We start from the raw sequence: 72,089 nt of genomic DNA, 5'->3' as shown, positions 1-72,089 counted from the left end.
CATGGTGAAGACTTGATGACGACTCAGGCTCATGATGAAGACATGATGAAGACTCAGGCTCATGGTGAAGACTCAGGCTCACGATGAAGACTCATGGTAGAGACGTGATGAAGACTCAGGCTCATGGTGAAGACTCAGGCTCATGTTGAAGACGTGATGAAGACTCAGGCTCATGGTGAAGACTCAGGCTCATGATGAAGACTCATGGTGAAGACTTGATGAAGACTAAGGCTCATGATGAAGACATGATGGAGACTCAGGCTCATGATGATGACTCAGGCTCATGATGAAGACATGATGAATACTCAGGCTGATGGTGAAGACTTGATGAAGACTCAAGCTCATGATGAAGACATGATGAAGACTCAGGCTCATGGTGAAGACATGATGAAGACTCGGGCTCATGGTGAAGACTTGATGAAGACCCAGGCTCATGGTGAAGACATGATGAAGACTCAAGCTCATGGTGAAGACATGATGAAGACTCAGGCTCATGGTGAAGACATGATGAAGACTCAGGCTCATGGTGAAGACATGATGAAGACTCGGGCTCATGGTGAAGACGTGATGAAGACTCAGGCTCATGGTGAAGACTGAGGCTCATGGTGAAGACATGATGAAGACTCAGGCTCATGGTGAAGACGTGATCAAGACTCAGGCTCATGATGAAGATTCAGGCTCATGGTGAAGACATGATGAAGACTCAGGCTCATGATGAAGACATGATGAAGACTCAGGCTCATGATGAAGACTCAGGCTCATGGTGAAGAATCAGGCTCATGGTGAAGACTTGATGAAGACTCAGGCTCATGATGAAGACATGATGAAGACTCAGGCTCATGGTGAAGACTCAGGCTCATGATGAAGACTCATGGTGAAGACATGATGAAGACTCTGGCTCATGATGAAGACGTGATGGAGACTCAGGCTCATGATGAAGACTCAGGCTCATCTTGAAGACATGATGAAGACTCAGGCTCATGGTGAAGACATGATGAACACTCAGGCTCATGGTGAAGACTCAGGCTCATGATGAAGACTCATGGTGAAGACTTGATGAAGACTCAGGCTCATGATGAAGACTCATGGTGAAGACTTGATGAAGACTCAGGCTCATGATGATGACATGATGGAGACTCAGGCTCATGATTATGACTCAGGCTCATGATGAAGACATTATGAAGACTCAGGCTCATGGTGAAGACTTGATGAAGACTCAGGCTCATGATGAAGACATGATGAAGACTCAGGCTCATGGTGAAGACATGATGAAGACTCGGGCTCATGGTGAAGACTTGATGAAGACCCAGGCTCATGGTGAAGACTTGATGAAGACCCAGGCTCATGGTGAAGATGTGATGAAGACTCGGGCTCATGGTGAAGAAATGATGAAGACTCGGGCTCATGGTGAAGACTTGATGAAGACTCAGGCTCATGATGAAGACATGATGAAGACTCAGGCTCATGGTGAAGACATGATGAAGACTCTGGCTCATTGTGAAGACTTGATGAAGACCCAGGCTCATGGTGAAGACTTGATGAAGACCCAGACTCATGGTGAAGACGTGATGAAGACTCGGGCTCATGGTGAAGAAATGATGAAGACTCGGGCTCATGGTGAAGACGTGATGAAGACTCAGGCTCAGGATGAAGACTCAGGCTCATGATGAAGACGTGATGAAGACTCAGGCTCATGATGAAGACATGATGAAGACTCAGGCTCATGGTGAAGATGTGATGAAGACTCGGGCTAATGGTGAAGACATGATGAAGACTCGGGCTCATGGTGAAGACGTGATGAAGATTCAGGCTCATGGTGAAGACGTGATCAAGACTCAGGCTCATGATGAAGATTCAGGCTCATGGTGAAGACATGATGAAGACTCAGGCTCATGGTGAAGACTTGATGAAGACTCAGGCTCATGATGAAGACATGATGAAGACTCAGGCTCATGGTGAAGAGTCAGGCTCATGATGAAGACTCATGGTGAAGACTTGATGAAGACTAAGGCTCATGATGAAGACATGATGGAGACTCAGGCTCATGATGATGACTCAGGCTCATGATGAAGACATGATGAAGACTCAAGCTCATGGTGAAGACATGATGAAGACCCAGGCTCATGGTGAAGACTTGATGAAGACCCAGGCTCATGGTGAAGACGTGATGAAGACTCAGGCTCATGGTGAAGACTCAGGCTCATGGTGAAGACATGATGAAGACTCAGGCTCATGTTGAAGACGTGATCAAGACTCAGGCCTCATGATGAAGATTCAGGCTCATGGTGAAGACATGATGAAGACTCAGGCTCATGGTGAAGACTTGATGACGACTCAGGCTCATGATGAAGACATGATGAAGACTCAGGCTCATGGTGAAGACTCAGGCTCACGATGAAGACTCATGGTAGAGACGTGATGAAGACTCAGGCTCATGGTGAAGACTCAGGCTCATGTTGAAGACGTGATGAAGACTCAGGCTCATGGTGAAAACTCAGGCTCATGGTGAAGACTCAGGCTCATGGTGAAGACATGATGAAGACTCAGGGTCATGGTGAAGACATGAAGAAGACTCAGGCTCATGATGAAGACGTGATGAAGACTCGGGCTCATGGTGAAGACATGATGAAGACTCAGGCTCATGGTGAAGACATGATGAAGACTCAGGCTCATGATGAAGACTCAGGCTCATGGTGAAGACATGATGAAGACTCAGGGTCATGGTGAAGACATGAATAAGACTCAGGCTCATGATGAAGACATGATGAAGACTCAGACTCATGGTGAAGACGTGATGAAGACTCGGGCTCATGGTGAAGACATGATGAAGACTCAGGCTCATGGTGAAGACATGATGAAGACTCAGGGTCATGGTGAAGACATGAAGAAGACTCAGGCTCATGATGAAGACATGATGAAGACTCAGGCTCATGATGAAGACATGATGAAGACTCAGGCTCATGGTGAAGACTCAGGCTCATGATGAAGACTCATGGTGAAGACTTGATGAAGACTCAGGCTCATGATGAAGACATGATGGAGACTCAGGCTCATGATGAAGACTCAGGCTCATGGTGAAGACATAATGAAGACTCAGGCTCATGGTGAAGAAATGATGAAGACTCGGGCTCATGGTGAAGACATGATGAAGACTCAGGCTCATGGTGAAGACATGATGAAGACTCGGGCTCATGGTGAAGAAATGATGAAGACTCAGGCTCATGGTGAAGACTCAGGCTCTTGATGAAGACTCATGGTGAAGACTTGATGAAGACTCAGGCTCATGATGAAGACATGATGGAGACTCAGGCTCATGATGAAGACTCAGGCTCATGGTGAAGACATAATGAAGACTCAGGCTCATGGTGAAGAAATGATGAAGACTCGGGCTCATGGTGAAGACATGATGAAGACTCAGGCTCATGGTGAAGACATGATGAAGACTCGGGCTCATGGTGAAGAAATGATGAAGACTCGGGCTCATGGTGAAGACATGATGAAGACTCAGGCTCATGGTGAAGAAATGATGAAGACTCGGGCTCATGGTGAAGACATGATGAAGATTCAGGCTCATGGTGAAGACATGATGAAGACTCAGGCTCATGGTGAAGACTCAGGCTCATGATGAAGACTCATGGTGAAGACTTGATGAAGACTCAGGCTCAAAATGAAGACATGATGGAGACTCAGGCTCATGATGATGACTCAGGCTCATTATGAAGACATGATGAAGACTCAGGCTCATGGTGAAGACTTGATGAAGACTCAGGCTCATGATGAAGACTTGATGAAGACCCAGGCTCATGGTGAAGATGTGATGAAGACTCGGGCTCATGGTGAAGAAATGATGAAGACTCGGGCTAATGGTGAAGACTTGATGAAGACTCAGGCTCATGATGAAGACATGATGAAGACTCAGGCTCATGGTGAAGACATGATGAAGACTCGGGCTCATTGTGAAGACTTGATGAAGACCCAGGCTCATGGTGAAGACTTGATGAAGACCCAGACTCATGGTGAAGACGTGATGAAGACTCGGGCTCATGGTGAAGAAATGATGAAGACTCGGGCTCATGGTGAAGACGTGATGAAGACTCAGGCTCAGGATGAAGACTCAGGCTCATGATGAAGACGTGATGAAGACTCAGGCTCATGATGAAGACATGATGAAGACTCAGGCTCATGGTGAAGATGTGATGAAGACTCGGGCTAATGGCGAAGACATGATGAAGACTCGGGCTCATGGTGAAGACGTGATGAAGACTCAGGCTCATGGTGAAGACTCAGGCTCATGGTGAAGACATGATGACGACTCAGGCTCATGGTGAAGACGTGATCAAGACTCAGGCTCATTAGGAAGATTCAGGCTCATGGTGAAGATATGATGAAGACTCAGGCTCAATGTGAAGACTTGATGAAGACTCAGGCTCATGATGAAGACATGATGGAGACTCAGGCTCATGATGAAGACTCAGGCTCATGGTGAAGACATGATGAAGACTCGGGCTCATGGTGAAGACATGATGAAGACTCGGGCTCATGGTGAAGACGTGATGAAGACTCAGGCTCATGGTGAAGACATGATGAAGACTCGGGCTCATGGTGAAGACTTGATAAAGACCCAGGCTCATTGTGAAGACATGATGAAGACACAAGCTCATGGTGAAGACATGATGAAGACTCGGGCTAATGGTGAAGACGTGATGAAGACTCAGGCTCATGGTGAAGACTAAGGCTCATGGTGAAGACATGATGAAGACTCAGGCTCATGGTGAAGACATGATGAAGACTCGGGCTCATGGTGAAGACTTGATAAAGACCCAGGCTCATTGTGAAGACATGATGAAGACTCAAGCTCATGGTGAAGACATGATGAAGACCCAGGCTCATGGTGAAGACATGATGAAGAATCAGGCTCATGGTGAAGACTCAGGCTCATGATGAAGACTCATGGTGAAGACTTGATGAAGACTAAGGCTCATGATGAAGACATGATGGAGACTCAGGCTCATGATGATGACTCAGGCTCATGATGAAGACATGATGAATACTCAGGCTGATGGTGAAGACTTGATGAAGACTCAAGCTCATGATGAAGACATGATGAAGACTCAGGCTCATGGTGAAGACATGATGAAGACTCGGGCTCATGGTGAAGACTTGATGAAGACCCAGGCTCATGGTGAAGACATGATGAAGACTCAAGCTCATGGTGAAGACATGATGAAGACTCAGGCTCATGGTGAAGACATGATGAAGACTCAGGCTCATGGTGAAGACATGATGAAGACTCGGGCTCATGGTGAAGACGTGATGAAGACTCAGGCTCATGGTGAAGATTAAGGCTCATGGTGAAGACATGATGAAGACTCAGGCTCATGGTGAAGACGTGATCAAGACTCAGGCTCATGATGAAGATTCAGGCTCATGGTGAAGACATGATGAAGACTCAGGCTCATGATGAAGACATGATGAAGACTCAGGCTCATGATGAAGACTCAGGCTCATGGTGAAGAATCAGGCTCATGGTGAAGACTTGATGAAGACTCAGGCTCATGATGAAGACATGATGAAGACTCAGGCTCATGGTGAAGACTCAGGCTCATGATGAAGACTCATGGTGAAGACATGATGAAGACTCTGGCTCATGATGAAGACGTGATGGAGACTCAGGCTCATGATGAAGACTCAGGCTCATCTTGAAGACATGATGAAGACTCAGGCTCATGGTGAAGACATGATGAACACTCAGGCTCATGGTGAAGACTCAGGCTCATGATGAAGACTCATGGTGAAGACTTGATGAAGACTCAGGCTCATGATGAAGACTCATGGTGAAGACTTGATGAAGACTCAGGCTCATGATGATGACTCAGGCTCATGATGAAGACATGATGAAGACTCAGGCTGATGGTGAAGACTTGATGAAGACTCAGGCTCATGATGAATACATGATGAAGACTCAGGCTCATGGTAAAGACGTGATCAAGACTCAGGCTCATTATGAAGATTCAGGCTCATAGTGAAGACATGATGAAGACTCAGGCTCAATGTGAAGACTTGATGAAGACTCAGGCTCATGATGAAGACATGATGGAGACTCAGGCTCATGATGAAGACTCAGGCTCATGGTGAAGACATGATGAAGACTCGGGCTCATGGTGAAGACATGATGAAGACTCGGGCTCATGGTGAAGACGTGATGAAGACTCAGGCTCATGGTGAAGACATGATGAAGACTCGGGCTCATTGTGAAGACTTGATGAAGACCCAGGCTCATGGTGAAGACTTGATGAAGACCCAGACTCATGGTGAAGACGTGATGAAGACTCGGGCTCATGGTGAAGAAATGAAGAAGACTCGGGCTCATGGTGAAGATGTGATGAAGACTCAGGCTCAGGATGAAGACTCAGGCTCATGATGAAGACGTGATGAAGACCCAGGCTCATGATGAAGACATGATGAAGACTCAGGCTCATGGTGAAGATGTGATGAAGACTCGGGCTAATGGTGAAGACGTGATGAAGACTCAGGCTCATGGTGAAGACTCAGGCTCATGGTGAAGACATGATGACGACTCAGGCTCATGGTGAAGACGTGATCAAGACTCAGGCTCATGGTGAAAACTCAGGCTCATGATGAAGACTCATGGTGAAGACTTGATGAAGACTCAGGCTCATGATGAAAACATGATGGAGACTCAGGCTCATGATGATGACTCAGGCTCATGATGAAGACTCATGGTAGAGACGTGATGAAGACCCAGGCTCATGATGAAGACTCATGGTAGAGACGTGATGAAGACTCAGGCTCATGGTGAAGACATGATGACGACTCAGGCTCATGGTGAAGACGTGATCAAGACTCAGGCTCATGGTGAAAACTCAGGCTCATGATGAAGACTCATGGTGAAGACTTGATGAAGACCCAGGCTCATGATGAAGACTCATGGTAGAGACGTGATGAAGACTCAGGCTCATGGTGAAGACTCAGGCTCATGTTGAAGACGTGATGAAGACTCAGGCTCATGGTGAAGACTCAGGCTCATGATGAAGACATGATGAAGACTCAGGCTCATGGTGAAGACATGATGAAGACTCGGGCTCATGGTGAAGACGTGATGAAGACTTAGGCTCATGGCGAAGACTCAGGCTCATGATCAAGACATGATGAAGACTCAGACTGATGGTGAAGACTTGATGAAGACTAAGGCTCATGATGAAGACATGATGGAGACTCAGGCTCATGATGATGACTCAGGCTCATGATCAAGACATGATGAAGACTCAGACTGATGGTGAAGACTTGATGAAGACTCAGGCTCATGATGAATACATGATGAAGACTCAGGCTCATGGTGAAGACATGATGAAGACTCGGGCTCATGGTGAAGACTTGATGAAGACCCAGTCTCTTGGTGAAGACATGATGAAGACTCAAGCTCATGGTGAAGACATGATGAAGACTCAGGCTCATGGTGAAGACATGATGAAGACTCAGGCTCATGGTGAAGACATGATGAAGACTCGGGCTCATGGTGAAGACATGATGAAGACTCAGGCTCATGGTGAAGACTAAGGCTCATGGTGAAGACATGATGAAGACTCAGGCTCATGGTGAAGACGTGATCAAGACTCAGGCTCATGATGAAGACATGATGAAGACTCAGGCTCATGGTGAAGACTCAGGCTCATGATGAAGACTCATTGTGAAGACTTGATGAAGACTCAGGCTCATGATGAAGACATGATGGAGACTCAGGCTCATGATGACGACTCAGGCTCATGGTGAAGACATGATGAAGACTCGGGCTCATGGTGAAGACATGATGAAGACTCGGGCTCATGGTGAAGACGTGATGAAGACTCAGGCTCATGGTGAAGACATGATGAAGACTTGGGCTCATGGTGAAGACTTGATAAAGACCCAGGCTCATTGTGAAGACATGATGAAGACTCGGGCTCATGGTGAAGACTCAGGCTCATGATGAAGACTCATGGTGAAGACTTGATGAAGACTAAGGCTCATGATGAGGACATGATGGAGACTCAGGCTCATGATGATGACTCAGGCTCATGATGAAGACATGATGAAGACTCAGGCTCATGGTGAAGACTTGATGAAGACTCAGACTCATGATGAAGACATGATGAAGACTTAGGCTCATGGTGAAGACATGATGAAGACTCGGGCTCATGGTGAAGACTTGATGAAGACCCAGGCTCATGGTGAAGACATGATGAAGACTCAAGCTCATGGTGAAGACATGATGAAGACTCAGGCTCATGGTGAAGACATGATGAAGACTCGGGCTCATGGTGAAGACGTGATGAAGACTCAGGCTCATGGTGAAGACTAAGGCTCATGGTGAAGACATGATGAAGACTCAGGCTCATGGTGAAGACGTGATCAAGACTCAGGCTCATTATGAGGATTCAGGCTCATGGTGAAGACATGATGAAGACTCAGGCTCAATGTGAAGACGTGATGAAGACTCAGGCTCATGGTGAAGACTCAGACTCATGGTGAAGACTCAGGCTCATGATGAAGACATGATGAAGACTCAGGCTCATGCTGAAGACATGATGAAGACTCGGGTTCATGGTGAAGACCCAGGCTCATGATGAAGACTCATGGTAGAGACGTGATGAAGACTCAGGCTCATGGTGAAGACTCAGGCTCATGTTGAAGACGTGATGAAGAATCAGGCTCATGGTGAAGACTCAGGCTCATGGTGAAGACTCAGGCTCATGATGAAGACATGATGAAGACTCAGGCTCATGGTGAAGACATGATGAAGACTCGGGCTCATGGTGAAGACGTGATGAAGACTTAGGCTCATGGCGATGACTCAGGCTCATGGTGAAGACATGATGAAGACTCAGGCTCATGGTGAAGACGTGATCAAGACTCAGGCTCATGATGAAGATTCAGGCTCATGGTGAAGACATGATGAAGACTCAGGCTCATGGTGAAGACTTGATGAAGACTCAGGCTCATGATGAAGACATGATGAAGACTCAGGCTCATGGTGAAGAGTCAGGCTCGTGATGAAAACTCATGGTGAAGACTTGATGAAAACTAAGGCTCATGATGAAGACATGATGGAGACTCAGGCTCATGATGATGACTCAGGCTCATGATGAAGACATGATGAAGACTCAGGCTGATGGTGAAGACTTGATGAAGACTCAGGCTCATGATGAAGACATGATGAAGACTCAGGCTCATGGTGAAGACATGATGAAGACTCGGGCTCATGGTGAAGACTTGATGAAGACCCAGGCTCATGGTGAAGACATGATGAAGACTCAAGCTCATGGTGAAGACATGATGAAGACTCAGGCTCATGGTGAAGACATGATGAAGACTCAGGCTCATGGTGAAGACATGATGAAGACTCGGGCTCATGGTGAAGACGTGATGAAGACTCAGGCTCATGGTGAAGACTAAGGCTCATGGTGAAGACATGATGAAGACTCAGGCTCATGGTGAAGACATGATGAAGACTAAGGCTCATGGTGAAGACTCAGGCTCATGATGAAGACTCATGGTGAAGACTTGATGAAGACTAAGGCTCATGATGAGGACATGATGGAGACTCAGGCTCATGATGATGACTCAGGCTCATGATGAAGACATGATGAAGACTCAGGCTCATGGTGAAGACTTGATGAAGACTCAGACTCATGATGAAGACATGATGAAGACTCAGGCTCATGGTGAAGACATGATGAAGACTCGGGCTCATGGTGAAGACTTGATGAAGACCCAGGCTCATGGTGAAGACATGATGAAGACTCAAGCTCATGGTGAAGACATGATGAAGACTCAGGCTCATGGTGAAGACATGATGAAGACTCAGGCTCATGGTGAAGACATGATGAAGACTAAGGCTCATGGTGAAGACATGATGAAGACTCAGGCTCATGGTGAAGACGTGATCAAGACTCAGGCTCATTATGAGGATTCAGGCTCATGGTGAAGACATGATGAAGACTCAGGCTCATGGTGAAGACATGATGAAGACTCGGGCTCATGGTGAAGACTTGATGAAGACCCAGGCTCATGGTGAAGACATGATGAAGACTCAAGCTCATGGTGAAGACATGATGAAGACTCAGGCTCATGGTGAAGACATGATGAAGACTCGGGCTCATGGTGAAGACGTGATGAAGACTCAGGCTCATGGTGAAGACTAAGGCTCATGGTGAAGACATGATGAAGACTCAGGCTCATGGTGAAGACATGATGAAGACTAAGGCTCATGGTGAAGACTCAGGCTCATGATGAAGACTCATGGTGAAGACTTGATGAAGACTTAGGCTCATGATGAAGACATGATGGAGACTCAGGCTCATGATGATGACTCAGGCTCATGATGAAGACATGATGAAGACTCGGGCTCATGGTGAAGACTTGATGAAGACCCAGGCTCATGGTGAAGACATGATGAAGACTCAAGCTCATGGTGAAGACATGATGAAGACTCAGGCTCATGGTGAAGACATGATGAAGACTCAGGCTCATGGTGAAGACATGATGAAGATTCGGGCTCATGGTGAAGACGTGATGAAGACTCAGGCTCATGGTGAAGACTAAGGCTCATGGTGAAGACATGATGAAGACTCAGGCTCATGGTGAAGACGTGATCAAGACTCAGGCTCATTATGAAGATTCAGGCTCATGGTGAAGACATGATGAAGACTCAGGCTCAATGTGAAGACTTGATGAAGACTCAGGCTCATGATGAATACATGATGAAGACTCAGGCTCATGGTGAAGACTCAGGCTCATGATGAAGACTCATTGTGAAGACTTGATGAAGACTCAGGCTCATGATGAAGACATGATGGAGACTCAGGCTCATGATGAAGACTCAGGCTCATGGTGAAGACATGATGAAGACTCGGGCTCATGGTGAAGACATGATGAAGACTCGGGCTCATGGTGAAGACGTGATGAAGACTCAGGCTCATGGTGAAGACATGATGAAGACTCGGGCTCATGGTGAAGACTTGATAAAGACCCAGGCTCATTGTGAAGACATGATGAAGACTCAAGCTCATGGTGAAGACATGATGAAGACTCAGGCTCATGGTGAAGACATGATGAAGAATCAGGCTCATGGTGAAGACATGATGAAGACTCGGGCTCATGGTGAAGACGTGATGAAGACTCAGGCTCATGTTGAAGAATAAGGCTCATGGTGAAGACATGATGAAGACTCAGGCTCATGGTGAAGACATGATGAAGACTCAGGCTCATGGTGAAGACTCAGGCTCATGATGAAGACTCATGGTGAAGACTTGATGAAGACTAAGGCTCATGATGAAGACATGATGGAGACTCAGGCTCATGATGATGACTCAGAGTCATGATGAAGAGATGATGAAGACTCAGGCTGATGGTGAAGACTTGATGAAGACTCAGGCTCATGGTGAAGACATGATGAAGACTCGGGCTCACGATGAAGACTTGATGAAGACCCAGGCTCATGGTGAAGACATGATGAAGACTCAGGCTCATGGTGAAGACATGATGAAGACTCGGGCTCATGGTGAAGACGTGATGAAGACTCAGGCTCATGGTGAAGACTAAGGCTCATGGTGAAGACATGATGAAGACTCAGGCTCATGGTGAAGACTTGATCAAGACTCAGGCTCATGATGAATATTCAGGCTCATGGTGAAGACTTGATGAAGACTCAGGCTCATGATGAAGACATGATGAAGACTCAGGCTCATGATGAAGACGTGATGAAGACTCGGGCTCATGGTGAAGACATGATGAAGACTCAGGCTCATGGTGAAGACATGATGAAGACTCAGGCTCATGATGAAGATTCAGGCTCATGGTGAAGACATGATGAAGACTCAGGGTCATGGTGAAGACATGAATAAGACTCAGACTCATGGTGAAGACGTGATGAAGACTCGGGCTCATGGTGAAGACATGCTGAAGACTCAGGCTCATGGTGAAGACATGATGAAGACTCAGGGTCATGGTGAAGACATGAAGAAGACTCAGGCTCACGATGAAGACATGATGAAGACTCAGGCTCATGATGAAGACATGATGAAGACTCAGGCTCATGGTGAAGACTCAGGCTCATGATGAAGACTCATGGTGAAGACTTGATGAAGACTCAGGCTCATGATGAAGACATGATGGAGACTCAGGCTCATGATGAAGACTCAGGCTCATGGTGAAGACTCAGACTCATGGTGAAGACTTGATGAAGGCTCAGGCTCATGATGAAGAAATGATGAAGACTCGGGCTCATGGTGAAGACGTAATGAAGACTCAGGCTCAGGATGAAGGCTCAGGCTCATGATTAAGACGTGATGAAGACTCAGGCTCATGATGAAGACATGATGAAGACTCAGGCTCATGGTGAAGACGTGATGAAGACTCGGGCTCATGGTAAAGACATGATGAAGACTCAGGCTCATGGTGAAGACTTGATGTAGACTCAGGCTCATGATGAAGACATGATGAAGACTCAGGCTCATGGTGAAGACATGATGAAGACTCGGGCTCATGGTGAAGACTTGATGAAGACCCAGTCTCTTGATGAAGACATGATGAAGACTCAAGCTCATGGTGAAGACATGATGAAGACTCGGGCTCATGGTGAAGACGTAATGAAGACTCAGGCTCAGGATGAAGGCTCAGGCTCATGATTAAGACGTGATGAAGACTCAGGCTCATGATGAAGACATGATGAAGACTCAGGCTCATGGTGAAGACGTGATGAAGACTCGGGCTCATGGTGAAGACGTGATGAAGACTCAGGCTCATGGTGAAGACTCAGGCTCATGATGAAGACTCAGACTCATGATGAAGACTAAGGCTCATGGTAGAGACGTGATGAAGACTCAGGCTCATGGTGGAGACATGGTGAAGACTCGGGCTCATGGTGAAGACTCAGGCTCATGATGAAGACGTGATGAAAGCTCAGGCTCATGGTGAAGACTCAGGCTCATGGTGAAGACTCAGGCTCATGATGAAGACTCAGGCTCATGTTGAAGACATGATGAAGACTCAGGCTCATGGTGAAGACTTGATGAAGACTCAGGCTCATGATGAAGACATGATGAAGACTCAGGCTCATGGTGAAGACATGATGAAGACTCAGGCTCATGGTGAAGACTTGATGAAGACTTAGGCTCATGGTGAAGACTCAGGCTCATGATGAAGACATGATGAAGACTCAGGCTCATGGTGAAGACTTGATGAAGACTCAGGCTCATGATGAAGATTCAGGCTCATGGTGAAGACATGATGAAGACTCAGGGTCATGGTGAAGACATGAAGAAGACTCAGGCTCATGATGAAGACGTGATGAAGACTCGGGCTCATGGTGAAGACATGATGAAGACTCAGGCTCATGGTGAAGACATGATGAAGACTCAGGCTCATGATGAAGATTCAGGCTCATGGTGAAGACATGATGAAGACTCAGGGTCATGGTGAAGACATGAATAAGACTCAGGCTCATGATGAAGACATGATGAAGACTCAGACTCATGGTGAAGACGTGATGAAGACTCGGGCTCATGGTGAAGACATGATGAAGACTCAGGCTCATGGTGAAGACATGATGAAGACTCAGGGTCATGGTGAAGACATGAAGAAGACTCAGGCTCATGATGAAGACATGATGAAGACTCAGGCTCATGATGAAGACATGATGAAGACTCAGGCTCATGGTGAAGACTCAGGCTCATGATGAAGACTCATGGTGAAGACTTGATGAAGACTCAGGCTCATGATGAAGACATGATGGAGACTCAGGCTCATGATGAAGACTCAGGCTCATGGTGAAGACATGATGAAGACTCAGGCTCATGGTGAAGAAATGATGAAGACTCGGGCTCATGGTGAAGACATGATGAAGACTCAGGCTCATGGTGAAGACATGATGAAGACTCGGGCTCATGGTGAAGAAATGATGAAGACTCAGGCTCATGGTGAAGACTCAGGCTCTTGATGAAGACTCATGGTGAAGACTTGATGAAGACTCAGGCTCATGATGAAGACATGATGGAGACTCAGGCTCATGATGAAGACTCAGGCTCATGGTGAAGACATGATGAAGACTCAGGCTCATGGTGAAGAAATGATGAAGACTCGGGCTCATGTTGAAGACATGATGAAGACTCAGGCTCATGGTGAAGACATGATGAAGACTCGGGCTCATGGTGAAGAAATGATGAAGACTCGGGCTCATGGTGAAGACATGATGAAGACTCAGGCTCATGGTGAAGAAATGATGAAGACTCGGGCTCATGGTGAAGACATGATGAAGATTCAGGCTCATGGTGAAGACATGATGAAGACCCAGGCTCATGGTGAAGACATGATGAAGACTCAGGCTCATGGTGAAGACATGATGAAGACTCGGGCTCATGGTGAAGACTTGATGAAGACCCAGTCTCTTGATGAAGACATGATGAAGACTCAAGCTCATGGTGAAGACATGATGAAGACTCGGGCTCATGGTGAAGACGTAATGAAGACTCAGGCTCAGGATGAAGGCTCAGGCTCATGATTAAGACGTGATGAAGACTCAGGCTCATGATGAAGACATGATGAAGACTCAGGCTCATGGTGAAGACGTGATGAAGACTCGGGCTCATGGTGAAGACGTGATGAAGACTCAGGCTCATGGTGAAGACTCAGGCTCATGATGAAGACTCAGACTCATGATGAAGACTAAGGCTCATGGTAGAGACGTGATGAAGACTCAGGCTCATGGTGGAGACATGGTGAAGACTCGGGCTCATGGTGAAGACTCAGGCTCATGATGAAGACGTGATGAAAGCTCAGGCTCATGGTGAAGACTCAGGCTCATGGTGAAGACTCAGGCTCATGATGAAGACTCAGGCTCATGTTGAAGACATGATGAAGACTCAGGCTCATGGTGAAGACTTGATGAAGACTCAGGCTCATGATGAAGACATGATGAAGACTCAGGCTCATGGTGAAGACATGATGAAGACTCAGGCTCATGGTGAAGACTTGATGAAGACTTAGGCTCATGGTGAAGACTCAGGCTCATGATGAAGACATGATGAAGACTCAGGCTCATGGTGAAGACTTGATGAAGACTCAGGCTCATGATGAAGATTCAGGCTCATGGTGAAGACATGATGAAGACTCAGGGTCATGGTGAAGACATGAAGAAGACTCAGGCTCATGATGAAGACGTGATGAAGACTCGGGCTCATGGTGAAGACATGATGAAGACTCAGGCTCATGGTGAAGACATGATGAAGACTCAGGCTCATGATGAAGATTCAGGCTCATGGTGAAGACATGATGAAGACTCAGGGTCATGGTGAAGACATGAATAAGACTCAGGCTCATGATGAAGACATGATGAAGACTCAGACTCATGGTGAAGACGTGATGAAGACTCGGGCTCATGGTGAAGACATGATGAAGACTCAGGCTCATGGTGAAGACATGATGAAGACTCAGGGTCATGGTGAAGACATGAAGAAGACTCAGGCTCATGATGAAGACATGATGAAGACTCAGGATCATGATGAAGACATGATGAAGACTCAGGCTCATGGTGAAGACTCAGGCTCATGATGAAGACTCATGGTGAAGACTTGATGAAGACTCAGGCTCATGATGAAGACATGATGGAGACTCAGGCTCATGATGAAGACTCAGGCTCATGGTGAAGACATGATGAAGACTCGGGCTCATGGTGAAGACATGATGAAGACTCAGGCTCATGGTGAAGACATGATGAAGACTCGGGCTCATGGTGAAGAAATGATGAAGACTCAGGCTCATGGTGAAGACTCAGGCTCTTGATGAAGACTCACGGTGAAGACTTGATGAAGACTCAGGCTCATGATGAAGACATGATGGAGACTCAGGCTCATGATGAAGACTCAGGCTCATGGTGAAGACATGATGAAGACTCAGGCTCATGGTGAAGAAATGATGAAGACTCGGGCTCATGGTGAAGACATGATGAAGACTCAGGCTCATGGTGAAGACATGATGAAGACTCGGGCTCATGGTGAAGAAATGATGAAGACTCGGGCTCATGGTGAAGACATGATGAAGACTCAGGCTCATGGTGAAGAAATGATGAAGACTCGGGCTCATGGTGAAGACATGATGAAGATTCAGGCTCATGGTGAAGACATGATGAAGACCCAGGCTCATGGTGAAGACATGATGAAGACTCAGGCTCATGGTGAAGACATGATGAAGACTCGGGCTCATGGTGAAGACGTGATGAAGACTCAGGCTCATGGTGAAGACTAAGGCTCATGGTGAAGACATGATGAAGACTCAGGCTCATGTTGAAGACTTGATCAAGACTCGGGCTCATGATGAAGATTCAGGCTCATGGTGAAGACATGATGAAGACTCAGGCTCATGATGAAGACATGATGAAGACTCAGGCTCATGATGAAGACTCAGGCTCATGGTGAAGACTCAGGCTCATGGTGAAGACTTGATGAAGACTCAGGCTCATGATGAAGACATGATGAAGACTCAGGCTCATGGTGAAGACTCAGGCTCATGATGAAGACTCATGGTGAAGACATTATGAAGACTCGGGCTCATGATGAAGACGTGATGGAGACTCAGGCTCATGATGAAGACTCAGGCTCACGATGAAGACATGATGAAGACTCAGGCTCATGGTGAAGACATGATGAACACTCAGGCTCATGTTGAAGACTCAGGCTCACGGTGAAGACATTATGAAGACTCGGGCTCATGATGAAGACATGATGGAGACTCAGGCTCATGATGAAGACTCAGGCTCATTGTGAAGACATGATGAAGACTCGGGCTCATGGTGAAGACATGATGAAGACTCGGGCTCTTGGTGAAGACGTGATGAAGACTCAGGCTCATGGTGAAGACATGATGAACACTAAGGCTCATGTTGAAGACTCAGGCTCATGATGAAGACTCATGGTGAAGACTTGATGAAGACTAAGGCTCATGATGAAGACATGATGGAGACTCAGGATCATGATGATGACTCAGGCTCATGATGAAGACATGATGAAGACTCAGGCTGATGGTGAAGACTTGATGAAGACTCAGGCTCATGATGAAGACATGATGAAGACTCAGGCTCATGGTGAAGACATGATGAAGACCCAGGCTCATGGTGAAGACGTGATGAAGACTCAGGCTCATGGTGAAGACTAAGGCTCATGGTGAAGACATGATGAAGACTCAGGCTCATGCTGAAGACGTGATCAAGACTCAGGCTCATGATAAAGATTCGGGCTCATGGTGAAGACATGATGAAGACTCAGGCTCATGGTGAAGACTTGATGAAGACTCAGGCTCATGATTAAGACATGATGAAGACTCAGGCTCATGGTGAAGACTCAGGCTCATGATGAAGACTCATGTTGAAGACTTGATGAAGACTCAGGCTCATGATGAAGACATGATGGAGACTCAGGCTCATGATGAAGACTCAGGCTCATGGTGAAGACATGATGAAGACTCGGGCTCATGGTGAAGACATGATGAAGACTCGGGCTCTTGGTGAAGACGTGATGAAGACTCAGGCTCATGGTGAAGACTCAGGCTCATGGTGAAGACATGATGAAGACTCAGGCTCATGGTGAAGACGTGATCAAGACTCAGCCTCATGATGAAGATTCAGGCTCATGGTGAAGACATGATGAAGGCTCAGGCTCATGGTGAAGACTTGATGAAGACTCAGGCTCATGATGAAGACATGATGAAGACTCAGGCTCATGGTGAAGACTCAGGCTCATGATGAAGACTCATGGTGAAGACTTGATGAAGGCTCAGGCTCATGATGAAGAAATGATGAAGACTCGGGCTCATGGTGAAGACGTAATGAAGACTCAGGCTCAGGATGAAGGCTCAGGCTCATGATTAAGACATGATGAAGACTCAGGCTCATGATGAAGACATGATGAAGACTCAGGCTCATGGTGAAGACGTGATGAAGACTCGGGCTCATGGTAAAGACATGATGAAGAATCAGGCTCATGGTGAAGACTTGATGAAGACTCAGGCTCATGATGAAGACTTGATGAAGACTCAGGCTCATGGTGAAGACATGATGAAGACTCGGGCTCATGGTGAAGACTTGATGAAGACCCAGTCTCTTGGTGAAGACATGATGAAGACTCAAGCTCATGGTGAAGACATGATGAAGACTCGGGCTCATGGTGAAGACGTAATGAAGACTCAGGCTCAGGATGAAGGCTCAGGCTCATGATTAAGACGTGATGAAGACTCAGGCTCATGATGAAGACATGATGAAGACTCAGGCTCATGGTGAAGACGTGATGAAGACTCGGGCTCATGGTGAAGACGTGATGAAGACTCAGGCACATGGTGAAGACTCAGGCTCATGATGAAGACTCAGACTCATGATGAAGACTAAGGCTCATGGTAGAGACGTGATGAAGACTCAGGCTCATGGTGGAGACATGGTGAAGACTCGGGCTCATGGTGAAGACTCAGGCTCATGATGAAGACGTGATGAAAGCTCAGGCTCATGGTGAAGACTCAGGCTCATGGTGAAGACTCAGGCTCATGATGAAGACTCAGGCTCATGTTGAAGACATGATGAAGACTCAGGCTCATGGTGAAGACTTGATGAAGACTCAGGCTCATGATGAAGACATGATGAAGACTCAGGCTCATGGTGAAGACATGATGAAGACTCAGGCTCATGGTGAAGACTTGATGAAGACTTAGGCTCATGGTGAAGACTCAGGGTGAAGACTTGATGAAGACTAAGGCTCATGATGAAGACATGATGGAGACTCAGGATCATGATGATGACTCAGGCTCATGATGAAGACATGATGAAGACTCAGGCTGATGGTGAAGACTTGATGAAGACTCAGGCTCATGGTGAAGACATGATGAAGACTCAGGCTCATGGTGAAGACATGATGAAGACTCGGGCTCATGTTGAAGACTTGATGAAGACCCAGGCTCATGGTGAAGACGTGATGAAGACTCAGGCTCATGGTGAAGACTAAGGCTCATGGTGAAGACATGATGAAGACTCAGGCTCATGGTGAAGACGTGATCAAGACTCAGGCTCATGATGAAGATTCAGGCTCATGGTGAAGACATGATGAAGACTCAGGCTCATGGTGAAGACTTGATGAAGACTCAAGCTCATGATGAAGACATGATGAAGACTCAGGCTCATGGTGAAGACTCAGGCTCATGATGAAGACTCATGGTGAAGACTTGATGAAGACTCAGGCTCATGATGAAGACATGATGGAGACTCAGGCTCATGATGAAGACTCAGGCTCATGGTGAAGACATGATGAAGACTCGGGCTCATGGTGAAGACATGATGAAGACTCGGGCTCTTGGTGAAGACGTGATGAAGACTCAGGCTCATGGTGAAGACTCAGGCTCATGGTGAAGACATGATGAAGACTCAGGCTCATGGTGAAGACGTGATCAAGACTCAGCCTCATGATGAAGATTCAGGCTCATGGTGAAGACATGATGAAGACTCAGGCTCATGGTGAAGACTTGATGAAGACTCAGGCTCATGATGAAGACATGATGAAGACTCAGGCTCATGGTGAAGACTCAGGCTCATGATGAAGACTCATGGTGAAGACTTGATGAAGGCTCAGGCTCATGATGAAGAAATGATGAAGACTCGGGCTCATGGTGAAGACGTAATGAAGACTCAGGCTCAGGATGAAGGCTCAGGCTCATGATTAAGACGTGATGAAGACTCAGGCTCATGATGAAGACATGATGAAGACTCAGGCTCATGGTGAAGACGTGATGAAGACTCGGGCTGATGGTAAATGCATGATGAAGACTCAGGCTCATGGTGAAGACTTGATGAAGACTCAGGCTCATGATGAAGACATGTTGAAGACTCAGGCTCATGGTGAAGACATGATGAAGACTCGGGCTCATGGTGAAGACTTGATGAAGACCCAGTCTCTTGGTGAAGACATGATGAAGACTCAAGCTCATGGTGAAGACATGATGAAGACTCAGGCTCATGGTGAAGACGTAATGAAGAATCAGGCTCAGGATGAAGGCTCAGGCTCATGATTAAGACCTGATGAAGACTCAGGCTCATGATGAAGACATGATGAAGACTCAGGCTCATGGTGAAGACGTGATGAAGACTCGGGCTCATGGTGAAGACGTGATGAAGACTCAGGCTCATGGTGAAGACTCAGGCTCATGATGAAGACTCAGACTCATGATGAAGACTAAGGCTCATGGTAGAGACGTGATGAAGACTCAGGCTCATGGTGGAGACATGGTGAAGACTCGGGCTCATGGTGAAGACTCAGGCTCATGATGAAGACGTGATGAAAGCTCAGGCTCATGGTGAAGACTCAGGCTCATGGTGAAGACTCAGGCTCATGATGAAGACTCAGGCTCATGTTGAAGACATGATGAAGACTCAGGCTCATGGTGAAGACATGATGAAGACTCGGGCTCATGGTGAAGACTTGATGAAGACCCAGTCTCTTGGTGAAGACATGATGAAGACTCAAGCTCATGGTGAAGACATGATGAAGACTCAGGCTCATGGTGAAGACATGATGAAGACTCAGGCTCATGGTGAAGACATGATGAAGACTCGGGCTCATGGTGAAGACATGATGAAGACTCAGGCTCATGGTGAAGACTAAGGCTCATGGTGAAGACATGATGAAGACTCAGGCTCATGGTGAAGACGTGATCAAGACTCAGGCTCATGATGAAGACATGATGAAGACTCAGGCTCATGGTGAAGACTCAGGCTCATGATGAAGACTCATTGTGAAGACTTGATGAAGACTCAGGCTCATGATGAAGACATGATGGAGACTCAGGCTCATGATGAAGACTCAGGCTCATGGTGAAGACATGATGAAGACTCGGGCTCATGGTGAAGACATGATGAAGACTCGGGCTCATGGTGAAGACGTGATGAAGACTCAGGCTCATGGTGAAGACATGATGAAGACTCGGGCTCATGGTGAAGACTTGATAAAGACCCAGGCTCATTGTGAAGACATGATGAAGACTCGGGCTCATGGTGAAGACTCAGGCTCATGATGAAGACTCATGGTGAAGACTTGATGAAGACTAAGGCTCATGATGAGGACATGATGGAGACTCAGGCTCATGATGATGACTCAGGCTCATGATGAAGACATGATGAAGACTCAGGCTCATGGTGAAGACTTGATGAAGACTCAGACTCATGATGAAGACATGATGAAGACTCAGGCTCATGGTGAAGACATGATGAAGACTCGGGCTCATGGTGAAGACTTGATGAAGACCCAGGCTCATGGTGAAGACATGATGAAGACTCAAGCTCATGGTGAAGACATGATGAAGACTCAGGCTCATGGTGAAGACATGATGAAGACTCGGGCTCATGGTGAAGACGTGATGAAGACTCAGGCTCATGGTGAAGACTAAGGCTCATGGTGAAGACATGATGAAGACTCAGGCTCATGGTGAAGACGTGATCAAGACTCAGGCTCATTATGAGGATTCAGGCTCATGGTGAAGACATGATGAAGACTCAGGCTCAATGTGAAGACGTGATGAAGACTCAGGCTCATGGTGAAGACTCAGGCTCATGGTGAAGACTCAGGCTCATGATGAAGACATGATGAAGACTCAGGCTCATGGTGAAGACATGATGAAGACTCGGGTTCATGGTGAAGACCCAGGCTCATGATGAAGACTCATGGTAGAGACGTGATGAAGACTCAGGCTCATGGTGAAGACTCAGGCTCATGTTGAAGACGTGATGAAGAATCAGGCTCATGGTGAAGACTCAGGCTCATGGTGAAGACTCAGGCTCATGATGAAGACATGATGAAGACTCAGGCTCATGGTGAAGACATGATGAAGACTCTGGCTCATGGTGAAGACGTGATGAAGACTTAGGCTCATGGCGAAGACTCAGGCTCATGGTGAAGACATGATGAAGACTCAGGCTCATGGTGAAGACGTGATCAAGACTCAGGCTCATGATGAAGATTCAGGCTCATGGTGAAGACATGATGAAGACTCAGGCTCATGGTGAAGACTTGATGAAGACTCAGGCTCATGATGAAGACATGATGAAGACTCAGGCTCATGGTGAAGAGTCAGGCTCGTGATGAAAACTCATGGTGAAGACTTGATGAAGACTAAGGCTCATGATGAAGACATGATGGAGACTCAGGCTCATGATGATGACTCAGGCTCATGATGAAGACATGATGAAGACTCAGGCTGATGGTGAAGACTTGATGAAGACTCAGGCTCATGATGAAGATATGATGAAGACTCAGGCTCATGGTGAAGACATGATGAAGACTCGGGCTCATGGTGAAGACTTGATGAAGACCCAGGCTCATGGTGAAGACATGATGAAGACTCAAGCTCATGGTGAAGACATGATGAAGACTCAGGCTCATGGTGAAGACATGATGAAGACTCAGGCTCATGGTGAAGACATGATGAAGACTCGGGCTCATGGTGAAGACGTGATGAAGACTCAGGCTCATGGTGAAGACTAAGGCTCATGGTGAAGACATGATGAAGACTCAGGCTCATGGTGAAGACATGATGAAGACTAAGGCTCATGGTGAAGATTCAGGCTCATGATGAAGACTCATGGTGAAGACTTGATGAAGACTAAGGCTCATGATGAGGACATGATGGAGACTCAGGCTCATGGTGAAGACGTGATCAAGACTCAGGCTCATTATGAGGATTCAGGCTCATGGTGAAGACATGATGAAGACTCAGGCTCAATGTGAAGACTTGATGAAGACTCAGGCTCATGATGAAGACATGATGAAGACTCAGGCTCATGGTGAAGACTCAGGCTCATGATGAAGACTCATTGTGAAGACTTGATGAAGACTCAGGCTCATGATGAAGACATGATGGAGACTAAGGCTCATGATGAAGACTCAGGCTCATGGTGAAGTCATGATGAAGACTCGGGCTCATGGTGAAGACATGATGAAGACTCGGGCTCATGGTGAAGACGTGATGAAGACTCAGGCTCATGGTGAAGACATGATGAAGACTCGGGCTCATGGTGAAGACTTGATGAAGACCCAGGCTCATGGTGAAGACATGATGAAGACTCAAGCTCATGGTGAAGACATGATGAAGACTCAGGCTCATGGTGAAGACATGATGAAGACTCAGGCTCATGGTGAAGACATGATGAAGACTCAAGCTCATGGTGAAGACATGATGAAGACTCAGGCTCATGGTGAAGACGTAATGAAGAATCAGGCTCAGGATGAAGGCTCAGGCTCATGATTAAGACCTGATGAAGACTCAGGCTCATGATGAAGACATGATGAAGACTCAGGCTCATGGTGAACACATGATGAAGACTCAGGCTCATGGTGAAGACATGATGAAGACTCAGGCTCATGGTGAAGACGTAATGAAGAATCAGGCTCAGGATGAAGGCTCAGGCTCATGATTAAGACCTGATGAAGACTCAGGCTCATGATGAAGACATGATGAAGACTCAGGCTCATGGTGAAGACATGATGAAGACTCAAGCTCATGGTGAAGACATGATGAAGACTCAGGCTCATGGTGAAGACGTAATGAAGAATCAGGCTCAGGATGAAGGCTCAGGCTCATGATTAAGACCTGATGAAGACTCAGGCTCATGATGAAGACATGATGAAGACTCAGGCTCATGGTGAAGACATGATGAAGACTCAAGCTCATGGTGAAGACATGATGAAGACTCAGGCTCATGGTGAAGACGTAATGAAGAATCAGGCTCAGGATGAAGGCTCAGGCTCATGATTAAGACCTGATGAAGACTCAGGCTCATGATGAAGACATGATGAAGACTCAGGCTCATGGTGAAGACATGATGAAGACTCAGGCTCATGGTGAAGACATGATGAAGACTCAGGCTCATGGTGAAGACATGATGAAGACTAAGGCTCATGGTGAAGACTCAGGCTCATGATGAAGACTCATGGTGAAGACTTGATGAAGACTTAGGCTCATGATGAAGACATGATGGAGACTCAGGCTCATGATGATGATTCAGGCTCATGATGAAGACATGATGAAGACTCGGGCTCATGGTGAAGACATGATGAAGACTCAGGCTCATGGTGAAGACATGATGAAGATTCGGGCTCATGGTGAAGACGTGATGAAGACTCAGGCTCATGGTGAAGACTAAGGCTCATGGTGAAGACATGATGAAGACTCAGGCTCATGGTGAAGACGTGATCAAGACTCAGGCTCATTATGAAGATTCAGGCTCATGGTGAAGACATGATGAAGACTCAGGCTCATGGTGAAGACTTGATGAAGACTCAAGCTCATGATGAAGACATGATGAAGACTCAGGCTCATGGTGAAGACTCAGGCTCATGATGAAGACTCATGGTGAAGACTTGATGAAGACTCAGGCTCATGATGAAGACATGATGGAGACTCAGGCTCATGATGAAGACTCAGGCTCATGGTGAAGACATGATGAAGACTCGGGCTCATGGTGAAGACATGATGAAGACTCGGGCTCTTGGTGAAGACGTGATGAAGACTCAGGCTCATGGTGAAGACTCAGGCTCATGGTGAAGACATGATGAAGACTCAGGCTCATGGTGAAGACGTGATCAAGACTCAGCCTCATGATGAAGATTCAGGCTCATGGTGAAGACATGATGAAGACTCAGGCTCATGGTGAAGACTCAGGCTCATGATGAAGACTCATGGTGAAGACTTGATGAAGGCTCAGGCTCATGATGAAGAAATGATGAAGACTCGGGCTCATGGTGAAGACGTAATGAAGACTCAGGCTCAGGATGAAGGCTCAGGCTCATGATTAAGACGTGATGAAGACTCAGGCTCATGATGAAGACATGATGAAGACTCAGGCTCATGATGAAGACATGATGAAGACTCAGGCTCATGGTGAAGACTCAGGCTCATGATGAAGACTCATGGTGAAGACTTGATGAAGACTCAGGCTCATGATGAAGACATGATGAAGACTCAGGCTCATGGTGAAGACTCAGGCTCATGATGAAGACTCATGTTGAAGACTTGATGAAGGCTCAGGCTCATGATGAAGAAATGATGAAGACTCGGGCTCATGGTGAAGACGTAATGAAGACTCAGGCTCAGGATGAAGGCTCAGGCTCATGATTAAGACGTGATGAAGACTCAGGCTCATGATGAAGACATGATGAAGACTCAGGCTCATGGTGAAGACATGATGAAGACTCGGGCTGATGGTAAATGCATGATGAAGACTCAGGCTCATGGTGAAGACTTGATGAAGACTCAGGCTCATGATGAAGACATGTTGAAGACTCAGGCTCATGGTGAAGACATGATGAAGACTCGGGCTCATGGTGAAGACTTGATGAAGACCCAGTCTCTTGGTGAAGACATGATGAAGACTCAAGCTCATGGTGAAGACATGATGAAGACTCAGGCTCATGGTGAAGACGTAATGAAGAATCAGGCTCAGGATGAAGGCTCAGGCTCATGATTAAGACCTGATGAAGACTCAGGCTCATGATGAAGACATGATGAAGACTCAGGCTCATGGTGAAGACGTGATGAAGACTCGGGCTCATGGTGAAGACGTGATGAAGACTCAGGCTCATGGTGAAGACTCAGGCTCATGATGAAGACTCAGACTCATGATGAAGACTAAGGCTCATGGTAGAGACGTGATGAAGACTCAGGCTCATGGTGGAGACATGGTGAAGACTCGGGCTCATGGTGAAGACTCAGGCTCATGATGAAGACGTGATGAAAGCTCAGGCTCATGGTGAAGACTCAGGCTCATGGTGAAGACTCAGGCTCATGATGAAGACTCAGGCTCATGTTGAAGACATGATGAAGACTCAGGCTCATGGTGAAGACATGATGAAGACTCGGGCTCATGGTGAAGACTTGATGAAACCCAGTCTCTTGGTGAAGACATGATGAAGACTCAAGCTCATGGTGAAGACATGATGAAGACTCAGGCTCATGGTGAAGACATGATGAAGACTCAGGCTCATGGTGAAGACATGATGAAGACTCGGGCTCATGGTGAAGACATGATGAAGACTCAGGCTCATGGTGAAGACTAAGGCTCATGGTGAAGACATGATGAAGACTCAGGCTCATGGTGAAGACGTGATCAAGACTCAGGCTCATGATGAAGACATGATGAAGACTCAGGCTCATGGTGAAGACTCAGGCTCATGATGAAGACTCATTGTGAAGACTTGATGAAGACTCAGGCTCATGATGAAGACATGATGGAGACTCAGGCTCATGATGATGACTCAGGCTCATGATGAAGACATGATGAAGACTCAGGCTCATGGTGAAGACTTGATGAAGACTCAGACTCATGATGAAGACATGATGAAGACTCAGGCTCATGGTGAAGACATGATGAAGACTCGGGCTCATGGTGAAGACTTGATGAAGACCCAGGCTCATGGTGAAGACATGATGAAGACTCAAGCTCATGGTGAAGACATGATGAAGACTCAGGCTCATGGTGAAGACATGATGAAGACTCGGGCTCATGGTGAAGACGTGATGAAGACTCAGGCTCATGGTGAAGACTAAGGCTCATGGTGAAGACATGATGAAGACTCAGGCTCATGGTGAAGACGTGATCAAGACTCAGGCTCATTATGAGGATTCAGGCTCATGGTGAAGACATGATGAAGACTCAGGCTCAATGTGAAGACGTGATGAAGACTCAGGCTCATGGTGAAGACTCAGGCTCATGGTGAAGACTCAGGCTCATGATGAAGACATGATGAAGACTCAGGCTCATGGTGAAGACATGATGAAGACTCGGGTTCATGGTGAAGACCCAGGCTCATGATGAAGACTCATGGTAGAGACGTGATGAAGACTCAGGCTCATGGTGAAGACTCAGGCTCATGTTGAAGACGTGATGAAGAATCAGGCTCATGGTGAAGACTCAGGCTCATGGTGAAGACTCAGGCTCATGATGAAGACATGATGAAGACTCAGGCTCATGGTGAAGACATGATGAAGACTCGGGCTCATGGTGAAGACGTGATGAAGACTTAGGCTCATGGCGAAGACTCAGGCTCATGGTGAAGACATGATGAAGACTCAGGCTCATGGTGAAGACGTGATCAAGACTCAGGCTCATGATGAAGATTCAGGCTCATGGTGAAGACATGATGAAGACTCAGGCTCATGGTGAAGACTTGATGAAGACTCAGGCTCATGATGAAGACATGATGAAGACTCAGGCTCATGGTGAAGAGTCAGGCTCGTGATGAAAACTCATGGTGAAGACTTGATGAAGACTAAGGCTCATGATGAAGACATGATGGAGACTCAGGCTCATGATGATGACTCAGGCTCATGATGAAGACATGATGAAGACTCAGGCTGATGGTGAAGACTTGATGAAGACTCAGGCTCATGATGAAGATATGATGAAGACTCAGGCTCATGGTGAAGACATGATGAAGACTCGGGCTCATGGTGAAGACTTGATGAAGACCCAGGCTCATGGTGAAGACATGATGAAGACTCAAGCTCATGGTGAAGACATGATGAAGACTCAGGCTCATGGTGAAGACATGATGAAGACTCAGGCTCATGGTGAAGACATGATGAAGACTCGGGCTCATGGTGAAGACGTGATGAAGACTCAGGCTCATGGTGAAGACTAAGGCTCATGGTGAAGACATGATGAAGACTCAGGCTCATGGTGAAGACATGATGAAGACTAAGGCTCATGGTGAAGACTCAGGCTCATGATGAAGACTCATGGTGAAGACTTGATGAAGACTAAGGCTCATGATGAGGACATGATGGAGACTCAGGCTCATGGTGAAGACGTGATCAAGACTCAGGCTCATTATGAGGATTCAGGCTCATGGTGAAGACATGCTGAAGACTCAGGCTCAATGTGAAGACTTGATGAAGACTCAGGCTCATGATGAAGACATGATGAAGACTCAGGCTCATGGTGAAGACTCAGGCTCATGATGAAGACTCATTGTGAAGACTTGATGAAGACTCAGGCTCATGATGAAGACATGATGGAGACTAAGGCTCATGATGAAGACTCAGGCTCATGGTGAAGTCATGATGAAGACTCGGGCTCATGGTGAAGACATGATGAAGACTCGGGCTCATGGTGAAGACGTGATGAAGACTCAGGCTCATGGTGAAGACATGATGAAGACTCGGGCTCATGGTGAAGACTTGATGAAGACCCAGGCTCATGGTGAAGACATGATGAAGACTCAAGCTCATGGTGAAGACATGATGAAGACTCAGGCTCATGGTGAAGACATGATGAAGACTCAGGCTCATGGTGAAGACATGATGAAGACTCAAGCTCATGGTGAAGACATGATGAAGACTCAGGCTCATGGTGAAGACGTAATGAAGAATCAGGCTCAGGATGAAGGCTCAGGCTCATGATTAAGACCTGATGAAGACTCAGGCTCATGATGAAGACATGATGAAGACTCAGGCTCATGGTGAAGACATGATGAAGACTCAGGCTCATGGTGAAGACATGATGAAGACTCAGGCTCATGGTGAAGACATGATGAAGACTAAGGCTCATGGTGAAGACTCAGGCTCATGATGAAGACTCATGATGAAGACTTGATGAAGACTTAGGCTCATGATGAAGACATGATGGAGACTCAGGCTCATGATGATGACTCAGGCTCATGATGAAGACATGATGAAGACTCGGGCTCATGGTGAAGACATGATGAAGACTCAGGCTCATGGTGAAGACATGATGAAGATTCGGGCTCATGGTGAAGACGTGATGAAGACTCAGGCTCATGGTGAAGACTAAGGCTCATGGTGAAGACATGATGAAGACTCAGGCTCATGGTGAAGACGTGATCAAGACTCAGGCTCATTATGAAGATTCAGGCTCATGGTGAAGACATGATGAAGACTCAGGCTCATGGTGAAGACTTGATGAAGACTCAAGCTCATGATGAAGACATGATGAAGACTCAGGCTCATGGTGAAGACTCAGGCTCATGATGAAGACTCATGGTGAAGACTTGATGAAGACTCAGGCTCATGATGAAGACATGATGGAGACTCAGGCTCATGATGAAGACTCAGGCTCATGGTGAAGACATGATGAAGACTCGGGCTCATGGTGAAGACATGATGAAGACTCGGGCTCTTGGTGAAGACGTGATGAAGACTCAGCCTCATGATGAAGATTCAGGCTCATGGTGAAGACATGATGAAGACTCAGGCTCATGGTGAAGACTCAGGCTCATGATGAAGACTCATGGTGAAGACTTGATGAAGGCTCAGGCTCATGATGAAGAAATGATGAAGACTCGGGCTCATGGTGAAGACGTAATGAAGACTCAGGCTCAGGATGAAGGCTCAGGCTCATGATTAAGACGTGATGAAGACTCAGGCTCATGATGAAGACATGATGAAGACTCAGGCTCATGATGAAGACATGATGAAGACTCAGGCTCATGGTGAAGACTCAGGCTCATGATGAAGACTCATGGTGAAGACTTGATGAAGACTCAGGCTCATGATGAAGACATGATGAAGACTCAGGCTCATGGTGAAGACTCAGGCTCATGATGAAGACTCATGGTGAAGACTTGATGAAGGCTCAGGCTCATGATGAAGAAATGATGAAGACTCGGGCTCATGGTGAAGACGTAATGAAGACTCAGGCTCAGGATGAAGGCTCAGGCTCATGATTAAGACGTGATGAAGACTCAGGCTCATGATGAAGACATGATGAAGACTCAGGCTCATGGTGAAGACGTGATGAAGACTCGGGCTGATGGTAAATGCATGATGAAGACTCAGGCTCATGGTGAAGACTTGATGAAGACTCAGGCTCATGATGAAGACATGTTGAAGACTCAGGCTCATGGTGAAGACATGATGAAGACTCGGGCTCATGGTGAAGACTTGATGAAGACCCAGTCTCTTGGTGAAGACATGATGAAGACTCAAGCTCATGGTGAAGACATGATGAAGACTCAGGCTCATGGTGAAGACGTAATGAAGAATCAGGCTCAGGATGAAGGCTCAGGCTCATGATTAAGACCTGATGAAGACTCAGGCTCATGATGAAGACATGATGAAGACTCAGGCTCATGGTGAAGACGTGATGAAGACTCGGGCTCATGGTGAAGACGTGATGAAGACTCAGGCTCATGGTGAAGACTCAGGCTCATGATGAAGACTCAGACTCATGATGAAGACTAAGGCTCATGGTAGAGACGTGATGAAGACTCAGGCTCATGGTGGAGACATGGTGAAGACTCGGGCTCATGGTGAAGACTCAGGCTCATGATGAAGACGCGATGAAAGCTCAGGCTCATGGTGAAGACTCAGGCTCATGGTGAAGACTCAGGCTCATGATGAAGACTCAGGCTCATGTTGAAGACATGATGAAGACTCAGGCTCATGGTGAAGACATGATGAAGACTCGGGCTCATGGTGAAGACTTGATGAAGACCCAGTCTCTTGGTGAAGACATGATGAAGACTCAAGCTCATGGTGAAGACATGATGAAGACTCAGGCTCATGGTGAAGACATGATGAAGACTCAGGCTCATGGTGAAGACATGATGAAGACTCGGGCTCATGGTGAAGACATGATGAAGACTCAGGCTCATGGTGAAGACTAAGGCTCATGGTGAAGACATGATGAAGACTCAGGCTCATGGTGAAGACGTGATCAAGACTCAGGCTCATGATGAAGACATGATGAAGACTCAGGCTCATGGTGAAGACTCAGGCTCATGATGAAGACTCATTGTGAAGACTTGATGAAGACTCAGGCTCATGATGAAGACATGATGGAGACTCAGGCTCATGATGAAGACTCAGGCTCATGGTGAAGACATGATGAAGACTCGGGCTCATGGTGAAGACATGATGAAGACTCGGGCTCATGGTGAAGACGTGATTAAGACTCAGGCTCATGGTGAAGACATGATGAAGACTCGGGCTCATGGTGAAGACTTGATAAAGACCCAGGCTCATTGTGAAGACATGATGAAGACTCGGGCTCATGGTGAAGACTCAGGCTCATGATGAAGACTCATGGTGAAGACTTGATGAAGACTAAGGCTCATGATGAAGACATGATGAAGACTCAGGCTCATGGTGAAGAGTCAGGCTCGTGATGAAAACTCATGGTGAAGACTTGATGAAGACTAATGCTCATGATGAAGACATGATGGAGACTCAGGCTCATGATGATGACTCAGGCTCATGATGAAGACATGATGAAGACTCAGGCTGATGGTGAAGACTTGATGAAGACTCAGGCTCATGATGAAGACATGATGAAGACTCAGGCTCATGGTGAAGACATGATGAAGACTCGGGCTCATGGTGAAGACTTGATGAAGACCCAGGCCCATGGTGAAGACATGATGAAGACTCAAGCTCATGGTGAAGACATGATGAAGACTCAGGCTCATGGTGAAGACATGATGAAGACTCAGGCTCATGGTGAAGACATGATGAAGACTCGGGCTCATGGTGAAGACGTGATGAAGACTCAGGCTCATGGTGAAGACTAAGGCTCATGGTGAAGACATGATGAAGACTCAGGCTCATGGTGAAGACATGATGAAGACTAAGGCTCATGGTGAAGACTCAGGCTCATGATGAAGACTCATGGTGAAGACTTGATGAAGACTAAGGCTCATGATGAGGACATGATGGAGACTCAGGCTCATGGTGAAGACGTGATCCCCCCAGCACGTGCACTCCGCTCTGCATCAGCCAAACAGCTCGCTGCACCCGCACTGCGAGGGGGACCCAAGTTCCCGTCAGCAAAAACACGTGGGTTTGCTATCCTGGCTCCAAAATGGTGGAATGAGCTCCCCATTGAAATCAGGACAGCAGATAGCTTACACATCTTCCGACGCAAACTGAAAACTCATCTCTTTAGACTCCACTTCGAGCGATAGAATTACTAACAAAGCACTTATATACTAATAAAGGGCTGGCTTTCTAAATGCCAGTTGAGTAGCACTTGAAATGTTTGGCTCTATGAAACCTGATGTACTTATATGATTCTGTTTTCATAAAGGTTGTATCTTCCTGGTCGAATGCACTTATTGTAAGTCGCTTTGGATAAAAGTGTCAGCTAAATGCAATGTAATGTAATGTAATGTAATGTGATCAAGACTCAGGCTCATTATGAGGATTCAGGCTCATGGTGAAGACATGATGAAGACTCAGGCTCAATGTGAAGACTTGATGAAGACTCAGGCTCATGATGAAGACATGATGAAGACTCAGGCTCATGGTGAAGACTCAGGCTCATGATGAAGACTCATTGTGAAGACTTGATGAAGACTCAGGCTCATGATGAAGACATGATGGAGACTAAGGCTCATGATGAAGACTCAGGCTCATGGTGAAGACATGATGAAGACTCGGGCTCATGGTGAAGACATGATGAAGACTCGGGCTCATGGTGAAGACGTGATGAAGACTCAGGCTCATGGTGAAGACATGATGAAGACTCAGGCTCATGGTGAAGACGTAATGAAGAATCAGGCTCAGGATGAAGGCTCAGGCTCATGATTAAGACCTGATGAAGACTCAGGCTCATGATGAAGACATGATGAAGACTCAGGCTCATGGTGAAGACATGATGAAGACTCAAGCTCATGGTGAAGACATGATGAAGACTCAGGCTCATGGTGAAGACATGATGAAGACTCAGGCTCATGGTGAAGACATGATGAAGACTCAGGCTCATGGTGAAGACATGATGAAGACTAAGGCTCATGGTGAAGACTCAGGCTCATGATGAAGACTCATGGTGAAGACTTGATGAAGACTTAGGCTCATGATGAAGACATGATGGAGACTCAGGCTCATGATGATGACTCAGGCTCATGATGAAGACATGATGAAGACTCGGGCTCATGGTGAAGACTTGATGAAGACCCAGGCTCATGGTGAAGACTAAGGCTCATGGTGAAGACATGATGAAGACTCAGGCTCATGGTGAAGACATGATGAAGACTCAGGCTCATGGTGAAGACATGATGAAGATTCGGGCTCATGGTGAAGACGTGATGAAGACTCAGGCTCATGGTGAAGACTAAGGCTCATGGTGAAGACATGATGAAGACTCAGGCTCATGGTGAAGACGTGATCAAGACTCAGGCTCATTATGAAGATTCAGGCTCATGGTGAAGACATGATGAAGACTCAGGCTCAATGTGAAGACTTGATGAAGACTCAGGCTCATGATGAATACATGATGAAGACTCAGGCTCATGGTGAAGACTCAGGCTCATGATGAAGACTCATTGTGAAGACTTGATGAAGACTCAGGCTCATGATGAAGACATGATGGAGACTCAGGCTCATGATGAAGACTCAGGCTCATGGTGAAGACATGATGAAGACTCGGGCTCATGGTGAAGACATGATGAAGACTCGGGCTCATGGTGAAGACGTGATGAAGACTCAGGCTCATGGTGAAGACATGATGAAGACTCGGGCTCATGGTGAAGACTTGATAAAGACCCAGGCTCATTGTGAAGACATGATGAAGACTCAAGCTCATGGTGAAGACATGATGAAGACTCAGGCTCATGGTGAAGACATGATGAAGAATCAGGCTCATGGTGAAGACATGATGAAGACTCGGGCTCATGGTGAAGACGTGATGAAGACTCAGGCTCATGTTGAAGAATAAGGCTCATGGTGAAGACATGATGAAGACTCAGGCTCATGGTGAAGACATGATGAAGACTCAGGCTCATGGTGAAGACTCAGGCTCATGATGAAGACTCATGGTGAAGACTTGATGAAGACTAAGGCTCATGATGAAGACATGATGGAGACTCAGGCTCATGATGATGACTCAGAGTCATGATGAAGAGATGATGAAGACTCAGGCTGATGGTGAAGACTTGATGAAGACTCAGGCTCATGGTGAAGACATGATGAAGACTCGGGCTCACGATGAAGACTTGATGAAGACCCAGGCTCATGGTGAAGACATGATGAAGACTCAGGCTCATGGTGAAGACATGATGAAGACTCGGGCTCATGGTGAAGACGTGATGAAGACTCAGGCTCATGGTGAAGACTAAGGCTCATGGTGAAGACATGATGAAGACTCAGGCTCATGGTGAAGACTTGATCAAGACTCAGGCTCATGATGAATATTCAGGCTCATGGTGAAGACTTGATGAAGACTCAGGCTCATGATGAAGACATGATGAAGACTCAGGCTCATGATGAAGACGTGATGAAGACTCGGGCTCATGGTGAAGACATGATGAAGACTCAGGCTCATGGTGAAGACATGATGAAGACTCAGGCTCATGATGAAGATTCAGGCTCATGGTGAAGACATGATGAAGACTCAGGGTCATGGTGAAGACATGAATAAGACTCAGGCTCATGATGAAGACATGATGAAGATTCAGACTCATGGTGAAGACGTGATGAAGACTCGGGCTCATGGTGAAGACATGATGAAGACTCAGGCTCATGGTGAAGACATGATGAAGACTCAGGGTCATGGTGAAGACATGAAGAAGACTCAGGCTCATGATGAAGACATGATGAAGACTCAGGCTCATGATGAAGACATGATGAAGACTCAGGCTCATGGTGAAGACTCAGAATCATGATGAAGACTCATGGTGAAGACTTGATGAAGACTCAGGCTCATGATGAAGACATGATGGAGACTCAGGCTCATGATGAAGACTCAGGCTCATGGTGAAGACTCAGGCTCATGGTGAAGACATGATGAAGACTCAGGCTCATGGTGAAGACGTGATCAAGACTCAGCCTCATGATGAATATTCAGGCTCATGGTGAAGACATGATGAAGACTCAGGCTCATGGTGAAGACTTGATGAAGACTCAGGCTCATGATGAAGACATGATGAAGACTCAGGCTCATGGTGAAGACTCAGGCTCATGATGAAGACTCATGGTGAAGACTTGATGAAGGCTCAGGCTCATGATGAAGAAATGATGAAGACTCGGGCTCATGGTGAAGACGTAATGAAGACTCAGGCTCAGGATGAAGGCTCAGGCTCATGATTAAGACGTGATGAAGACTCAGGCTCATGATGAAGACATGATGAAGACTCAGGCTCATGGTGAAGACGTGATGAAGACTCGGGCTCATGGTAAAGACATGATGAAGACTCAGGCTCATGGTGAAGACTTGATGTAGACTCAGGCTCATGATGAAGACATGATGAAGACTCAGGCTCATGGTGAAGACATGATGAAGACTCGGGCTCATGGTGAAGACTTGATGAAGACCCAGTCTCTTGATGAAGACATGATGAAGACTCAAGCTCATGGTGAAGACATGATGAAGACTCGGGCTCATGGTGAAGACGTAATGAAGACTCAGGCTCAGGATGAAGGCTCAGGCTCATGATTAAGACGTGATGAAGTCTCAGGCTCATGATGAAGACATGATGAAGACTCAGGCTCATGGTGAAGATGTGATGAAGACTCGGGCTCATGGTGAAGACGTGATGAAGACTCAGGCTCATGGTGAAGACTCAGGCTCATGATGAAGACTCAGACTCATGATGAAGACTAAGGCTCATGGTAGAGACGTGATGAAGACTCAGGCTCATGGTGGAGACATGGTGAAGACTCGGGCTCATGGTGAAGACTCAGGCTCATGATGAAGACGTGATGAAAGCTCAGGCTCATGGTGAAGACTCAGGCTCATGGTGAAGACTCAGGCTCATGATGAAGACTCAGGCTCATGTTGAAGACATGATGAAGACTCAGGCTCATGGTGAAGACTTGATGAAGACTCAGGCTCATGATGAAGACATGATGAAGACTCAGGCTCATGGTGAAGACATGATGAAGACTCAGGCTCATGGTGAAGACTTGATGAAGACTTAGGCTCATGGTGAAGACTCAGGCTCATGATGAAGACATGATGAAGACTCAGGCTCATGGTGAAGACTTGATGAAGACTCAGGCTCATGATGAAGATTCAGGCTCATGGTGAAGACATGATGAAGACTCAGGGTCATGGTGAAGACATGAAGAAGACTCAGGCTCATGATGAAGACGTGATGAAGACTCGGGCTCATGGTGAAGACATGATGAAGACTCAGGCTCATGGTGAAGACATGATGAAGACTCAGGCTCATGATGAAGATTCAGGCTCATGGTGAAGACATGATGAAGACTCAGGGTCATGGTGAAGACATGAATAAGACTCAGGCTCATGATGAAGACATGATGAAGACTCAGACTCATGGTGAAGACGTGATGAAGACTCGGGCTCATGGTGAAGACATGATGAAGACTCAGGCTCATGGTGAAGACATGATGAAGACTCAGGGTCATGGTGAAGACATGAAGAAGACTCAGGCTCATGATGAAGACATGATGAAGACTCAGGCTCATGATGAAGACATGATGAAGACTCTGGCTCATGGTGAAGACTCAGGCTCATGATGAAGACTCATGGTGAAGACTTGATGAAGACTCAGGCTCATGATGAAGACATGATGGAGACTCAGGCTCATGATGAAGACTCAGGCTCATGGTGAAGACATGATGAAGACTCAGGCTCATGGTGAAGAAATGATGAAGACTCGGGCTCATGGTGAAGACATGATGAAGACTCAGGCTCATGGTGAAGACATGATGAAGACTCGGGCTCATGGTGAAGAAATGATGAAGACTCAGGCTCATGGTGAAGACTCAGGCTCTTGATGAAGACTCATGGTGAAGACTTGATGAAGACTCAGGCTCATGATGAAGACATGATGGAGACTCAGGCTCATGATGAAGACTCAGGCTCATGGTGAAGACATGATGAAGACTCAGGCTCATGGTGAAGAAATGATGAAGACTCGGGCTCATGGTGAAGACATGATGAAGACTCAGGCTCATGGTGAAGACATGATGAAGACTCGGGCTCATGGTGAAGAAATGATGAAGACTCGGGCTCATGGTGAAGACATGATGAAGACTCAGGCTCATGGTGAAGAAATGATGAAGACTCGGGCTCATGGTGAAGACATGATGAAGATTCAGGCTCATGGTGAAGACATGATGAAGACCCAGGCTCATGGTGAAGACATGATGAAGACTCAGGCTCATGGTGAAGACATGATGAAGACTCGGGCTCATGGTGAAGACGTGATGAAGACTCAGGCTCATGGTGAAGACTAAGGCTCATGGTGAAGACATGATGAAGACTCAGGCTCATGTTGAAGACTTGATCAAGACTCGGGCTCATGATGAAGATTCAGGCTCATGGTGAAGACATGATGAAGACTCAGGCTCATGATGAAGACATGATGAAGACTCAGGCTTATGATGAAGACTCAGGCTCATGGTGAAGACTCAGGCTCATGGTGAAGACTTGATGAAGACTCAGGCTCATGATGAAGACATGATGAAGACTCAGGCTCATGGTGAAGACTCAGGCTCATGATGAAGACTCATGGTGAAGACATTATGAAGACTCGGGCTCATGATGAAGACGTGATGGAGACTCAGGCTCATGATGAAGACTCAGGCTCACGATGAAGACATGATGAAGACTCAGGCTCATGGTAAAGACATGATGAACACTCAGGCTCATGTTGAAGACTCAGGCTCACGGTGAAGACATTATGAAGACTCGGGCTCATGATGAAGACATGATGGAGACTCAGGCTCATGATGAAGACTCAGGCTCATGGTGAAGACATGATGAAGACTCGGGCTCATGGTGAAGACATGATGAAGACTCGGGCTCTTGGTGAAGACGTGATGAAGACTCAGGCTCATGGTGAAGACATGATGAACACTCAGGCTCATGTTGAAGACTCAGGCTCCTGATGAAGACTCATGGTGAAGACTTGATGAAGACTAAGGCTCATGATGAAGACATGATGGAGACTCAGGATCATGATGATGACTCAGGCTCATGATGAAGACATGATGAAGACTCAGGCTGATGGTGAAGACTTGATGAAGACTCAGGCTCATGATGAAGACATGATGAAGACTCAGGCTCATGGTGAAGACATGATGAAGACCCAGGCTCATGGTGAAGACGTGATGAAGACTCAGGCTCATGGTGAAGACTAAGGCTCATGGTGAAGACATGATGAAGACTCAGGCTCATGCTGAAGACGTGATCAAGACTCAGGCTCATGATGAAGATTCGGGCTCATGGTGAAGACATGATGAAGACTCAGGCTCATGGTGAAGACTTGATGAAGACTCAGGCTCATGATGAAGACATGATGAAGACTCAGGCTCATGTTGAAGACTCAGGCTCATGATGAAGACTCATGGTGAAGACTTGATGAAGACTCAGGCTCATGATGAAGACATGATGGAGACTCAGGCTCATGATGAAGACTCAGGCTCATGGTGAAGACATGATGAAGACTCGGGCTCATGGTGAAGACATGATGAAGACTCGGGCTCTTGGTGAAGACGTGATGAAGACTCAGGCTCATGGTGAAGACTCAGGCTCATGGTGAAGACATGATGAAGACTCAGGCTCATGGTGAAGACGTGATCAAGACTCAGCCTCATGATGAAGATTCAGGCTCATGGTGAAGACATGATGAAGGCTCAGGCTCATGGTGAAGACTTGATGAAGACTCAGGCTCATGATGAAGACATGATGAAGACTCAGGCTCATGGTGAAGACTCAGGCTCATGATGAAGACTCATGGTGAAGACTTGATGAAGGCTCAGGCTCATGATGAAGAAATGATGAAGACTCGGGCTCATGGTGAAGACGTAATGAAGACTCAGGCTCAGGATGAAGGCTCAGGCTCATGATTAAGACGTGATGAAGACTCAGGCTCATGATGAAGACATGATGAAGACTCAGGCTCATGGTGAAGACGTGATGAAGACTCGGGCTCATGGTGAAGACGTGATGAAGACTCAGGCACATGGTGAAGACTCAGGCTCATGATGAAGACTCAGACTCATGATGAAGACTAAGGCTCATGGTAGAGACGTGATGAAGACTCAGGCTCATGGTGGAGACATGGTGAAGACTCGGGCTCATGGTGAAGACTCAGGCTCATGATGAAGACGTGATGAAAGCTCAGGCTCATGGTGAAGACTCAGGCTCATGGTGAAGACTCAGGCTCATGATGAAGACTCAGGCTCATGTTGAAGACATGATGAAGACTCAGGCTCATGGTGAAGACTTGATGAAGACTCAGGCTCATGATGAAGACATGATGAAGACTCAGGCTCATGGTGAAGACATGATGAAGACTCAGGCTCATGGTGAAGACTTGATGAAGACTCAGGCTCATGGTGAAGACTAAGGCTCATGGTGAAGACATGATGAAGACTCAGGCTCATGGTGAAGACGTGATCAAGACTCAGGCTCATGATGAAGATTCAGGCTCATGGTGAAGACATGATGAAGACTCAGGCTCATGGTGAAGACTTGATGAAGACTCAGGCTCATGATGAAGACATGATGAAGACTCAGGCTCATGGTGAAGACTCAGGCTCATGATGAAGACTCATGGTGAAGACTTGATGAAGACTCAGGCTCATGATGAAGACATGATGGAGACTCAGGCTCATGATGAAGACTCAGGCTCATGGTGAAGACATGATGAAGACTCGGGCTCATGGTGAAGACATGATGAAGACTCGGGCTCTTGGTGAAGACGTGATGAAGACTCAGGCTCATGGTGAAGACGTGATCAAGACTCAGCCTCATGATGAAGATTCAGGCTCATGGTGAAGACATGATGAAGACTCAGGCTCATGGTGAAGACTTGATGAAGACTCAGGCTCATGATGAAGACATGATGAAGACTCAGGCTCATGGTGAAGACTCAGGCTCATGATGAAGACTCATGGTGAAGACTTGATGAAGGCTCAGGCTCATGATGAAGAAATGATGAAGACTCGGGCTCATGGTGAAGACGTAATGAAGACTCAGGCTCAGGATGAAGGCTCAGGCTCATGATTAAGACGTGATGAAGACTCAGGCTCATGATGAAGACATGATGAAGACTCAGGCTCATGGTGAAGACGTGATGAAGACTCGGGCTGATGGTAAATGCATGATGAAGACTCAGGCTCATGGTGAAGACTTGATGAAGACTCAGGCTCATGATGAAGACATGTTGAAGACTCAGGCTCATGGTGAAGACATGATGAAGACTCGGGCTCATGGTGAAGACTTGATGAAGACCCAGTCTCTTGGTGAAGACATGATGAAGACTCAAGCTCATGGTGAAGACATGATGAAGACTCGGGCTCATGGTGAAGACGTAATGAAGACTCAGGCTCAGGATGAAGGCTCAGGCTCATGATTAAGACCTGATGAAGACTCAGGCTCATGATGAAGACATGATGAAGACTCAGGCTCATGGTGAAGACGTGATGAAGACTCGGGCTCATGGTGAAGACGTGATGAAGACTCAGGCTCATGGTGAAGACTCAGGCTCATGATGAAGACTCAGACTCATGATGAAGACTAAGGCTCATGGTAGAGACGTGATGAAGACTCAGGCTCATGGTGGAGACATGGTGAAGACTCGGGCTCATGGTGAAGACTCAGGCTCATGATGAAGACGTGATGAAAGCTCAGGCTCATGGTGAAGACTCAGGCTCATGGTGGAGACATGGTGAAGACTCGGGCTCATGGTGAAGACTCAGGCTCATGATGAAGACGTGATGAAAGCTCAGGCTCATGGTGAAGACTCATGCTCATGATGAATACTCAGGCTCATGGTGAAAACTCAGGCTCATGATGAAGACGTGATGAAGACTCAGGCTCATGGTGAAGACATGATGAAGACTCAGGCTCATGATGAAGACATGATGAAGACTCAGGCTCATGGTGAAGACATGATGAAGACTCAGGCTCATGGTGAAGACTTGATGAAGACTTAGGCTCATGGTGAAGACTCAGGCTCATGATGAAGACATGATGAAGACTCAGGCTCATGGTGAAGACTTGATGAAGACTCAGGCTCATGATGAAGATTCAGGCTCATGGTGAAGACATGATGAAGACTCAGGGTCATGGTGAAGACATGAAGAAGACTCAGGCTCATGATGAAGACGTGATGAAGACTCGGGTTCATGGTGAAGACATGATGAAGACTCAGGCTCATGGTGAAGACATGATGAAGACTCAGGGTCATGGTGAAGACATGAATAAGACTCAGGCTCATGATGAAGACATGATGAAGACTCAGACTCATGGTGAAGACGTGATGAAGACTCGGGCTCATGGTGAAGACATGATGAAGACTCAGGCTCATGGTGAAGACTCAGGCTCATGGTGAAGACATGATGAAGACTCAGGCTCATGGTGAAGACATGATGAAGACTCGGGCTCATGGTGAAGACATGATGAAGACTCAGGCTCATGGTGAAGACATGATGAAGACTCGGGTTCATGGTGAAGAAATGATGAAGACTCAGGCTCATGGTGAAGACTCAGGCTCTTGATGAAGACTCATGGTGAAGACTTGATGAAGACTCAGGCTCATGATGAAGACATGATGGAGACTCAGGCTCATGATGACGACTCAGGCTCATGGTGAAGACATGATGAAGACTCAGGCTCATGGTGAAGAAATGATGAAGACTCGGGCTCATGGTGAAGACATGATGAAGACTCAGGCTCATGGTGAAGACATGATGAAGACTCGGCTCATGGTGAAGAAATGATGAAGACTCGGGCTCATGGTGAAGACTTGATGAAGACCCAGTCTCTTGGTGAAGACATGATGAAGACTCAAGCTCATGGTGAAGACTTGATGAAGACCCAGTCTCATGGTGAAGACATGATGAAGACTCAGGCTCATGGTGAAGAAATGATGAAGACTCGGGCTCATGGTGAAGACATGATGAAGATTCAGGCTCATGGTGAAGACATGATGAAGACTCAGGCTCATGGTGAAGACTCAGGCTCATGATGAAGACTCATGGTGAAGACTTGATGAAGACTCAGGCTCATGATGAAGACATGATGGAGACTCAGGCTCATGATGATGACTCAGGCTCATGATGAAGACATGATGAAGACTCAGGCTCATGTTGAAGACTTGATTAAGACTCAGGCTCATGATGAAGACTTGATGAAGACCCAGGCTCATGGTGAAGATGTGATGAAGACTCAGGCTCATGGTGAAGAAATGATGAAGACTCGGGCTAATGGTGAAGACTTGATGAAGACTCAGGCTCATGATGAAGACTTGATGAAGACCCAGACTCATGGTGAAGACGTGATGAAGACTCCGGCTCATGGTGAAGAAATGATGAAGACTCGGGCTCATGGTGAAGACGTGATGAAGACTCAGGCTCAGGATGAAGACTCAGGCTCATGATGAAGACGTGATGAAGACTCAGGCTCATGATGAAGACATGATGAAGACTCAGGCTCATGGTGAAGATGTGATGAAGACTCGGGCTAATGGTGAAGACATGATGAAGACTCGGGCTCATGGTGAAGACGTGATGAAGACTCAGGCTCATGGTGAAGACTCAGGCTCATGGTGAAGACATGATGATGACTCAGGCTCATGGTGAAGACGTGATGAAGACTCAGGCTCATGGTGAAGACTAAGGCTCATGGTGAAGACATGATGAAGACTCAGGCTCATGGTGAAGACGTGATCAAGACTCAGGCTCATTATGAGGATTCAGGCTCATGGTGAAGACATGATGAAGACTCAGGCTCAATGTGAAGACGTGATGAAGACTCAGGCTCATGGTGAAGACTCAGGCTCATGGTGAAGACTCAGGCTCATGATGAAAACATGATGAAAACTCAGGCTCATGGTGAAGACATGATGAAGACTCGGGCTCATGGTGAAGACCCAGGCTCATGATGAAGACTCATGGTAGAGACTTGATGAAGACTCAGGCTCATGGTGAAGACTCAGGCTCATGTTGAAGACGTGATGAAGACTCAGGCTCATGGTGAAGACTCAGGCTCATGGTGAAGACTCAGGCTCATGATGAAGACATGATGAAGACTCAGGCTCATGGTGAAGACATGATGAAGACTCGGGCTCATGGTAAAGACGTGATGAAGACTTAGGCTCATGGCGAAGACTCAGGCTCATGGTGAAGACATGATGAAGACTCAGGCTCATGGTGAAGACGTGATCAAGACTCAGGCTCATGATGAAGACTCAGGCTCATGATGAAGACATGATGAAGACTCAGGCTCATGGTGAAGACTCAGGCTCATGGTGAAGACATGATGATGACTCAGGCTCATGGTGAAGACGTGATGAAGACTCAGGCTCATGGTGAAGACTAAGGCTCATGGTGAAGACATGATGAAGACTCAGGCTCATGGTGAAGACGTGATCAAGACTCAGGCTCATTATGAGGATTCAGGCTCATGGTGAAGACATGATGAAGACTCAGGCTCAATGTGAAGACGTGATGAAGACTCAGGCTCATGGTGAAGACTCAGGCTCATGGTGAAGACTCAGGCTCATGATGAAAACATGATGAAAACTCAGGCTCATGGTGAAGACATGATGAAGACTCGGGCTCATGGTGAAGACCCAGGCTCATGATGAAGACTCATGGTAGAGACTTGATGAAGACTCAGGCTCATGGTGAAGACTCAGGCTCATGTTGAAGACGTGATGAAGACTCAGGCTCATGGTGAAGACTCAGGCTCATGGTGAAGACTCAGGCTCATGATGAAGACATGATGAAGACTCAGGCTCATGGTGAAGACATGATGAAGACTCGGGCTCATGGTAAAGACGTGATGAAGACTTAGGCTCATGGCGAAGACTCAGGCTCATGGTGAAGACATGATGAAGACTCAGGCTCATGGTGAAGACGTGATCAAGACTCAGGCTCATGATGAAGACTCAGGCTCATGATGAAGACATGATGAAGACTCAGGCTCATGGTGAAGACTCAGGCTCGTGATGAAAACTCATGGTGAAGACTTGATGAAGACTAAGGCTCATGATGAAGACATGATGGAGACTCAGGCTCATGATGATGACTCAGGCTCATGATGAAGACATGATGAAGACTCAGGCTGATGGTGAAGACTTGATGAAGACTCAGGCTCATGATGAAGACATGATGAAGAGTCAGGCTCATGGTGAAGACATGATGAAGACTCAGGCTCATGGTGAAGACATGATGAAGACTCGGGCTCATGGTGAAGACGTGATGAAGACTCAGGCTCATGGTGAAGACTAAGGCTCATGGTGAAGACATGATGAAGACTCAGGCTCATGGTGAAGACATGATGAAGACTAAGGCTCATGGTGAAGACTCAGGCTCATGATGAAGACTCATGGTGAAGACTTGATGAAGACTAAGGCTCATGATGAGGACATGATGGAGACTCAGGCTCATGATGATGACTCAGGCTCATGGTGAAGACATGATGAAGACTAAGGCTCAATGTGAAGACTTGATGAAGACTCAGGCTCATGATGAAGACATGATGAAAACTCAGGCTCATGGTGAAGACTCAGGCTCATGATGAAGACTCATTGTGAAGACTTGATGAAGACTCAGGCTCATGATGAAGACATGATGGAGACTAAGGCTCATGATGAAGACTCAGGCTCATGGTGAAGACATGATGAAGACTCGGGCTCATGGTGAAGACATGATGAAGACTCGGGCTCATGGTGAAGACGTGATGAAGACTCAGGCTCATGGTGAAGACATGATGAAGACTCGGGCTCATGGTGAAGACTTGATGAAGACCCAGGCTCATGGTGAAGACATGATGAAGACTCAAGCTCATGGTGAAGACATGATGAAGACTCAGGCTCATGGTGAAGACATGATGAAGACTCAGGCTCATGGTGAAGACATGATGAAGACTCGGGCTCATGGTGAAGTCGTGATGAAGACTCAGGCTCATGGTGAAGACTAAGGCTCATGGTGAAGACATGATGAAGACTCAGGCTCATGGTGAAGACAGGATGAAGACTAAGGCTCATGGTGAAGACTCAGGCTCAGGATGAAGACTCATGGTGAAGACTTGATGAAGACTTAGGCTCATGATGAAGACATGATGGAGACTCAGGCTCATGATGATGAGTCAGGCTCATGATGAAGACATGATGAAGACTCAGGCTGATGGTGAAGACTTGATGAAGACTCAGTCTCATGATGAATACATGATGAAGACGCAGGCTCATGGTGAAGACATGAAGAAGACTCGGGCTGATGGTGAAGACTTGATGAAGACCCAGGCTCATGGTGAAGACATGATGAAGACTCAAGCTCATGGTGAAGACATGATGAAGACTCAGGCTCATGGTGAAGACATGATGAAGACTCAAGCTCATGGTGAAGACATGATGATGAGTCAGGCTCATGATGAAGACATGATGAAGACTCAGGCTGATGGTGAAGACTTGATGAAGACCCAGGCTCATGGTGAAGACATGATGAAGACTCAAGCTCATGGTGAAGACATGATGAAGACTCGGGCTCATGGTGAAGACGTGATGAAGACTCAGGCTCATGGTGAAGACTAAGGCTCATGGTGAAGACATGATGAAGACTCAGGCTCATGGTGAAGACGTGATCAAGACTCAGGATCATTATGAAGATTCAGGCTCATGGTGAATACATGATGAAGACTCAGGCTCAATGTGAAGACTTGATAATGACTCGGGCTCATGGTGAAGACGTGATGAAGACTCAGGCTCATGGTGAAGACATGATGAAGACTCGGGCTCATGGTGAAGACTTGATAAAGACCCAGGTTCATTGTGAAGACATGATGAAGACTCAAGCTCATGGTGAAGACATGATGAAGACTCAGGCTCATGGTGAAGACATGATGAAGAATCAGGCTCATGGTGAAGACATGATGAAGACTCGGGCTCATGGTGAAGACGTGATGAAGACTCAGGCTCATGATGATGACTCAGGCTCATGATGAAGACATGATGAAGACTCAGGCTCATGGTGAATACTTGATGAAGACTCAGGCTCATGATGAAGACATGATGAAGACTCAGGCTCATGGTGAAGACATGATGAAGACTCGGGCTCATGGTGAAGACTTGATGAAGACCCAGGCTCATGGTGAAGACTTGATGAAGACCCAGGCTCATGGTGAAGACATGATGAAGACTCGGGCTCATGGTGAAGACATGATGAAGACTCGGGCTCATGGTGAAGACGTGATGAAGACTCAGGCTCATGGTGAAGACTCAGGCTCATGGTGAAGACATGATGAAGACTCAGGCTCATGTTGAAGACGTGATCAAGACTCAGGCCTCATGATGAAGATTCAGGCTCATGGTGAAGACATGATGAAGACTCAGGCTCATGGTGAAGACTTGATGAAGACTCAGGCTCATGATGAAGACATGATGAAGACTCAGGCTCATGGTGAAGACCCAGGCTCATGATGAAGACTCATGGTAGAGACGTGATGAAGACTCAGGCTCATGGTGAAGACTCAGGCTCATGTTGAAGACGTGATGAAGACTCAGGCTCATGGTGAAGACTCAGGCTCATGATGAAGACATGATGAAGACTCAGGCTCATGGTGAAGACATGATGAAGACTCGGGCTCATGGTGAAGACATGATGAAGACTTAGGCTCATGGCGAAGACTCAGGCTCATGGTGAAGACATGATGAAGACTCAGGCTCATGGTGAAGACGTGATCAAGACTCAGGCTCATGATGAAGATTCAGGCTCATTGTGAAGACATGATGAAGACTCAGGCTCATGGTGAAGACTTGATGAAGACTCAGGCTCATGATGAAGACATGATGAAGACTCAGGCTCATGGTGAAGAGTCAGGCTCGTGATGAAGACTCATGGTGAAGACTTGATGAAGACTAAGGCTCATGATGAAGACATGATGGAGACTCAGGCTCATGATGATGACTCAGGCTCATGATGAAGACATGATGAAGACTCAGGCTGATGGTGAAGACTTGATGAAGACTCAGGCTCATGATGAAGACATGATGAAGACTCAGGCTCATGGTGAAGACATGATGAAGACTCGGGCTCATGGTGAAGACTTGATGAAGACCCAGGCTCATGGTGAAGACATGATGAAGACTCAAGCTCATGGTGAAGACATGATGAAGACTCAGGCTCATGGTGAAGACATGATGAAGACTCAGGCTCATGGTGAAGACATTATGAAGACTCGGGCTCATGGTGAAGACGTGATGAAGACTCAGGCTCATGGTGAAGACTAAGGCTCATGGTGAAGACATGATGAAGACTCAGAATCATGGTGAAGACATGATGAAGACTAAGGCTCATGGTGAAGACTCAGGCTCATGATGAAGACTCATGGTGAAGACTTGATGAAGACTAAGGCTCATGATGAGGACATGATGGAGACTCAGGCTCATGATGATGACTCAGGCTCATGATGAAGACATGATGAAGACTCAGGCTCATGGTGAAGACTTGATGAAGACTCAGACTCATGATGAAGACATGATGAAGACTCAGGCTCATGGTGAATACATGATGAAGACTCGGGCTCATGGTGAAGACTTGATGAAGACCCAGGCTCATGGTGAAGACATGATGAAGACTCAAGCTCATGGTGAAGACATGATGAAGACTCAGGCTCATGGTGAAGACATGATGAAGACTCGGGCTCATGGTGAAGACGTGATGAAGACTCAGGCTCATGGTGAAGACTAAGGCTCATGGTGAAGACATGATGAAGACTCAGGCTCATGGTGAAGACGTGATCAAGACTCAGGCTCATTATGAGGATTCAGGCTCATGGTGAAGACATGATGAAGACTCAGGCTCATGGTGAAGACCTGATGAAGACTCAGGCTCATGGTGAAGACTCAGGCTCATGGTGAAGACTCAGGCTCATGATGAAGACATGATGAAGACTCAGGCTCATGGTGAAGACATGATGAAGACTCGGGCTCATGGTGAAGACCCAGGCTCATGATGAAGACTCATGGTAGAGACGTGATGAAGACTCAGGCTCATGGTGAAGACATGATGAAGACTCAGGCTCATGTTGAAGACGTGATCAAGACTCAGGCCTCATGATGAAGATTCAGGCTCATGGTGAAGACATGATGAAGACTCAGGCTCATGGTGAAGACTTGATGAAGACTCAGGCTCATGATGAAGACATGATGAAGACTCAGGCTCATGGTGAAGACCCAGGCTCATGATGAAGACTCATGGTAGAGACGTGATGAAGACTCAGGCTCATGGTGAAGACTCAGGCTCATGATGAAGACATGATGAAGACTCAGGCTCATGGTGAAGACATGATGAAGACTCGGGCTCATGGTGAAGACGTGATGAAGACTTAGGCTCATGGCGAAGACTCAGGCTCATGGTGAAGACATGATGAAGACTCAGGCTCATGATGAAGATTCAGGCTCATTGTGAAGACATGATGAAGACTCAGGCTCATGGTGAAGACTTGATGAAGACTCAGGCTCATGATGAAGACATGATGAAGACTCAGGCTCATGGTTAAGAGTCAGGCTCGTGATGAAGACTCATGGTGAAGACTTGATGAAGACTAAGGCTCATGATGAAGACATGATGGAGACTCAGGCTCATGATGATGACTCAGGCTCATGGTGAAGACTTGATGAAGACTCAGGCTCATGATGAAGACATGATGAAGACTCAGGCTCATGGTTAAGAGTCAGGCTCGTGATGAAGACTCATGGTGAAGACTTGATGAAGACTAAGGCTCATGATGAAGACATGATGGAGACTCAGGCTCATGATGATGACTCAGGCTCATGATGAAGACATGATGAAGACTCAGGCTCATGTTGAAGACGTGATGAAGACTCAGGCTCATGGTGAAGACTCAGGCTCATGATGAAGACATGATGAAGACTCAGGCTCATGGTGAAGACATGATGAAGACTCGGGCTCATGGTGAAGACTTGATGAAGACCCAGGCTCATGGTGAAGACATGATGAAGACTCAAGCTCATGGTGAAGACATGATGAAGACTCAGGCTCATGGTGAAGACATGATGAAGACTCGGGCTCATGGTGAAGACGTGATGAAGACTCAGGCTCATGGTGAAGACTAAGGCTCATGGTGAAGACATGATGAAGACTCAGGCTCATGGTGAAGACGTGATCAAGACTCAGGCTCATTATGAGGATTCAGGCTCATGGTGAAGACATGATGAAGACTCAGGCTCAATGTGAAGACGTGATGAAGACTCAGGCTCATGGTGAAGACTCAGGCTCATGGTGAAGACTCAGGCTCATGATGAAGACATGATGAAGACTCAGGCTCATGGTGAAGACATGATGAAGACTCGGGCTCATGGTGAAGACCCAGGCTCATGATGAAGACTCATGGTAGAGACGTGATGAAGACTCGGGCTCATGGTGAAGACCCAGGCTCATGATGAAGACTCATGGTAGAGACGTGATGAAGACTCAGGCTCATGGTGAAGACATGATGAAGACTCAGGCTCATGTTGAAGACGTGATCAAGACTCAGGCCTCATGATGAAGATTCAGGCTCATGGTGAAGACATGATGAAGACTCAGGCTCATGGTGAAGACTTGATGAAGACTCAGGCTCATGATGAAGACATGATGAAGACTCAGGCTCATGGTGAAGACCCAGGCTCATGATGAAGACTCATTGTAGAGACGTGATGAAGACTCAGGCTCATGGTGAAGACTCAGGCTCATGGTGAACACATGATGAAGACTCAGGCTCATGGTGAAGACATGATGAAGACTCGGGCTCGTGATGAAGACTCATGGTGAAGACTTGTTGAAGACTAAGGCTCATGATGAAGACATGATGGAGACTCAGGCTCATGATGATGACTCAGGCTCATGATGAAGACATGATGAAGACTCAGGCTCATGTTGAAGACGTGATGAAGACTCAGGCTCATGGTGAAGACTCAGGCTCATGATGAAGACATGATGAAGACTCAGGCTCATGGTGAAGACATGGTGAAGACCCGGGCTCATGGTGAAGACGTGATGAAGACTTAGGCTCATGGCGAAGACTCAGGCTCATGGTGAAGACATGATGAAGACTCAGGCTCATGGTGATGACGTGATCAAGACTCAGGCTCATGATGAAGATTCAGGCTCATTGTGAAGACATGATGAAGACTCAGGCTCATGGTGAAGACTTGATGAAGACTCAGGCTCATGATGAAGACATGATGAAGACTCAGGCTCATGGTGAAGAGTCAGGCTCGTGATGAAGACTCATGGTGAAGACTTGATGAATACTAAGGCTCATGATGAAGACATGATGGATACTCAGGCTCATGATGATGACTCAGGCTCATGATGAAGACATGATGAAGACTCAGGCTGATGGTGAAGACTTGATGAAGACTCAGGCTCATGATGAAGACATGATGAAGACTCAGGCTCATGGTGAAGACATGATGAAGACTCGGGCTCGTGGTGAAGACTTGATGAAGACCCAGGCTCATGGTGAAGACATGATGAAGACTCAAGCTCATGGTGAAGACATGATGAAGACTCAGGCTCATGGTGAAGACATGATGAAGACTCAGGCTCATGGTGAAGACATGATGAATACTCGGGCTCATGGTGAAGACGTGATGAAGACTCAGGCTCATGGTGAAGACTCAGGCTCATGGTGAAGACATGATGAAGACTAAGGCTCATGGTGAAGACTCAGGCTCATGATGAAGAATCATGGTGAAGACTTGATGAAGACTCAGGCTCATGATGAAGACATGATGGAGACTCAGGCTCATGATGAAGACTCAGGCTCATGGTGAAGACATGATGAAGACTCAGGCTCATGGTGAAGAAATGATGAAGACTCGGGCTCATGGTGAAGACATGATGAAGACTCAGGCTCATGGTGAAGACATGATGAAGACTCGGGCTCATGGTGAAGAAATGATGAAGATTCGGGCTCATGGTGAAGACATGATGAAGACTCAGGCTCATGGTGAAGAAATGATGAAGACTCGGGCTCATGGTGAAGACATGATGAAGATTCAGGCTCATGGTGAAGACATGATGAAGACTCAGGCTCATGGTGAAGACTCAGGCTCATGATGAAGACTCATGGTGAAGACTTGATGAAGACTCAGGCTCATGATGAAGACATGATGGAGACTCAGGCTCATGATGATGACTCAGGCTCATGATGAAGACATGATGAAGACTCAGGCTCATGGTGAAGACTTGATGAAGACTCAGGCTCATGATGAAGACATGATGAAGACTCAGGCTCATGGTGAAGACATGATGAAGACTCGGGCTCATGGTGAAGAAATGATGAAGACTCGGGCTCATGGTGAAGACTTGATGAAGACTCAGGCTCATGATGAAGACATGATGAAGACTCAGGCTCATGGTGAAGACATGATGAAGACTCGGGCTCATTGTGAAGACTTGATGAAGACCCAGGCTCATGGTGAAGACTTGATGAAGACCCAGACTCATGGTGAAGACGTGATGAAGACTCGGGCTCATGGTGAAGAAATGATGAAGACTCGGGCTCATGGTGAAGACGTGTTGAAGACTCAGGCTCAGGATGAAGACTCAGGCTCATGATGAAGACGTGATGAAGACTCAGGCTCATGATGAAGACATGATGAAGACTCAGGCTCATGGTGAAGATGTGATGAAGACTCGGGCTAATGGTGAAGACATGATGAAGACTCGGACTCATGGTGAAGACGTGATGAAGACTCAGGCTCATGGTGAAGACTCAGGCTCATGGTGAAGACATGATGACGACTCAGGCTCATGGTGAAGACGTGATCAAGACTCAGGCTCATGATGAAGATTCAGGCTCATGGTGAAGACATGATGAAGACTCAGGCTCATGTTGAAGACTCAGGCTCATGATGAAGACTCATGGTGAAGACTTGATGAAGACTCAGGCTCATGATGAAGACATGATTGAGACTCAGGCTCATGATGATGACTCAGGCTCATGATGAAGACATGATGAAGACTCAGGCTCATGGTGAAGAAATGATGAAGACTCGGGCTCATGGTGAAGACATGATGAAGACTCAGGCTCATGGTGAAGAAATGATGAAGACTCGGGCTCATGGTGAAGACATGATGAAGACTCAGGCTCATGGTGAAGACATGTTGAAGACTCGGGCTCATGGTGAAGACATGATGAAGACTCAGGCTCATGGGGAAGAAATGATGAAGACTCGGGCTCATGGTGAAGACATGATGAAGATTCAGGCTCATGGTGAAGACATGATGAAGACTCAGGCTCATGGTGAAGACTCAGGCTCATGATGAAGAATCATGCTGAAGACTTGATGAAGACTCAGGCTCATGATGAAGACATGATGGAGACTCAGGCTCATGATGATGACTCAGGCTCATGATGAAGACATGATGAAGACTCAGGCTCATGGTGAAGACTTGATGAAGACTCAGGCTCATGATGAAGACATGATGAAGACTCAGGCTCATGGTGAAGACATGATGAAGACTCGGGCTCATGGTGAAGAAATGATGAAGACTCGGGCTCATGGTGAAGACTTGATGAAGACTCAGGCTCATGATGAAGACATGATGAAGACTCAGGCTCATGGTGAAGACATGATGAAGACTCGGGCTCATTGTGAAGACTTGATGAAGACCCAGGCTCATGGTGAAGACTTGATGAAGACCCAGACTCATGGTGAAGACGTGATGAAGACTCGGGCTCATGGTGAAGAAATGATGAAGACTCGGGCTCATGGTGAAGAAGTGTTAAAGACTCAGGCTCAGGATGAAGACTCAGGCTCATGATGAAGACGTGATGAAGACTCAGGCTCATGATGAAGACATGATGAAGACTCAGGCTCATGGTGAAGATGTGATGAAGACTCGGGCTAATGGTGAAGACATGATGAAGACTCGGGCTCATGGTGAAGACGTGATGAAGACTCAGGCTCATGGTGAAGACTCAGGCTCATGGTGAAGACATGATGACGACTCAGGCTCATGGTGAAGACGTGATCAAGACTCAGGCTCATGATGAAGATTCAGGCTCATGGTGAAGACATGATGAAGACTCAGGCTCATGTTGAAGACTCAGGCTCATGATGAAGACTCATGGTGAAGACTTGATGAAGACTCAGGCTCATGATGAAGACATGATGGAGACTCAGGCTCATGATGATGACTCAGGCTCATGATGAAGACATGATGAAGACTCAGGCTCATGGTGAAGACTCAGGCTCATGATGAAGACTCATGGTGAAGACTTGATGAAGGCTCAGGCTCATGATGAAGAAATGATGAAGACTCGGGCTCATGGTGAAGACGTAATGAAGACTCAGGCTCAGGATGAAGGCTCAGGCTCATGATGAAGACATGATGAAGACTCAGGCTCATGGTGAAGACGTGATGAAGACTCGGGCTCATGATGAAGACATGATGAAGACTCAGGCTCATGGTGAAGACATGATGAAGACTCGGGCTCATGGTGAAGACTTGATGAAGACCCAGTCTCTTGGTGAAGACATGATGAAGACTCAAGCTCATGGTGAAGACATGATGAAGACTCGGGCTCATGGTGAAGACGTAATGAAGACTCAGACTCAGGATGAAGGCTCAGGCTCATGATTAAGACGTGATGAAGACTCAGGCTCATGATGAAGACATGATGAAGACTCAGGCTCATGGTGAAGACGTGATGAAGACTCGGGCTCATGGTGAAGACGTGATGAAGACTCAGGCTCATGGTGAAGACTCAGGCTCATGATGAAGACTCAGACTCATGATGAAGACTAAGGCTCATGGTAGAGACGTGATGAAGACTCAGGCTCATGGTGGAGACATGGTGAAGACTCGGGCTCATGGTGAAGACTCAGGCTCATGATGAAGACGTGATGAAAGCTCAGGCTCATGGTGAAGACTCAGGCTCATGGTGAAGACTCAGGCTCATGATGAAGACTCAGGCTCATGTTGAAGACATGATGAAGACTCAGGCTCATGGTGAAGACTTGATGAAGACTCAGGCTCATGATGAAGACATGATGAAGACTCAGGCTCATGGTGAAGACATGATGAAGACTCAGGCTCATGGTGAAGACTTGATGAAGACTTAGGCTCATGGTGAAGACTCAGGCTCATGATGAAGACATGATGAAGACTCAGGCTCATGGTGAAGACTTGATGAAGACTCAGGCTCATGATGAAGATTCAGGCTCATGGTGAAGACATGATGAAGACTCAGGGTCATGGTGAAGACATGAAGAAGACTCAGGCTCATGATGAAGACGTGATGAAGACTCGGGCTCATGGTGAAGACATGATGAAGACTCAGGCTCATGGTGAAGACATGATGAAGACTCAGGCTCATGATGAAGATTCAGGCTCATGGTGAAGACATGATGAAGACTCAGGGTCATGGTGAAGACATGAATAAGACTCAGGCTCATGATGAAGACATGATGAAGACTCAGACTCATGGTGAAGACGTGATGAAGACTCGGGCTCATGGTGAAGACATGATGAAGACTCAGGCTCATGATGAAGACATGATGAAGACTCAGGCTCATGATGAAGACATGATGAAGACTCAGGCTCATGGTGAATACTCAGGCTCATGATGAAGACTCATGGTGAAGACTTGATGAAGACTCAGGCTCATGATGAAGACATGATGGAGACTCAGGCTCATGATGAAGACTCAGGCTCATGGTGAAGACATGATGAAGACTCAGGCTCATGGTGAAGAAATGATGAAGACTCGGGCTCATGGTGAAGACATGATGAAGACTCAGGCTCATGGTGAAGACATGATGAAGACTCGGGCTCATGGTGAAGAAATGATGAAGACTCGGGCTCATGGTGAAGACATGATGAAGACTCAGGCTCATTGTGAAGAAATGATGAAGACTCGGGCTCATGGTGAAGACATGATGAAGATTCAGGCTCATGGTGAAGACATGATGAAGACTCAGGCTCATGGTGAAGACTCAGGCTCATGATGAAGACTCATGGTGAAGACTTGATGAAGACTCAGGCTCATGATGAAGACATGATGGAGACTCAGGCTCATGATGATGACTCAGGCTCATGATGAAGACATGATGAAGACTCAGGCTCATGGTGAAGACTTGATGAAGACTCAGGCTCATGATGAAGACATGATGAAGACTCAGGCTCATGGTGAAGACATGATGAAGACTCGGGCTCATGGTGAAGAAATGATGAAGACTCAGGCTCATGGTGAAGACTTGATGAAGACTCAGGCTCATGATGAAGACATGATGAAGACTCAGGCTCATGGTGAAGACATGATGAAGACTCGGGCTCATTGTGAAGACTTGATGAAGACCCAGGCTCATGGTGAAGACTTGATGAAGACCCAGACTCATGGTGAAGACGTGATGAAGCCTCGGGCTCATGGTGAAGAAATGATGAAGACTCGGGCTCATGGTGAAGACGTGTTGAAGACTCAGGCTCAGGATGAAGACTCAGGCTCATGATGAAGACGTGATGAAGACTCAGGCTCATGATGAAGACATGATGAAGACTCAGGCTCATGGTGAAGATGTGATGAAGACTCGGGCTAATGGTGAAGACATGATGAAGACTCGGGCTCATGGTGAAGACTCAGGCTCATGATGAAGACTCATGGTGAAGACATGATGAAGACTCGGGCTCATGGTGAAGACGTGATGAAGACTCAGGCTCATGGTGAAGACTCAGGCTCATGGTGAAGACATGATGACGACTCAGGCTCATGGTGAAGACGTGATCAAGACTCAGGCTCATGATGAAGATTCAGGCTCATGGTGAAGACATGATGAAGACTCAGGCTCATGTTGAAGACTCAGGCTCATGATGAAGACTCATGGTGAAGACTTGATGAAGACTCAGGCTCATGATGAAGACATGATGGAGACTCAGGCTCATGATGATGACTCAGGCTCATGATGAAGACATGATGAAGACTCAGGCTCATGGTGAAGAAATGATGAAGACTCGGGCTCATGGTGAAGACATGATGAAGACTCAGGCTCATGGTGAAGAAATGATGAAGACTCGGGCTCATGGTGAAGACATGATGAAGACTCAGGCTCATGGTGAAGACATGATGAAGACTCGGGCTCATGGTGAAGAAATGATGAAGACTCGGGCTCATGGTGAAGACATGATGAAGACTCAGGCTCATGGTGAAGAAATGATGAAGACTCGGGCTCATGGTGAAGACATGATGAAGATTCAGGCTCATGGTGAAGACATGATGAAGACTCAGGCTCATGGTGAAGACTCAGGCTCATGATGAAGACTCATGGTGAAGACTTGATGAAGACTCAGGCTCATGATGAAGACATGATGAAGACTCAGGCTCATGATGATGACTCAGGCTCATGATGAAGACATGATGAAGACTCAGGCTCATGGTGAAGACTTGATGAAGACTCAGGCTCATGATGAAGACATGATGAAGACTCAGGCTCATGGTGAAGACATGATGAAGACTCGGGCTCATGGTGAAGAAATGATGAAGACTCGGGCTCATGGTGAAGACTTGATGAAGACTCAGGCTCATGATGAAGACATGATGAAGACTCAGGCTCATGGTGAAGACATGATGAAGACTCGGGCTCATTGTGAAGACTTGATGAAGACCCAGGCTCATGGTGAAGACTTGATGAAGACCCAGACTCATGGTGAAGACGTGATGAAGACTCGGGCTCATGGTGAAGAAATGATGAAGACTCGGGATCATGGTGAAGACGTGTTGAAGACTCAGGCTCAGGATGAAGACTCAGGCTCATGATGAAGACGTGATGAAGACTCTAGCTCATGATGAAGACATGATGAAGACTCAGGCTCATGGTGAAGATGTGATGAAGACTCGGGCTAATGGTGAAGACATGATGAAGACTCGGGCTCATGGTGAAGACGTGATGAAGACTCAGGCTCATGGTGAAGACTCAGGCTCATGGTGAAGACATGATGACGACTCAGGCTCATGGTGAAGACGTGATCAAGACTCAGGCTCATGATGAAGATTCAGGCTCAGGGTGAAGACATGATGAAGACTCAGGCTCATGTTGAAGACTCAGGCTCATGATGAAGACTCATGGTGAAGACTTGATGAAGACTCAGGCTCATGATGAAGACATGATGGAGACTCAGGCTCATGATGATGACTCAGGCTCATGATGAAGACATGATGAAGACTCAGGCTCATGGTGAAGACTCAGGCTCATGATGAAGACTCATGGTGAAGACTTGATGAAGGCTCAGGCTCATGATGAATAAATGATGAAGACTCGGGCTCATGGTGAAGACGTAATGAAGACTCGGGCTCATGGTAAAGACATGATGAAGACTCAGGCTCATGGTGAAGACTTTATGAAGACTCAGGCTCATGATGAAGACATGATGAAGACTCAGGCTCATGGTGAAGACATGATGAAGACTCGGGCTCATGGTGAAGACTTGATGAAGACCCAGTCTCTTGGTGAAGACATGATGAAGACTCAAGCTCATGGTGAAGACATGATGAAGACTCGGGCTCATGGTGAAGACGTAATGAAGACTCAGGCTCAGGATGAAGGCTCAGGCTCATGATTAAGACGTGATGAAGACTCAGGCTCATGATGAAGACATGATGAAGACTCAGGCTCATGGTGAAGACGTGATGAAGACTCGGGCTCATGGTGAAGACGTGATGAAGACTCAGGCTCATGGTGAAGACTCAGGCTCATGATGAAGACTCAGACTCATGATGAAGACTAAGGCTCATGGTAGAGATGTGATGAAGACTCAGGCTCATGGTGGAGACATGGTGAAGACTCGGGCTCATGGTGAAGACTCAGGCTCATGATGAATACGTGATGAAAGCTCAGGCTCATGGTGAAGACTCAGGCTCATGGTGAAGACTCAGGCTCATGATGAAGACTCAGGCTCATGTTGAAGACATGATGAAGACTCAGGCTCATGGTGAAGACTTGATGAAGACTCAGGCTCATGATGAAGACATGATGAAGACTCAGGCTCATGGTGAAGACATGATGAAGACTCAGGCTCATGGTGAAGACTTGATGAAGACTTAGGCTCATGGTGAAGACTCAGGCTCATGATGAAGACATGATGAAGACTCAGGCTCATGGTGAAGACTTGATGAAGACTCAGGCTCATGATGAAGATTCAGGCTCATGGTGAAGACATGATGAAGACTCAGGGTCATGGTGAAGACATGAAGAAGACTCAGGCTCATGATGAAGACGTGATGAAGACTCGGGCTCATGGTGAAGACATGATGAAGACTCAGGCTCATGGTGAAGACATGATGAAGACTCAGGCTCATGATGAAGATTCAGGCTCATGGTGAAGACATGATGAAGACTCAGGGTCATGGTGAAGACATGAATAAGACTCAGGCTCATGATGAAGACATGATGAAGACTCAGACTCATGGTGAAGACGTGATGAAGACTCGGGCTCATGGTGAAGACATGATGAAGACTCAGGCTCATGATGAAGACATGATGAAGACTCAGGCTCATGATGAAGACATGATGAAGACTCAGGCTCATGGTGAATACTCAGGCTCATGATGAAGACTCATGGTGAAGACTTGATGAAGACTCAGGCTCATGATGAAGACATGATGGAGACTCAGGCTCATGATGAAGACTCAGGCTCATGGTGAAGACATGATGAAGATTCAGGCTCATGGTGAAGAAATGATGAAGACTCGGGCTCATGGTGAAGAAATGATGAAGACTCGGGCTCATGGTGAAGACGTGATGAAGACTCGGGCTCATGGTGAAGAAATGATGAAGACTCGGGCTCATGGTGAAGACATGATGAAGACTCAGGCTCATGGTGAAGAAATGATGAAGACTCGGGCTCATGGTGAAGACATGATGAAGATTCAGGCTCATGGTGAAGACATGATGAAGACTCAGGCTCATGGTGAAGACTCAGGCTCATGATGAAGACTCATGGTGAAGACTTGATGAAGACTCAGGCTCATGATGAAGACATGATGGAGACTCAGGCTCATGATGATGACTCAGGCTCATGATGAAGACATGATGAAGACTCAGGCTCATGGTGAAGACTTGATGAAGACTCAGGCTCATGATGAAGACATGATGAAGTCTCAGGCTAATGGTGAAGACATGATGAAGACCCAGGCTCATGGTGAAGACTTGATGAAGACCCAGGCTCATGGTGAAGATGTGATGAAGACTCGGGCTCATGGTGAAGAAATGATGAAGACTCGGGCTCATGGTGAAGACTTGATGAAGACTCAGGCTCATGATGAAGACATGATGAAGACTCAGGCTCATGGTGAAGACATGATGAAGACTCAGGCTCATTGTGAAGACTTGATGAAGAACCAGGCTCATGGTGAAAACTTGATGAAGACCCAGACTCATGGTGAAGACGTGATGAAGACTCGGGCTCATGGTGAAGAAATGATGAAGACTCGGGATCATGGTGAAGACGTGTTGAAGACTCAGGCTCAGGATGAAGACTCAGGCTCATGATGAAGACGTGATGAAGACTCTAGCTCATGATGAAGACATGATGAAGACTCAGGCTCATGGTGAAGATGTGATGAAGACTCGGGCTAATGGTGAAGACATGATGAAGACTCGGGCTCATGGTGAAGACGTGATGAAGACTCAGGCTCATGGTGAAGACTCAGGCTCATGGTGAAGACATGATGACGACTCAGGCTCATGGTGAAGACGTGATCAAGACTCAGGCTCATGATGAAGATTCAGGCTCAGGGTGAAGACATGATGAAGACTCAGGCTCATGTTGAAGACTCAGGCTCATGATGAAGACTCATGGTGAAGACTTGATGAAGACTCAGGCTCATGATGAAGACATGATGGAGACTCAGGCTCATGATGATGACTCAGGCTCATGATGAAGACATGATGAAGACTCAGGCTCATGGTGAAGACTCAGGCTCATGATGAAGACTCATGGTGAAGACTTGATGAAGGCTCAGGCTCATGATGAAGAAATGATGAAGACTCGGGCTCATGGTGAAGACGTAATGAAGACTCGGGCTCATGGTAAAGACATGATGAAGACTCAGGCTCATGGTGAAGACTTTATGAAGACTCAGGCTCATGATGAAGACATGATGAAGACTCAGGCTCATGGTGAAGACATGATGAAGACTCGGGCTCATTGTGAAGACTTGATGAAGACCCAGTCTCTTGGTGAAGACATGATGAAGACTCAAGCTCATGGTGAAGACATGATGAAGACTCGGGCTCATGGTGAAGACGTAATGAAGACTCAGGCTCAGGATGAAGGCTCAGGCTCATGATTAAGACGTGATGAAGACTCAGGCTCATGATGAAGACATGATGAAGACTCAGGCTCATGGTGAAGACGTGATGAAGACTCGGGCTCATGGTGAAGACGTGATGAAGACTCAGGCTCATGGTGAAGACTCAGGCTCATGATGAAGACTCAGACTCATGATGAAGACTCGGGCTCATGGTGAAGACGTGTTGAAGACTCAGGCTCAGGATGAAGACTCAGGCTCATGATGAAGACGTGATGAAGACTCAGGCTCATGATGAAGACATGATGAAGACTCAGGCTCATGGTGAAGATGTGATGAAGACTCGGGCTAATGGTGAAGACATGATGAAGACTCGGGCTCATGGTGAAGACTCAGGCTCATGATGAAGACTCATGGTGAAGACATGATGAAGACTCGGGCTCATGGTGAAGACGTGATGAAGACTCAGGCTCATGGTGAAGACTCAGGCTCATGGTGAAGACATGATGACGACTCAGGCTCATGGTGAAGACGTGATCAAGACTCAGGCTCATGATGAAGATTCAGGCTCATGGTGAAGACATGATGAAGACTCAGGCTCATGTTGAAGACTCAGGCTCATGATGAAGACTCATGGTGAAGACTTGATGAAGACTCAGGCTCATGATGAAGACATGATGGAGACTCAGGCTCATGATGATGACTCAGGCTCATGATGAAGACATGATGAAGACTCAGGCTCATGGTGAAGAAATGATGAAGACTCGGGCTCATGGTGAAGACATGATGAAGACTCAGGCTCATGGTGAAGAAATGATGAAGACTCGGGCTCATGGTGAAGACATGATGAAGACTCAGGCTCATGGTGAAGACATGATGAAGACTCGGGCTCATGGTGAAGAAATGATGAAGACTCGGGCTCATGGTGAAGACATGATGAAGACTCAGGCTCATGGTGAAGAAATGATGAAGACTCGGGCTCATGGTGAAGACATGATGAAGATTCAGGCTCATGGTGAAGACATGATGAAGACTCAGGCTCATGGTGAAGACTCAGGCTCATGATGAAGACTCATGGTGAAGACTTGATGAAGACTCAGGCTCATGATGAAGACATGATGAAGACTCAGGCTCATGATGATGACTCAGGCTCATGATGAAGACATGATGAAGACTCAGGCTCATGGTGAAGACTTGATGAAGACTCAGGCTCATGATGAAGACATGATGAAGACTCAGGCTCATGGTGAAGACATGATGAAGACTCGGGCTCATGGTGAAGAAATGATGAAGACTCGGGCTCATGGTGAAGACTTGATGAAGACTCAGGCTCATGATGAAGACATGATGAAGACTCAGGCTCATGGTGAAGACATGATGAAGACTCGGGCTCATTGTGAAGACTTGATGAAGACCCAGGCTCATGGTGAAGACTTGATGAAGACCCAGACTCATGGTGAAGACGTGATGAAGACTCGGGCTCATGGTGAAGAAATGATGAAGACTCGGGATCATGGTGAAGACGTGTTGAAGACTCAGGCTCAGGATGAAGACTCAGGCTCATGATGAAGACGTGATGAAGACTCTAGCTCATGATGAAGACATGATGAAGACTCAGGCTCATGGTGAAGATGTGATGAAGACTCGGGCTAATGGTGAAGACATGATGAAGACTCGGGCTCATGGTGAAGACGTGATGAAGACTCAGGCTCATGGTGAAGACTCAGGCTCATGGTGAAGACATGATGACGACTCAGGCTCATGGTGAAGACGTGATCAAGACTCAGGCTCATGATGAAGATTCAGGCTCAGGGTGAAGACATGATGAAGACTCAGGCTCATGTTGAAGACTCAGGCTCATGATGAAGACTCATGGTGAAGACTTGATGAAGACTCAGGCTCATGATGAAGACATGATGGAGACTCAGGCTCATGATGATGACTCAGGCTCATGATGAAGACATGATGAAGACTCAGGCTCATGGTGAAGACTCAGGCTCATGATGAAGACTCATGGTGAAGACTTGATGAAGGCTCAGGCTCATGATGAATAAATGATGAAGACTCGGGCTCATGGTGAAGACGTAATGAAGACTCGGGCTCATGGTAAAGACATGATGAAGACTCAGGCTCATGGTGAAGACTTTATGAAGACTCAGGCTCATGATGAAGACATGATGAAGACTCAGGCTCATGGTGAAGACATGATGAAGACTCGGGCTCATGGTGAAGACTTGATGAAGACCCAGTCTCTTGGTGAAGACATGATGAAGACTCAAGCTCATGGTGAAGACATGATGAAGACTCGGGCTCATGGTGAAGACGTAATGAAGACTCAGGCTCAGGATGAAGGCTCAGGCTCATGATTAAGACGTGATGAAGACTCAGGCTCATGATGAAGACATGATGAAGACTCAGGCTCATGGTGAAGACGTGATGAAGACTCGGGCTCATGGTGAAGACGTGATGAAGACTCAGGCTCATGGTGAAGACTCAGGCTCATGATGAAGACTCAGACTCATGATGAAGACTAAGGCTCATGGTAGAGATGTGATGAAGACTCAGGCTCATGGTGGAGACATGGTGAAGACTCGGGCTCATGGTGAAGACTCAGGCTCATGATGAATACGTGATGAAAGCTCAGGCTCATGGTGAAGACTCAGGCTCATGGTGAAGACTCAGGCTCATGATGAAGACTCAGGCTCATGTTGAAGACATGATGAAGACTCAGGCTCATGGTGAAGACTTGATGAAGACTCAGGCTCATGATGAAGACATGATGAAGACTCAGGCTCATGGTGAAGACATGATGAAGACTCAGGCTCATGGTGAAGACTTGATGAAGACTTAGGCTCATGGTGAAGACTCAGGCTCATGATGAAGACATGATGAAGACTCAGGCTCATGGTGAAGACTTGATGAAGACTCAGGCTCATGATGAAGATTCAGGCTCATGGTGAAGACATGATGAAGACTCAGGGTCATGGTGAAGACATGAAGAAGACTCAGGCTCATGATGAAGACGTGATGAAGACTCGGGCTCATGGTGAAGACATGATGAAGACTCAGGCTCATGGTGAAGACATGATGAAGACTCAGGCTCATGATGAAGATTCAGGCTCATGGTGAAGACATGATGAAGACTCAGGGTCATGGTGAAGACATGAATAAGACTCAGGCTCATGATGAAGACATGATGAAGACTCAGACTCATGGTGAAGACGTGATGAAGACTCGGGCTCATGGTGAAGACATGATGAAGACTCAGGCTCATGATGAAGACATGATGAAGACTCAGGCTCATGATGAAGACATGATGAAGACTCAGGCTCATGGTGAATACTCAGGCTCATGATGAAGACTCATGGTGAAGACTTGATGAAGACTCAGGCTCATGATGAAGACATGATGGAGACTCAGGCTCATGATGAAGACTCAGGCTCATGGTGAAGACATGATGAAGATTCAGGCTCATGGTGAAGAAATGATGAAGACTCGGGCTCATGGTGAAGAAATGATGAAGACTCGGGCTCATGGTGAAGACGTGATGAAGACTCGGGCTCATGGTGAAGAAATGATGAAGACTCGGGCTCATGGTGAAGACATGATGAAGACTCAGGCTCATGGTGAAGAAATGATGAAGACTCGGGCTCATGGTGAAGACATGATGAAGATTCAGGCTCATGGTGAAGACATGATGAAGACTCAGGCTCATGGTGAAGACTCAGGCTCATGATGAAGACTCATGGTGAAGACTTGATGAAGACTCAGGCTCATGATGAAGACATGATGGAGACTCAGGCTCATGATGATGACTCAGGCTCATGATGAAGACATGATGAAGACTCAGGCTCATGGTGAAGACTTGATGAAGACTCAGGCTCATGATGAAGACATGATGAAGTCTCAGGCTAATGGTGAAGACATGATGAAGACCCAGGCTCATGGTGAAGACTTGATGAAGACCCAGGCTCATGGTGAAGATGTGATGAAGACTCGGGCTCATGGTGAAGAAATGATGAAGACTCGGGCTCATGGTGAAGACTTGATGAAGACTCAGGCTCATGATGAAGACATGATGAAGACTCAGGCTCATGGTGAAGACATGATGAAGACTCAGGCTCATTGTGAAGACTTGATGAAGAACCAGGCTCATGGTGAAAACTTGATGAAGACCCAGACTCATGGTGAAGACGTGATGAAGACTCGGGCTCATGGTGAAGAAATGATGAAGACTCGGGATCATGGTGAAGACGTGTTGAAGACTCAGGCTCAGGATGAAGACTCAGGCTCATGATGAAGACGTGATGAAGACTCTAGCTCATGATGAAGACATGATGAAGACTCAGGCTCATGGTGAAGATGTGATGAAGACTCGGGCTAATGGTGAAGACATGATGAAGACTCGGGCTCATGGTGAAGACGTGATGAAGACTCAGGCTCATGGTGAAGACTCAGGCTCATGGTGAAGACATGATGACGACTCAGGCTCATGGTGAAGACGTGATCAAGACTCAGGCTCATGATGAAGATTCAGGCTCAGGGTGAAGACATGATGAAGACTCAGGCTCATGTTGAAGACTCAGGCTCATGATGAAGACTCATGGTGAAGACTTGATGAAGACTCAGGCTCATGATGAAGACATGATGGAGACTCAGGCTCATGATGATGACTCAGGCTCATGATGAAGACATGATGAAGACTCAGGCTCATGGTGAAGACTCAGGCTCATGATGAAGACTCATGGTGAAGACTTGATGAAGGCTCAGGCTCATGATGAAGAAATGATGAAGACTCGGGCTCATGGTGAAGACGTAATGAAGACTCGGGCTCATGGTAAAGACATGATGAAGACTCAGGCTCATGGTGAAGACTTTATGAAGACTCAGGCTCATGATGAAGACATGATGAAGACTCAGGCTCATGGTGAAGACATGATGAAGACTCGGGCTCATTGTGAAGACTTGATGAAGACCCAGTCTCTTGGTGAAGACATGATGAAGACTCAAGCTCATGGTGAAGACATGATGAAGACTCGGGCTCATGGTGAAGACGTAATGAAGACTCAGGCTCAGGATGAAGGCTCAGGCTCATGATTAAGACGTGATGAAGACTCAGGCTCATGATGAAGACATGATGAAGACTCAGGCTCATGGTGAAGACGTGATGAAGACTCGGGCTCATGGTGAAGACGTGATGAAGACTCAGGCTCATGGTGAAGACTCAGGCTCATGATGAAGACTCAGACTCATGATGAAGACTAAGGCTCATGGTAGAGACGTGATGAAGACTCAGGCTCATGGTGGAGACATGGTGAAGACTCAGGCTCATGGTGAAGACTCAGGCTCATGATGAAGACGTGATGAAAGCTCAGGCTCATGGTGAAGACTCAGGCTCATGGTGAAGACTCAGGCTCATGATGAAGACTCAGGCTCATGTTGAAGACATGATGAAGACTCAGGCTCATGGTGAAGACTTGATGAAGACTCAGGCTCATGATGAAGACATGATGAAGACTCAGGCTCATGGTGAAGACATGATGAAGACTCAGGCTCATGGTGAAGACTTGATGAAGACTTAGGCTCATGGTGAAGACTCAGGCTCATGATGAAGACATGATGAAGACTCAGGCTCATGGTGAAGACTTGATGAAGACTCAGGCTCATGATGAAGATTCAGGCTCATGGTGAAGACATGATGAAGACTCAGGGTCATGGTGAAGACATGAAGAAGACTCAGGCTCATGATGAAGACGTGATGAAGACTCGGGCTCATGGTGAAGACATGATGAAGACTCAGGCTCATGGTGAAGACATGATGAAGACTCAGGCTCATGATGAAGATTCAGGCTCATGGTGAAGACATGATGAAGACTCAGGGTCATGGTGAAGACATGAATAAGACTCAGGCTCATGATGAAGACATGATGAAGACTCAGACTCATGGTGAAGACGTGATGAAGACTCGGGCTCATGGTGAAGACATGATGAAGACTCAGGCTCATGATGAAGACATGATGAAGACTCAGGCTCATGATGAAGACATGATGAAGACTCAGGCTCATGGTGAATACTCAGGCTCATGATGAAGACTCATGGTGAAGACTTGATGAAGACTCAGGCTCATGATGAAGACATGATGGAGACTCAGGCTCATGATGAAGACTCAGGCTCATGGTGAAGACATGATGAAGACTCAGGCTCATGGTGAAGAAATGATGAAGACTCGGGCTCATGGTGAAGAAATGATGAAGACTCGGGCTCATGGTGAAGACATGATGAAGACTCGGGCTCATGGTGAAGAAATGATGAAGACTCGGGCTCATGGTGAAGACATGAAGAAGACTCAGACTCATGATGAAGATGTGATGAAGACTCGGGCTCATGGTGAAGACATGATGAAGATTCAGGCTCATGGTGAAGACATGATGAAGACTCAGGCTCATGGTGAAGACTCAGGCTCATGATGAAGACTCATGGTGAAGACTTGATGAAGACTCAGGCTCATGATGAAGACATGATGGAGACTCAGGCTCATGATGATGACTCAGGCTCATGATGAAGACATGATGAAGACTCAGGCTCATGGTGAAGACTTGATGAAGACTCAGGCTCATGATGAAGACATGATGAAGTCTCAGGCTAATGGTGAAGACATGATGAAGACTCTGGCTCATGGTGAAGACTTGATGAAGACCCAGGCTCATGGTGAAGACTTGATGAAGACCCAGGCTCATGGTGAAGATGTGATGAAGACTCGGGCTCATGGTGAAGAAATGATGAAGACTCGGGCTCATGGTGAAGACTTGATGAAGACTCAGGCTCATGATGAAGACATGATGAAGACTCAGGCTCATGGTGAAGACATGATGAAGACTCGGGCTCATTGTGAAGACTTGATGAAGACCCAGGCTCATGGTGAAGACTTGATGAAGACCCAGACTCATGGTGAAGACGTGATGAAGACTCGGGCTCATGGTGAAGAAATGATGAAGACTCGGGCTCATGGTGAAGACGTGTTGAAGACTCAGGCTCAGGATGAAGACTCAGGCTCATGATGAAGACGTGATGAAGACTCAGGCTCATGATGAAGACATGATGAAGAATCAGGCTCATGGTGAAGATGTGATGAAGACTCGGGCTAATGGTGAAGACATGATGAAGACTCGGGCTCATGGTGAAGACCTGATGAAGACTCAGGCTCATGGTGAAGACTCAGGCTCATGGTGAAGACATGATGACGACGCAGGCTCATGGTGAAGACGTGATCAAGACTCAGGCTCATGATGAAGATTCAGGCTCATGGTGAAGACATGATGAAGACTCAGGCTCATGTTGAAGACTCAGGCTCATGATGAAGACTCATGGTGAAGACTTGATGAAGACTCAGGCTCATGGTGAAGACTTGATGAAGATTCAGGCTCATGATGAAGACATGATGAAGACTCAGGCTCATGGTGAAGACATGATGAAGACTCGGGCTCATGGTGAAGACTTGATGCAGACCCAGGATCATGGTGAAGACTTGATGAAGACCCAGGCTCATGGTGAAGACATGATGAAGACTCGGGCTCATGGTGAAGACATGATGAAGACTCGGGCTCATGGTGAAGACGTGATGAAGACTCAGGCCTCATGATGAAGATTCAGGCTCATGGTGAAGACATGATGAAGACTCAGGCTCATGGTGAAGACTTGATGACTCAGGCTCATGATGAAGACTCATGGTAGAGACGTGATGAAGACTCAGGCTCATGGTGAAGACTCAGGCTCATATTGAAGACGTGATGAAGACTCAGGCTCATGGTGAAGACTCAGGCTCATGGTGAAGACTCAGGCTCATGATGAAGACATGATGAAGACTCAGGCTCATGGTGAAGACTTGATGAAGACTCAGGCTCATGATGAAGACATGATGAAGACTCGGGCTCATGGTGAAGACATGATGAAGACTCGGGCTCTTGGTGAAGACGTGATGAAGACTCAGGCTCATGGTGAAGACTCAGGCTCATGGTGAAGACATGATGAAGACTCAGGCTCATGGTGAAGACGTGATCAAGACTCAGCCTCATGATGAAGATTCAGGCTCATGGTGAAGACATGATGAAGACTAAGGCTCATGGTGAAGACTTGATGAAGACTCAGGCTCATGATGAAGACATGATGAAGACTCAGGCTCATGGTGAAGACTCAGGCTCATGATGAAGACTCATGGTGAAGACTTGATGAAGGCTCAGGCTCATGATGAAGAAATGATGAAGACTCGGGCTCATGGTGAAGACGTAATGAAGACTCAGGCTCAGGATGAAGGCTCAGGCTCATGATTAAGACGTGATGAAGACTCAGGCTCATGATGAAGAAATGATGAAGACTCGGGCTCATGGTGAAGACTTGATGAAGACTCAGGCTCATGATGAAGACATGATGAAGACTCAGGCTCATGGTGAAGACATGATGAAGACTCAGGCTCATTGTGAAGACTTGATGAAGACCCAGGCTCATGGTGAAAACTTGATGAAGACCCAGACTCATGGTGAAGACGTGATGAAGACTCGGGCTCATGGTGAAGAAATGATGAAGACTCTGGATCATGGTGAAGACGTGTTGAAGACTCAGGCTCAGGATGAAGACTCAGGCTCATGATGAAGACGTGATGAAGACTCTAGCTCATGATGAAGACATGATGAAGACTCAGGCTCATGGTGAAGATGTGATGAAGACTCGGGCTAATGGTGAAGACATGATGAAGACTCGGGCTCATGGTGAAGACGTGATGAAGACTCAGGCTCATGGTGAAGACTCAGGCTCATGGTGAAGACATGATGACGACTCAGGCTCATGGTGAAGACGTGATCAAGACTCAGGCTCATGATGAAGATTCAGGCTCAGGGTGAAGACATGATGAAGACTCAGGCTCATGTTGAAGACTCAGGCTCATGATGAAGACTCATGGTGAAGACTTGATGAAGACTCAGGCTCATGATGAAGACATGATGGAGACTCAGGCTCATGATGATGACTCAGGCTCATGATGAAGACATGATGAAGACTCAGGCTCATGGTGAAGACTCAGGCTCATGATGAAGACTCATGGTGAAGACTTGATGAAGGCTCAGGCTCATGATGAAGAAATGATGAAGACTCGGGCTCATGGTGAAGACGTAATGAAGACTCGGGCTCATGGTAAAGACATGATGAAGACTCATGCTCATGGTGAAGACTTTATGAAGACTCAGGCTCATGATGAAGACATGATGAAGACTCAGGCTCATGGTGAAGACATGATGAAGACTCGGGCTCATGGTGAAGACTTGATGAAGACCCAGTCTCTTGGTGAAGACATGATGAAGACTCAAGCTCATGGTGAAGACATGATGAAGACTCGGGCTCATGGTGAAGACGTAATGAAGACTCAGGCTCAGGATGAAGGCTCAGGCTCATGATTAAGACGTGATGAAGACTCAGGCTCATGATGAAGACATGATGAAGACTCAGGCTCATGGTGAAGACGTGATGAAGACTCGGGCTCATGGTGAAGACGTGATGAAGACTCAGGCTCATGGTGAAGACTCAGGCTCATGATGAAGACTCAGACTCATGATGAAGACTAAGGCTCATGGTAGAGATGTGATGAAGACTCAGGCTCATGGTGGAGACATGGTGAAGACTCGGGCTCATGGTGAAGACTCAGGCTCATGATGAAGACGTGATGAAAGCTCAGGCTCATGGTGAAGACTCAGGCTCATGGTGAAGACTCAGGCTCATGATGAAGACTCAGGCTCATGTTGAAGACATGATGAAGACTCAGGCTCATGGTGAAGACTTGATGAAGACTCAGGCTCATGATGAAGACATGATGAAGACTCGGGCTCATGGTGAAGACGTGATGAAGACTCAGGCTCATGGTGAAGAAATGATGAAGACTCGGGCTCATGGTGAAGACGTGATGAAGACTCGGGCTCATGGTGAAGAAATGATGAAGACTCGGGCTCATGGTGAAGACATGATGAAGACTCAGGCTCATGGTGAAGAAATGATGAAGACTCGGGCTCATGGTGAAGACATGATGAAGATTCAGGCTCATGGTGAAGACATGATGAAGACTCAGGCTCATGGTGAAGACTCAGGCTCATGATGAAGACTCATGGTGAAGACTTGATGAAGACTCAGGCTCATGATGAAGACATGATGGAGACTCAGGCTCATGATGATGACTCAGGCTCATGATGAAGACATGATGAAGACTCAGGCTCATGGTGAAGACTTGATGAAGACTCAGGCTCATGATGAAGACATGATGAAGTCTCAGGCTAATGGTGAAGACATGATGAAGACTCTGGCTCATGGTGAAGACTTGATGAAGACCCAGGCTCATGGTGAAGACTTGATGAAGACCCAGGCTCATGGTGAAGATGTGATGAAGACTCGGGCTCATGGTGAAGAAATGATGAAGACTCGGGCTCATGGTGAAGACTTGATGAAGACTCAGGCTCATGATGAAGACATGATGAAGACTCAGGCTCATGGTGAAGACATGATGAAGACTCAGGCTCATTGTGAAGACTTGATGAAGACCCAGGCTCATGGTGAAAACTTGATGAAGACCCAGACTCATGGTGAAGACGTGATGAAGACTCGGGCTCATGGTGAAGAAATGATGAAGACTCTGGATCATGGTGAAGACGTGTTGAAGACTCAGGCTCAGGATGAAGACTCAGGCTCATGATGAAGACGTGATGAAGACTCTAGCTCATGATGAAGACATGATGAAGACTCAGGCTCATGGTGAAGATGTGATGAAGACTCGGGCTAATGGTGAAGACATGATGAAGACTCGGGCTCATGGTGAAGACGTGATGAAGACTCAGGCTCATGGTGAAGACTCAGGCTCATGGTGAAGACATGATGACGACTCAGGCTCATGGTGAAGACGTGATCAAGACTCAGGCTCATGATGAAGATTCAGGCTCAGGGTGAAGACATGATGAAGACTCAGGCTCATGTTGAAGACTCAGGCTCATGATGAAGACTCATGGTGAAGACTTGATGAAGACTCAGGCTCATGATGAAGACATGATGGAGACTCAGGCTCATGATGATGACTCAGGCTCATGATGAAGACATGATGAAGACTCAGGCTCATGGTGAAGACTCAGGCTCATGATGAAGACTCATGGTGAAGACTTGATGAAGGCTCAGGCTCATGATGAAGAAATGATGAAGACTCGGGCTCATGGTGAAGACGTAATGAAGACTCGGGCTCATGGTAAAGACATGATGAAGACTCAGGCTCATGGTGAAGACTTTATGAAGACTCAGGCTCATGATGAAGACATGATGAAGACTCAGGCTCATGGTGAAGACATGATGAAGACTCGGGCTCATGGTGAAGACTTGATGAAGACCCAGTCTCTTGGTGAAGACATGATGAAGACTCAAGCTCATGGTGAAGACATGATGAAGACTCGGGCTCATGGTGAAGACGTAATGAAGACTCAGGCTCAGGATGAAGGCTCAGGCTCATGATTAAGACGTGATGAAGACTCAGGCTCATGATGAAGACATGATGAAGACTCAGGCTCATGGTGAAGACGTGATGAAGACTCGGGCTCATGGTGAAGACGTGATGAAGACTCAGGCTCATGGTGAAGACTCAGGCTCATGATGAAGACTCAGACTCATGATGAAGACTAAGGCTCATGGTAGAGACGTGATGAAGACTCAGGCTCATGGTGGAGACATGGTGAAGACTCGGGCTCATGGTGAAGACTCAGGCTCATGATGAAGACGTGATGAAAGCTCAGGCTCATGGTGAAGA

Source organism: Notothenia rossii (assembly GCF_949606895.1).
Source record: "Notothenia rossii genome assembly, chromosome: 3".
Taxonomy (NCBI): domain Eukaryota; kingdom Metazoa; phylum Chordata; class Actinopteri; order Perciformes; family Nototheniidae; genus Notothenia; species Notothenia rossii.
The sequence above is the reverse complement of the archived record's forward strand: the minus strand, read 5'-3'. Positions refer to the sequence as shown.